We start from the raw sequence: 72,089 nt of genomic DNA, 5'->3' as shown, positions 1-72,089 counted from the left end.
TGCCTTAGGTTTCTATGTTTGACTTCCCTTTGACCGGAGTCTTCCTTGTCAATCTAGGACATATGAATAGGATACGGTCCATGCCCTGATGTTTTCCAAGCTATCCATGTAGTTATTTTCCCCTCTTGACACCTGGAACCTACAAAAGCGTGGAAGTAGCTACAGAACATCCGATTAGCTGCAGAATGTGGCTGCATTCCGTAGCTAAAAGACAAAATCTTTTTCATATAGAAAACATAAAAGTATAACTTATAAATCACTGAAATATACTCCTTGAGGCAATGTGTAATGGTTTTTGATGATAAGGATGCATTTTCCATGGAAAAACAAAGAAGGAAGGATAAGAAAAGTTGCTAAGGGTAACATGGTTTTGGAGCTCAACATACCTCCACTGCAAGACTATTGCATGTCCCCATGCAATCAAAATTGTGAACTCACTCTTCCTACTGCATTTGTTCTGAAAATTCAACCAAAACATCCAACCTCTTCTTGCTTTTCTTTGCACCAATTGCCATCCTTGGCTTCCTCATGAGAAATTTGTACTTGAGGTTAATAAGTACCCTGTTTAGCTTCTTATTCTTCCTTTTTAGTTTTATGTTCTTCTTGTGCCATAAAACCAAGTGAAACATAGTGTTATCATGGATAATCTTATCCAACTTGTTCTGTTCTTTTAAGGCTTCATTTTCTCTTTGGATATGCCTATTTAGAACTTCTAGCTCATAGATTTCATGTTTAAGTGAGCTAGTTAAAGTTTCTTGTGATGTGGCAGGCTGCTTGGGATTAGCTAAAGTCCCTGGGTCCATTGATGTATTCTTTTTCTCCAATGACTCTATGTAGTCATAAATCTGCTATTGGATTGGATCAATGCCTGGAGAGGCTCTTCTTGGGCTGCTTTCAAAGTTTTGTGGAGGAGAGTTCTGTGGGCTTTCCTCATATGGAATATTGTCATGGGACTGAGTTGGAGTTTCTTCCTCCAAATCTATGAACTGGGTCTCTTTTGATTTTGCTTTCTTCACTTTGCCCCTCAGTCTAGAACTTCTCCTCAAATTTTGGGAGGCTATGTTTTCTTCCTCTATAACCTATTTCCTTTTCCCTTTCTCCTTATCTTTCTTGAGCTGATCCCTGTTTTTGATTAGTCTCTCAGAAAGAAATTGTCCATCTTCCTTAGATGATGAAGGTTCAGGAATATTCTTGTGGATTTCCTCAACCTTTTCCCTCATTTTTCTCCTTTGCTTTATCTGCTTTCTGATCTCTATTAATGTTTCAGGGATTGGCTCTTCTTCATTCTTTTTTTGTGCTAAAGTTTCAGGGGTGTTTTGAATGGTGAGACTGGTCTTCCTTCTTGTTGGAGAGGTAAATCCCCTTTGCGGATAGAGGTGATCCCTACTAGCCCAAAATGGGTCTAGCAACAATCAAACAATGCTATCACGCAAGTTTCTAATTGCAAATTAAAGGTGGGTTATGAGAACCTACTTGGATTCCAACGCTAGTGTTGTAGAAGAGTTGACACTCCTGTTCCTTTGCTCCGGCCGGTCACGATCCTCACGATCTCCGTGAATGGACACCTGCACATGCAAAGAATGACACGAATACAAGCATAAAATCCAATAGATGCAATTATATATCGGTCAGAAAAGATATAACTCAAACATCATCACAATGAACAACAAGAATGGAACCATAATGATAGTCATCCATTATTGATAATCAACAAAGGAGAATACAACCATAGTTATGACGTCAAATCCTCCTTTGGCTGGATGATCAGCTACATATGTCTTGCAAAGCTTGTCAGGATTGGGAACAAGCCTCTCTCTCTTTGATTATGAATGAAAAGACGACTCTTACAGCAATCTCTCAGACTTCTGATAGTATAATTCTCCCTATGCTCCAAAACTAGCTTGTCAAATGTAACAGAACAAGCTTTTATAGATGGAGGAGGAGGAAGAGATACAATGAATCCAGACATCCATGGGATTAGCATTATCCTCGAAAAGCTATTGTGGATAGAGATACGATGAATCTCGACATCCATGAGATTGGCATTATCCTTGAAAAGCCTCATGAGTCGAAAGGAAAAAACTTTCGGGCGTGCGTTTGTTAAAAAGATTTCCCAAACTTGGTTGGCGTGGGTAAGACTCTGAGAGAAAGCGCCAACAGGCATGCCCTCTTTGGAGAATTTCCCCCATTGGCGCGGGTGATACACTTTGGATCCGCGCTAATGGAAAAAGGGGACTTTTTAAGGATATTCTGCAGGAGATGTCTTCAAGGCATATGAAGTCCATACTTAGGGGAACATAATGCTAGTGTTTTCTAGTTATGTCACTGTTCATAGGTCCTGGGATGAGTCCTCCAAAGTGCGGGAAAGGGGTAACAGGGACGGTGACCAATGGTGACAAATTACTGTGTAACACTTCTCCTACTTCTTTTTACAGGACTTCCCTCAGGCAATTCTGGAGCATCTTGGAAGATGTTTCTGACCAAAAATTCCTCCCATGTGTCCCCTACACTTCTTAAGTGAAATTCAACTAAAATTTTTACTAGTCCATGGTGATATAGAGTGGTTTCTATTGCTTCAATTTCTTTTGAACATTAGTGGCCATTCTTCTCAAACTATTCAACAGGAAAAATGGGAGATTGAGGGTTCCATCTTCTAGAAAATTCAGTAACAATCGCATGTGATATACATACATGGAACCAAACCTCCCTTCGCATGTAATAAACTTTTACAAAATTAATAACATGCTACTCCATTTGTTTTTAAGTGCAAAGATTGGAATCCCTTTTCTACAAAATGAAGTGTCCATACCTGGATTTTTTAGAATGAATTTTCAAGATTCATCATGAAACTCTTTACTCTTGAACCACCTCTCTCCTATCCTTGGTAGTTTGGTTGCTTCAGCAATAAAAGACTTGGTAACTGCAAATTTTATGTCACCTATTTCCACGTCCATTCCATCAAATGATCTGGCAAAGGATTTGGTTATTTCTTTATGATAACCGTTGAATTTTTCAATGAAACTCAACCAACCAGCCTTTTGTAACATTCCTTTCAACTGAAGATAACCCTCCATGTACTTCACCCCTATGGGTTCATTTCTAATGATGAGCCCCATCAACTCTCTTCTCTGATACTCTTCAAAATTCCCTTCACTATTTGAGAAATGGAGTGATTTCATAATAGAGGACTGTATATACGGCAGTGGAACAACTGGTATATAGAAACAAAAAAAAAAACTATGGATATGGGGACAGAATGACAAAATATGTAAAACAACTATGAATGTGAGATAAAATGACTGTACATACAGGGTATACGAAAAAATAGTAGTTGTATGCATAAAATGTGTGGAAACAAGGTGTGCACAAGGTATATGAAAACAGAGTGGTTGTATACATAAACTGTGTGAAAAACAAAGTGGTTGTTATACACAAAGAATACGAAAATGGAGTGACTGTGTGCAAAAGGTAACAGAGTGTTTGTATGTAGAAAACAGAGTGATTTTATGCACAAAAAGGCTGTGGAAGTATAAGAGAAACACTTGGTGTAATAAATGAACAATCAGGGTTTTGAAGAGTCGTATTCAAATAGGTTATGTCAGTAATCTAACCGTTTAACAGGTGTGTTGTAGAAGTCTGATTAAGTACAAGTTATTGAGTTTAAAACAAAGATTGCATCATTAGGTTTTTTGGCATTAAAGATGGAAGGTGTAGTGAAATCATCATGGCAATCAAATCTCATAATGATAAATCAAGGTGTCATGTGATTATACAAGTTATACAAAATTATGTTTTTGTATTGCTTTTTGAAATAAGTTTTTGTTTTTACCTTTATAACCTTACCTTCCGCTTGCTAATCTCTTGTTGTTTGCTTCCACAAGTGCTTAGATGTAATTGGTCTTCAAAGTTGTTCTCTTCTCAATTACCTGCATATGAGATATTATTATGAATTAGCCTCTTTGTACTTGGACTGATAATCAAACTATTGCTGCAAAATCAAATTGGTTGTAGAACAGGATTAGCTACGAAATGAGAACAGCTACAGAACATGGAAACAACTACATAATGTAAAACAGGGAGTAAAATATGACTTATCAATGAACGAAATGGAGATGGTTGTGTGAGTGAAAATATGACAAGATGATAAATTAAAAATGAAGATGGAATAAATGTTGGAGAGGAAAAATTTATTGGTGGAATATGGTAGTGGAGTGAAGTGAAACTTTGCAAAAGTAAAAGAGAGTGAAAATGAGATAAAACAATGAATTTTGTAGAATGCAAAGTGAGTCACCATTTTTATTCAGTAAAGGAAATGGAAAATATAGGGTGTCAAAAGCTTTTGATTTTCACCCTGTATTTTTTGTAAAAACATGCCAATTAGTGATTGGTTTTCAACCTTATACAATTTATTTATTTATTTTTTACTTTTTTTTTAGACAGAAAAGACAAAGACTAAGTTGGTGGAGAAGAAAGATTCTATTCTTCTTCACCAACTTCATTTCAGAATTGTTCTTAAAGATCTTGATGAACTCATCCTTTGAGATTGGTTTTTGATCAATTTTCAATCTATGACCATTCACAAGGAGAGGAGTTTGACTTTCATCTATTGTTCTGATCCTTACTGCTCCATTACTAAAAAAAATTTCAATCTCATATGGTCCAAGCCAATGAGTTTGAAACTTCCCTTGAAAATTTTTAAACTTTGAATCAAATAACAGTGCCCAATCTCCCTCTTGAAACTTCTTGTCCTTGATGTATTTGTCATGCCATTTAGCCCTCTGTTGTTGTACTAGGCTAGTCCTTTGAACAACTTCTTGTCTCATTTCATCAAGTTCATTTAATTGCTCCAGTCTATGCTTTTGAGCTTCTGATAAATCCATCCCCAACTAGACTGCCATCTTGAAAGTTTTGACATGGAACTCTATGGGGAATAGGACTTGTTTTCCATAAACAAGTTCATCGGGTGTATGTCTAGTTGTGTTTGTCTATGTAGTTCTATAGGCCCATAAGCCTTCAAGAAGCCTTTCTGCCCAATCTCTTCTATATAGATGCATAGTCTTGGTGAGGATTCCTTCAATCACTTTATTTGTAGACTCGACTTGACCATTTGCTTGTGGATGATAGGGAGTATATTTCCTATGTTTGATCATGTACTCCTCCATAAGCTTCTCCATCATGTTGGATGTGAATTGAGATCCCTAATCTATCACAATTTCTCTTGGAACACCAAAGCGAGTAAGAATATCCTCAAAAAAGAAAACTAAGTACAGATTTTTCATTAGAAAAAAGTATGCTTTGGCTTCTACCCACTTGGTGACATAATCAGTGCATACCAATATATACTTTTTCTGCTTGGATGGAGGATTAATAGGTCCAATAAAGTCTAAAGCCAATTTTTCAAAGGGTTCAATAAGTACCTGAGGTTGTAATGGCATTTCATTTGAGGGAGCAAGTTTCCCTAACCTTTGGCAGTTGTCGCACCTTCTAACATATTCTTTGGCATCTTTGAAGATCGATGGCCAATAATATCCTAAAGAAAGGATTTTATAGGTTTTCCTCTTGTCAAAAAAGTGTCCACCACACGGCTCATCATGACATTCTTTGAGAATATCAGGCATTTCATCTTCCCTCACACACTTTCTGATCATAAGATCTGGCCCTGTTTTATACAATTCGTTAGTGATCCATGAATATCTTGCACTATCTTGAATAATCTTTCTTTTCTCTCTAGGAAATAAATGTGAAGGTAACTTCCCTATAACAAAGTAGTTAGCAACATCTGCAAACAAGGGAGTTTGAGTAGTTACTGCAAAGAGATATTCATCAGGAAAATTATCTTCAACTGGAGAGTCTTCTTTGATATTATGAATCCTAGACAAGAAATCAGCAGCAGTGTTTTGTTTTCCGGGTCTATCTAGCACAGTAATGTTGAATTCTTGCAAAAGTAAAAGCCATCTTGTAACTTTGCCATTAGTAATAGGTTTATTCATCAAATATCTAATTGTAGAGTGATCTATATGAACAAAGGTTTCATAGCATGTTATATAGTGTCTAAACTTGTTAATTGCATGAACAACAGCTAAGAATTCTTTTTCAGTCACAGTATAATTCAACTCAGTGGGAGTCAAATTTTTACTTGTATAGTAAATGGCATAAAGAATCAAATCTTTTTGTCCCAATACAGCTCCCAGAGATGTATCTGAAGCATCTGTAGAAATATGGAAAGGAAGTTTCCAATTTGGTCCTCTTAAGATAAGTGCTTCATATATTTTTGCTTTCAAGGTTTCAAATGCTAGTTGGCAATCAGGATTCCACTTGAATTCACAATCTTTTGTAAGCAATTTGAAGAGTGGAGATTCTATTTTAGTGAAGCTTTCTATAAATCTTCTACAGTATCCTGTAAATCCTAGAAAACTTCTAACATCCCTTTGGCAATTTCGAATTGATAACTTAGACATGACTTCAACTTTAGATTTGTCAACTTTAATCCCATCTCTTGAAATGTGATGTCCTAAAACATTACCTTCTGTAAACATCATAAATATTTTTTCATGGCTTAGTGAAAGGTTTGTTTCTTTACATCTTTTAAGGACTTTTTCCAAATTTTCCAAAGCTTCTTCAAATGTGTTACCATAGACTGTAAAATCATCCATATATACCTCGGCACAATCATGTATTAGATCAGAAAAAATTCCTAGTACTGCTCTTTGGAATGTTGCAGGTGCATTACATAACCCAAAAGGAAGCACTCGGTAGGCAAAAGTTCCCCATGGACAAGTAAATGTGATCCTCAGGTGCTACCTGAATTTGATTATAACCACTAAAACCATCGAAGAATGAGAAATACTTTTTACCTATTGATGTGTCTAACACTTGATCTATAAAGGGCAAAGGAAAGTGATCCTTCAAGGTTTCTTTATTCAATTCTTAGTAATCAATGCACACCCTCCATTTACGATTCTTTTTAGGCACAATTACAAAAGGAGAAACCCATTGGCTATCTGAAGTTGGGTAAATGAAGTTTACGTTGAGCAATCTTTGGAGCTTTTCTTTCACAATTTCCCTAAGATTTGGATTCATTCTTCTTTGAGGTTGTCTGATTGGTTTATTGTTTTCCTCGATATAGATATGATGGATACAAGTCTTAGGATAAATACCTTTCATGTCGATATACTCCCATGCAAATGTAGCAGAATGTTTTTGTAATATTTTGGTTAGATTTTATTGTTGTAGTTTCTCCAAGTTTTTTTTTATGTTCAATGTCCTACCTGGAAAATTTTCAATTGTAGAGCTACCAAACTCTTCCATAGAATAGAGGGACATCTACCTAGATGACAAGTATTCAACATTAGATTTTTCTTGGAATTGGTCATGATCATATTCTGAGGATGTTTCAAATTTTTCCAATGTGTTCAAAATTTGACTATCTTCACTAATTTTTGACATAGTAAAGAGAGGTTGAATATCATCTTCTAAATCGATCCATTCCTTGTCATCTATTTCTGTGATTGCTTTTGTTGGAGGATACAAAGTAAAATTCTTTATAGTATTACCATCAGAAATATACATGTCACCAGATCTACAACTAATAAAAGCATCAGCTGTGGCCAGCCAAGGTCTTCCTAATATGAGTGGCTATCCTCCTAGATTATTCTTGGGAGTTAATATCATGAAATCAATAGGATATTCCCTTGGATTGTTAAATCCTTGATTTTGTTGCCCTTGCCAAGGTCTTCTTGCAAAAAAACAAAGAGTTTGTGCAAAATTTTGGGTTGTTTCCTCTTGAAAGATAGCCTTAAGACCTAAGATTGAGGGACCACCCTTGGACTCATGACTTCCTGAACAAATCATAGAAGTTTCAAAAAAATTTGCATCTAAAGGGAATTCCTTTAGAGCATGTTTTTTTCTGCATTTTGGACAAAATATGGCCAAAGCATTAGAATTTGTTTTCTGCTTGTTTTGAATTTTAAGGGTATTTAGTTGCTTACTAAGGCTCCCTAAAATGTCATCTTTAAACTCATCAAGCATATTTCCAATTTCTACCCTACTTATAGATCCGGTTGCAGATTTGTTTGCTCTAACAAAAGAAGGATCTCTCAGCCCTTTCCCAGTTTTAGATTTCCCTCTTGAGAGATGAACACATAGTTCTACTATGTCACTCAATGGAAGTTGAGAGATATCTCCCTTCCCCATCATGTTAAGGATATCTATCCATTCATCTCTAATGGCCCTTAAAAAAAGCGCTTTCAAAGTTTCTTCATATAAATTGTTCATTTTTGCTCTTTTCAAATTATAGTTGAATCTTTCAAGCAAATCCTCTAAGTTTTCATCTTCTTTTTGCATAATTTTGAACACCTCATCTTTATGATTGGTAGGCATACAATAATCCAAGTATCTATCCAAAAATGCCTATTTCATGTCATTCCAAGTTCTAATGGATTGAGTGACTAACCCCATAAACCATTTCAAAGAAGCCCCTTTTAGTGTTGAAGGGAACAATTTGAGTTTTTGAGAGTCTTCCAAATAGTCATAATTTCGGCACAGGACTTCAAACTCAAAAAAAAATGTTTCAGGATCCTCACTTCTCAACCCATAAAAGTTGGGAGGATCGATGGTGAGATTTTTTTCACTATGGTATGTGTTTCGTCATCTACAATAGGGAATCCAAATGAGTTATCTACTTCCCTATTTCCTCTCCCTCCTCCATTATTACCTCTACCTCATCCATTATTTCCTCTACCTCTTGTTATACCCCCTCCTCCAAACAATGAGAATTCTCCATCTTGTTTATCTTCTGCCATTATACTTTCCTCAGAGTTAGTATAGGGCTCAACCTGCAAGGTTATTCCCTCTTCCTCTAGTTATTCTATCAACGGACTATGAGAGGGAGTTCTTACTTTTTCTTCCTCACTGGGTATTCCTAGTTCTTCAACTACAATAGGCTCCCATGTGTAGGTGGAAAAGGTCTTCTCTCCTAGAACTGTTTTGGTGGATGATGTACGAGAATATTGTGATTGAGTTTCTACCCCTTGAATTCCAGGAATCCTATGGCTGGGAGTATGAGTCTAGGATGGAGGTGTGTTCTTTCTAACTCTTGGTGGAGTAGGTGGAGTTGTGGGAATTGAACTTTTGCCCTTAGCTATAAATCTACCCCTAGAATCTCTTTCTCTATGCATGTCATTATTTTGTTCTTTTGTTTTTTTGTTTTGTTTTTATTAATGTAAGAGATAAGGCTAGCTAGTTACACTTCCCCGGCAATGGCACCAAAATGTTTGGTCAATTTAGTGTCCTAAATTGCTCTACATAAATTATTAATCTGGGTATCATAAAATGATGAAGTGTAGTGCACTATATGTGCTAGATGGCCCTTCCTACTTCAGTGTTTCTATGTTTTAAGTTATTTTGGGGTTTTTAATCCTTTAATACCTAATGATGTACAATGTTTTTAACAAGACCTTAAATATATTGCTGCTAAGAATCTAGAGAAATGAAATGAGAGCTAAAAGTGTTTTAAGCCAAATTTGGAAGTAAATTTTTAACCAAGAAAATGAAAACAGAGTTTCTCTTCTTGCCATTATGATTTGTTCCAAAACATGAACTAAAAGGACTTAAGAGTGAATATTGAAACTATTATCTAATTAATTACAAAACCAAAGCTTAAATAAGATATTAAAAACTGAAAACGAGATTGCAACTATCTATGATGAACCCAAAATGAAATACTAAAAATGAGATTACAACTACTGTGTAGTCTATTACACAATCAAAACTTGATGAAAAACTGAAAATGGAATTACAACAAAACTAAATGAAAAACTATGGCTGAAAATGAAATTGCAACTAGTTTACTATGACAACTAAATGAAGTGCTCTGTCACTTTGCTACACAATTTTGGGAGAACAACCTCCTTGTGATAGCATTTTGAGGGATTCCATACTTCATTGTTCTAAGAGAAAGGAAACATAAAAATGCAGAGAAAGACTCATTCATAAATGAAATATTTCACCACTTAGTTTTAAGATGAACCATCAACTGAAAGGGCTTTTGGAAACATTCACTTACAACATGAGTTACTAAACTAACAATAAAATGGGGTTGATCAGTCTAATTCAAAATCTAAAGACTAATGAGCAACAAATGAAATGAATTACTCTACGCTACTGACATCAACTTCAAGCTACTGGTAAGGAACTAGAAAGTAGTGGAACAAAATAACTATTCTGAGTTAGTAAGAAGATGAAAAAAACTGCATTATGAACAAAGTTAGAAAATGGTTATAAACATCATGGAAAAACACAATGAATTTACAATTTAAACATGAAAGACAAAACAAAAATAAAATGTAACCTTAACTAGCACAGGGGCCCTCTCCAAAGGTCTCAGGTTATAAGCATTTAATCAACACTCCAACAACACTTTCAGGTATCCATCAAACACAGTCTTTATATTAAAATAGAGAATGAGTTCTTCAAACTACAGAGCGGAAATATGAACTTAACACATGAGAAAAATAAAACTTGTTCTATGTTCTTCACACATGTATTTATAGAGAAATTATACAACTATTTTAAAGAGAGAAATAAGCTACAACAAAACACGTAGGTAGTTAAGTATACATAATTCTTGTCCTTGGTTGCTTGGAAACATAAATCTATGGTATTGGTTGTTGGATTCAGTTTGTGCAGGTGGCAGATGAAGTCCGCGACCTCAGGAAACTACTTCGGATCCTGTCATTGAGAAACATGTTCAGAATAGAGTCTCATTTGCCTTAGGGTTCTATGTTTGACTTCCCTTTGACCAGAGTCTTCCTTGTTGATCTAGGCCAGATGAGTAGGATACGATCCATGCCCTAATGTTTTCCAAGCTACGCATGTAGTCCTTTTCCCCTCTTGACACCTGGAACCTAAAAAAGCGTGGAAGTAGCTGCGAAATAGTCGATTAGTTGCAGAATGTGGTTGTGTTCCGTAGCTAAAAGATAGAAACTTATTCAAATAGAAAACATAAAAGTATAACCTGTAAATCACTAAAATATACTCCTTGAGGCAATGTGTAATGGTTTTCGATGATAAGGATGCATTTTTCATGGAAAAACAAAGAAGGAAGGATGAGAAAAGTTGCTAAGGGAAAGGCAGTTTTGGAGCTCAACAAGTTCCATAAGAGCCCCACTCACAACACAAGTGGCCATTAGGCTAGGAAGTCACTCATGGCCAAGTTGAAGGCTTCCAAATCAGATTATTGACACTAAACCCAATGCCATAGTTGCCACCGCTAAGATCCATAAGAATGATCCCAAAGATCCATAGGATGGGGAGCGCCTCTTCCACTCCCAAATTTGGCTGAAGGTTTCTCCAATACAATTCATTGTCGAGAGCGGGAGCCAAAAGAACCTCATTTCAGTATAGGTTGTGAAGCAACTATACCTACTGACCACAATGTGCTCGCAGTCATACACCATCGGGTGGCTTCACCAAGGGCGAGATCTCTGCATTAGGGAGCAATGTCGCCTTCCCTACAACATCAAGCCCTTCACAGATGAGGTACTGTGTGATCTTAGTCCTCTTGAAGTTTGTGATGTATTATTAGGACAACGATACTTGTGGAAGTGACATGAGTCTAGGCCCCGCATTGTTATTATTAATTTAGGTAATAATTTGTGTAGGATACCAGAGGTAGCACCGCCTACCACCATCTCTTCTGTCACTGTGAAGAAATGTAGTAAGATCATTTCCTAGTCTGAGAAATTTGTTTTCCTTATGATTTTCCCTTAGGGAAAGAAGAATATTGTGGCCATGACCTCCAAACATGGCTCCTCTGCATGGAAACAATAAATGGAAAAGGTCGTGGAGGAGTATAGGGACATCTTCACCTCACCCACAAGGGTACCTCCACACTATCAGGTCAAGCTTGCCATTTATCTGACCCCAGGTGCGTCCCTTCCCAATGGACCGATCTATAGATTCTCTCTTCTAAATAATGATGAAATCAAGAGGTAGATTCAAGATTTGTTATAGAAAGGGCACGTCAGGCCAAGTTCATCACCCTATGGTAGCCCAATCATATTGGTACAAAATAAGGATGGGACCTAGAGACTCTATATTGACTATTGGGCATTGAAAAAAATCACAGTTTGGAATAGGTATCTAGTCCCATGGATTGATGACCTTCTGGACCAACTCAAGGGGGGAAAATATTTCAGCAAGATTGACTTGAATTCTATATATCACCAGGCACCAACGAACCCTTTGATGTGTGGAAGACTACTTTAAAATCTAAGGAGGTCCTTTTCCAATGGTTGGTAATGCCTTTGGTAAGGGTTTCAAGTGGCTGTCGTCGACTTTGCCTGGGAAGGGTTCTCCATTGAGTTTGACTAACTAGATAGTGCATTCTTCTGTGACCTCTTTTACCACATATTGTCCCAACCAGTGCATTCTAAATTTTCCCAGAAATTTTTCAAACTCGCTGTCATACATTAGCACTAAATCGTTTACCTTGAAGGTACACAACTTGATATGGCAGTCGTGCCAAGATTGTTCATGTTGATTTTGTACCTGTTGTGAAATCCGGCCAGAAATCATTCTTCCTTGAGTTCTTTTAATCATGTGAGCCTTTCTTCCAGAGCTTCGCGGTCTGTCATGCCTATGAGCGTTGTTATTCGTAGACTAGGTACGATGTATTCTATCGACATGACTACTTCCGTACCATAGACCAACAGGAATGGTATTTGTCCCGTCAATTTCTTGCACGTTGTCTTGTACGCCCATAACACAGCGGGTATGCATAGATCCTAGTCATTCCACTACGTGTTACATACTTTGGTCAGCGTAGTTTCCAGTATTTTATTGAATTCTTCTACTGTTCAATTGGCCTATGGGTGGTACAATGTACTTTTATGATGACACGTCTGGAATTATTTTGTGAGGGCACTGATGGTTTCATTTGATCACTCATTAAGAGTTTCAGACAGACAAATCGTGTCAACATGTTTTCAAACAAAAACTTTTCAGCCATAGCAGTGGTGTAGTCCTTGATCGGCTATGCTTTTGCCCATCAGGTATTCTGTCGCAATGATGATGTAGCATGCACCTATCTTTCCTTGATGGTTGATCAGGCCCACGAAGTCAATTGCCTATTTCTCAAACGACTTCAGTGTCATTTGGGGGTTTAGTGGCATCTCGTCCCTCCATGATGGTTTTCCTATCCTTTGACATATATCGCAGGCCTTACAGTGCACTTTCGAATCTTGGTGCAGGGTCAGCCACCATAATCCTGCGCGAAGAATATTTTGTGTAGCCGCACGTCCTACATAGTGTCCTCCTGTAGTGCCCCCATGTGCTTCCGTGAGGATCTGACCTCATTCAAATTCAAGTACATATCTTCGCAATATCTCATCATTACCCATCTTGTAGAGGTGCCCCACGATGACAGAAAAGTCTGCCATGCACACCACCAATTCATTCTTCTATTGGATTGAGTACTCCTTTGGCGCAGTACCTATTGTTAGACAATGGATTATATCTTCGTAGTGTCCATCCATGAGGCACATTGCAAAGAGTTGTGCATCAGGTAGCCCTTCCTCCAAATTTTTGGGTTCCTCACTCGTCTCAATTCGAGACAAGCAGTTTGGTCTTGTGTCTAATCATCCTATCTTGACTATGACCTCAAAATCATATTCTTGAAATAGTAAAAGCCATATTCATATGCAACCCCCCAACACAGACTTGTTCATTAGCCATTTCAATGCATAATGGTTGGTATACATCTTGAAATGTCCTCCCAATAAATAGTGTTGGCATTTTTGGAGTGTGTACACCATTTCCAACCCCTCCCGCTCAGTGGTAGAGTAGTTTTTTTTGGCTTTGGAAAATCTTCGACTTTCAAACGCGATCAGGTGATCTATACCCTCCACACCTTCCTGTGTGAGTATGGCTCCTAACGTGATACAAAACGCATCAACATGTACATGAAATTTTACGTCCCATTTCGGGAAGACCAGGATTGGCGTGAAGTCTAGTTTCCCCTTCAGGACATCCAAACTCTTCATGTAATCGTCATTCCAACAATATGTAACATATTTTTTCAATAACTTTTCCATCAACACAGTTATTTGGGCATAATTTTTTATTAACTTCCTATAGTATCCAGTCTATCCCAAGGTAGCACACAGTTGTTTAACACTTTGTGGTGCTTCCAAATTTGAGGATAATGACAATCTTTGCAGGGTCCACCATCAGTCCTTGTTTAAAGACCACATGTCCCAGCAGGTTTCCAAAGGGAATGAGGAATGTGTACTTCTTCAAGTTCAGTGCAATCTGGTGTCAGTGGCAAGTATCCAGCATTAAACGTAAGATCGCTACATGGTGCTTAACTAATCCAAAAACAATCCAATCATCCAGATAGACCTCCAAAATTTTGTGGATGTATTCTTTGAACGTGGCTACCACAATGCGCAAAAATATAGCTGGCAAGTATACTCCTCGAGGATAACGACAATCTTTGCAGGGTCCACCATCAGTCCTTGTTTACAGACCACATGTCCCAGCAGGTTTCCAAAGGGAATGAGGAATGTGTACTTCTTCAAGTTGAGCGCAATTTGGTGTCGGTGGCAAGTATACTCCTTGAGGCAATGTGTAATGGTTTTTGATGATAAGGATGCATTTTTCATGGAAAAGCAAAGAAGGAAGGATAAGAAAAGTTGCTAAGGGTAACACGGTTTTGGAGCTCAACATACCTCCACTGTAAGACTATTGCATGTCCCCATGCAATCAAAATTGTGAACTCACTCTTCCTACTACATTTTTTCTAAAACTTCAACCAAAACATCCAACCTCTTCTTGCTTTTCTTTGCACCAATTGCCATCCTTGGCTTTCTCAAGAGAAATTTGTACTTGAGGTTAATAAGTACCATGTTTAGCTTCTTATTCTTCCTTTTTAGTTTTATGTTCTTCTTGTGCCATAAACCCAGGTGAAACATAGTGTTATCATGGATAATCTTATCCAACTTGTTCTGTTCTTTTAAGGCTTCATTTTCTCTTCGGATATGCCTATTTAGAACTTCTAGCTCATAGATTTCATGTTTAAGTGAGCTAGTTAAATTTTCTTGTGATGTGTCAGGTTGCTTGGGATTAGCTAAAGTCCCTGGGTCCATCGATGCATTCTTTTTCTCCAATCACTCTATGTAGTCATAAATCTGCTATTGGATTGGATCAATGCCTGGAGAAGCTCTTCTTGGGCTGCTTTCAAAGTTTTGTGGAGGAGAGTTCTACGGGTTTTGCTCATATGGAATATTGTCATGGGACCGAGTTGGAGTTTCTTCCTCCAAATCTATGAACTGGGTCTCTTTTGATTTTGCTTTCTTCACTTTGCCCCTGAGTCTAGAACTTCTCCTCAAATTTTTGGAGCCTATGATTTCTTCCTCTATAACCTGTTTCCTTTTCCCTTTCTCCTTATCTTTCTTGAGCTGATCCCTGATTTTGATTAGTCTCTCAGAAAGCAGCTATTCATCTTCCTTAGATGATGAAGGTTTAGGAATATTCTTGTGGATTTCCTCAACCTTTTCTTTCATTTTTCTCCTCTACTTTATCTGCTTTCTGATCTCTATTAATGTTTCAGAGATTGGCTCTTCTTCATTTTTTTTTTGTGCTGAAGTTTTAGGGGTGTTTTGAATGGTGAGACTGGTCTTCCTTCTCCTACTTCTTTTTACAAGACTTCCCTCAGGCAATTCTGGAGCATCTTGGAAGAAGTTTCTGACCAAAAATTTCTCCCATGTGTCCCCTACACTTCTTAAGCGAAATTCAACTAAAATTTTTACTATTCCATGGTGATATATAGTGGTTTCTATTACTTCAATTTTCTTTTGAACATTAGTGGCCATTCTTCTCAAACTATTCAACAGGAAAAATGGGAGATTGAGGGTTCCATCTTCTAGAAAATTCATTAAAAGTCGCATGTGATATACATACATGGAACCAAACCTCCCTTCACATGTAATAAACTTTTGAAAAATTAATAACATGCTACTCCATTTGCTTTTAAGTGCAGAGATTGGAATCCCTTTTCTAAAAACTGAAGTGTCCATACCCGGATTTTCTGAGAATGACTTTTCAGGATTCATCATGAAACTCTTTACTCTTGAACCACCTCTCTCCTATCCTTGGTAGTTTGGTTGCTTCAGCAATAAAATACTTGGTAACTGCAAATTTTATGTCACCTATTTCCACGTCCATTCCATCAAATGATCTGGCAAAGGATTTGGTTATTTCTTTATGATAACTGTTGATTTTTTCAATGAAACTCAACCAACCAGCCTTCTGTAACATTCCTTTCAATTGAGGATAACCCTCCATGTACTTCACCCCTATGGGTTCATTTCTAACAATGAGCCCCATCACCTCTGTTCTCTGATACTCTTCAAAATTCCCTTCACTGTTTGAGAAATGGAGTGACTGCGTAATAGAGGACTATATATACGATAGTGGAACAACTGGTATATAGAAACAAAAAAAACAGCTATGGATATGGGGACAGAATGACAAAATATATGGAAGTAAAACAACTATGAATGTGAGATAAAATGACTGTACATACAGGGTATATGAAAAAAGAGTAGTTGTATGCATAAAATGTGTGGAAACAAAGTGTGCACAAGGTATATGAAAACAGAGTGGCTATATACGTAAACTGTGTGAAAAACAAAGTGGTTGTTATACACAAAGAATACGAAAATGGAGTGACTGTGTGCACAAGGTAAAAGAGTGTTTGTATGCAGAAAACTTAGTGATTTTATGCACAAAAAGACTGCGGAAGTATAAGAGAAACACTTGGTGTAATAAATGAACAATCAGGGTTTTGAAGAGTCGTATTCAAATAGGTTATGTCGTTAATCTAACCGTTTAATAGGTGTGCTGTAGAAGTCTGGTTAAGTACAAGTCATTGAGTTTAAAACAAAGATTGCATCATTAGGTTGTTTGGCATTAGAGATGGAAGGTGTAGCGGAATCATCATGGCAATCAAATCTCATAATGATAAATCAAGGTGTCATGTGATTATACAAGTTATACAAAATTATGTTTTTGTATTGCTTTTTGAAATAAGTTTTTGTTTTTACCTTTAGAACCTTACCTTCCGCTTGCTAATCTCTTGTTTTTTGCTTCCACAAGTGCTTAGATGTAATTGGTCTTCAAAGTTGTTCTCTTCTCAATTATCTGCATATGAGATATTATTATGAACTAGCCTCTTTGTACTTGGACTGATAATCAAACTATTGCTGCAAAATCAAATTGGCTGTAGAACAGGATTAGCTACGAAATGAGAACAACTGCAGAACATGGAAAAAACTACGGAATGTAAAACAGGGAGTAAAATATGACTTATCAATGAATGAAATGGAGATGGTTGTGTGAGTGAAAATATGACAAGATGATAAATGAAAAATGAAGACGGAATAAATGTTGGAGAGGAAAAAATTATTGGTGGAATATGGTAGTGGAGTGAAGTAAAACTTTTCAAAAGTAAAAGAGAGTGAAAATGAGATAAAACATTGAATTTTGCAGAATGCAAAGTGAGTCACCATTTTTATTCAGTAAAGGAAATGGAAAATATAGGGTGTCAAAAGCTTCTGATTTTCACCCTGTATTTTTTGTATAAGCATGCCAATTAGTGATTGGTTTTCAAACTTATACAATTTATTTATTTATTTTTTACTTTATTTTTTAGACAGAAAAGACAAAGACTAAGTTGGTGGAGAAGAAAGATTCTATTATTCTTCAACAACTTCATTTCAAAATTGTTCTGAAAGATCTTGATGAACTCCTCCTTTGAGATTGGTTTTTGATCAATTTTCAATCTATGACCATTCACAAGGAGAGGAGTTTGACTTTCATCTATTGTTATGATCCTTACTGCTCCATTACTGAAAATATTATCAATCTCATATGGCCTAAGCCAATGAGTTTGAAACTTCCCTTGAAAATTTTTAAACATTGAATCAAATAACAGTGCCCAATCTCCCTCTTGAAACTTCTTGTCCTTGATGTATTTGTCATGCCATTTAGCCCTCTGTTGTTGGACTAGGCCATTCCTTTGAACAACTTCTTGTCTGATTTCATCAAGTGCATTTAATTGCCCCAGTCTATGCTTTTGATCTTCTGATAAATCCATCCCCAACTGGACTGCCATCTTGAAAGTTTTGACATGGAACTCTATGGGGAATAGGACTTGTTTTCCATAAACAAGTTCATTGGGTGTATGTCCAGTTGTGTTACTCCATGTAGTTCTATAGGCCCATAAGGCTTCAGGAAGCCTTTCTGCCCAATCTCTTCTATGTAGATGCACAGTCTTGGTGAGGATTTCTTCAATCACTTTATTTGTAGACTCCACTTGACCATTTGCTTGTGGATGATAGGGAGTGGATTTCCTATGCTTGATCATGTACTCCTCCATAAGCTTCTCCATCATGTTGGATGTGAATTGAGATCCCTAATCTGTCACAATTTCTCTTGGAACACCAAAGCGAGTAAGAATATCCTCAAAAAAGAAAACTAAGTACAGATTTTTCGTTAGAAAAAAGTAATGCTTTGGCTTCTACCCACTTGGTGACATAATCAGTGCATACCAATATATACCTTTTCTTCTTGGATGGAGGATTAGTAGGTCCAATAAATTCTAAAGCCCATTTTTCAAAGGGTTCAATAAGTACCTAAGGTTTTAATGGCATTTCATTTGAGGGAGCAGGTTTCCCTACCCTTTGGCAGTTGTCGCACCTTCTAACATATTCTTTAGCATCTTTGAAGATGGATGGCCAATAATATCCTAAAGAAAGGATTTTATGGGTTTTCCTCTTGTTAGAAAAGTGTCCACCACACGGCTCATCAAGACATTCTTTGAGAATATCAGGCATTTCATCTTCCCTCACACACCTTCTGATCATAAGATCTGGCCCTGTTTTATACAATTCGTTAGTGATCCATGAATATCTTACACTATCTTGAATAATCTTTCTTTTCTCTCTACGAAATAATTGTGAAGGTAACTTCCCTATAACCAAGTAGTTAGCAACATCTGCAAACAAGGGAGTTTGAGTAGTTACTGCAAAGAGATATTCATTAGGAAACGTATCTTCAACTGGAGAGTCTTCTTTGATATTTTGAATCCTAGACAAGAAATCAGCAACTGTGTTTTGTTTTCCGGGTCTATCTAGCATAGTAATGTTGAATTCTTGCAAAAGTAAAAGCCATCTTGTAACTTTGCCATTAGTAATAGGTTTATTCATCAAATATCTAATTGTAGAGTGATCTATATGAACAAAGGTTTCATAGCCTGTTATATAGTGTCTAAACTTGTTAATTGCATGAACAACAGCTAAGAATTTTTTTTCAGTCACAGTATAATTCAACTCAGTGGGAGTCAAATTTTTACTTGTATAGTAAATGGCATAAGGAATCAAATTTTTTTGTCCCAATACAACTCCCAGATTGTATCTGAAGCATCTGTAGAAATATGGTAAGGAAGTTTCCAATTTGGTCCTCTTAAGATAAGTGCTTCAGATATTTTTGCTTTCAAGGTTTAAAATGCTAGTTGGCAATCAGGATTCCACTTGAATTCACAATCTTTTGTAAGCAATTTGAAGAGTGGATATTCTATTTTAGTGAAGTTTTCTACAAATCTTCTATAATATCCTGTAAATCCTAGAAATCTTCTAATATCCCTTTGGCAATTTCGAATTGATAACTTAGAGATGACTTCAACTTTAGGTTTTTCAACTTTAATCCCATCTCTTGAAATGTGATGTCCTAAAACAATACCTTCTGTAAACATCATAAAGATTTTTTCATGGCTTAGTGAAAGGTTTGTTTCTTTACATCTTTTAAGGACTTTTTCCAAATTTTCCAAAGCTTCTTCAAATGTGTTACCATAGATTGTAACATCATCCATATATACCTCTACACAATCATGTATTAGATCAAAAAAAATTCCTAGTACTACTCTTTGGAATGTTGCAGGTGCATTACATAACCCAAAAGGAAGCACTCGGTAGGAAAAATTTCCCCATGGACAAGTAAATGCGGTTTTATCCTGATCCTCAGGTGCTACCTGAATTTGATTATAACCACTAAAACCATCCAAGAATGAGAAATACTTTTTACCTACTGATGTGTCTAACACTTGATATATAAAGGGAAAAGTCAAGTGATCTTTCAAGGTTTCTTTATTCAATTCTTAGTAATCAATGCACACCCTCCATTTACGATTCTTTTTAGGCACAATTACCAAAGGAGAAACCCATTGGCTATCTGAAGTTGGGTAAATGAAGTTTACATTGAGTAAGTTTTGGAGCTCTTCTTTCACAATTTCCCTAAGATTTGGATTCATTCTTCTTTGAGGTTGTTTGATTGGTCTATTGTTTTCCTCAACATAGATATGATGGATACAAGTCTTAGGATAAATACCTTTCATGTTGGTATACTCCCATGCAAATGTAGCAGACTGTTTTTGCAATATTTTGGTTAGCTTTTATTGTTGTAGTTTCTCCAAGTTTTTGTTTGTGATCAATTTCCTACCTGGAAAAATTTCAATTTTAGAGCTACCAAACTCTTCCATAGAATAGAGGGACATCTACCTAGATGACAAGTATTCAACATTAGATTTTTCTTGGAATTGTGCATGATAATATTCTGAAGATGTTTCAAAATTTTCCAATGTGTTCAAAATTTGACTATCTTCACTAATTTCTGACATAGTAAAGAGAGGTTGAATATCATCTTCTTCATCGATCCATTCCTTGTCATCTATTTCTGTGATTTCTTTTGTTGGAGGATACAAAGTAAATTTCTTTATTGTATTACCATCAGAAATATATATGTCACCAGATCTACAACTAATAAAAGCATCAGTTGTGGCTAGCCAAGGTCTTCCTAATATGAGTGGCTGTCCTCCTAGATTATTCTTGGGAGTTAAAATCATGAAATCAATAGGGTATTCCCTTGGATTGTTAAATCCTTGATTTTGTTGCCCTTGCCAAGGTATTGTTGCAAAAAAACAAAGAGGTTCTGCAAAATTTGGGATTGTTTCCTCTTGAAAGATAGCCTTAAGACCTGAGATTAAGGGACAACCCTTGGTCTCATGACTTCCTGAACAAATCATACAAGTTTCTACAATTTTTGCATCTAAAAGGCATTCCCTTAGATCATGTTTTTTTCTGCATTTTGGACAAAAGATGGCTAAAGCATTAGCCTTTGTTTTCTGCTTGTTTTGAATTTTAAGGGTGTTTAGTTGCTTACTAAGGCTCCCTAAAATGTCAGTTTTAAACTCATCAAGCATATTGCCAATTTCTACCCTACTTACAGATCTGGTTGCAGATTTGTTTGCTCTAACAAAAGAAGGATCTCTCAGCCCTTCCCCAGTTTTAGATTTCCCTCTTGAGAGATGAAGACATAGTTCTGCTATGTCACTCAATGGAAGTTGAGAGATATCTCCCTTCCCCATCATGTTAAGGATATCTATCCATTCATCTCTAATGGCCTTTAACAAAAGAGCTTTCAAAGTTTCTTCATATAAATTGTTCTTTTTTTCTCTTTTCAAATTATAGTTGAATCTTTCAAGCAAATCCTCTAAGTTTTCATCTTCTTTTTGCATAATTTTGAACACCTCATCTTTATGATTGGTAGGCACACAATAATCCAAGTATCTATCCAAAAATGCCTGTTTCATGTCATTCCAAGTTCTAATGGATTGAGTGACGAACCCCATAAACCATTTCAAAGAAGCCCCTTTTAGTGTTGAAGGTGAAAATTTGAGTTTTTGAGAGTCATCCAGATAGTCATAAGTTTTGCACATGACTTCAAACTCAAACAAAAATGTTTCAGGATCCTCACTTCTCAACCCATAAAAGTTGGGAGGATCGAAGGTGAGATGTTTTTCATTATGGTATGTGTTTCCTCATCTACTATAGAGAATCCAAATGAGTTATCTACTTCCCTATTTCCTCTCCCTCCTCCATTATTACCTCTACCTCCTCCATTATTTCATCTGCCTCTTGTTCTACCCCCTCCTCCAAACAATGAATATTCTCCATCTTGTTTTTCTTCTGCCATTATACTTTCCTCAAATTTAGTATAGGGCTCAACCTGCAAGGTTATTCCCTCTTCCTCTAGTTCTTCTATCAACGGACTATGAGAGGGAGTTCTTACTTTTTCTTCCTCACCGGGTATTCCTAGTTCTTAAACTACAATAGGCTCCCATGTGGAGGTGGAAAAGGTCTTCTCTCCTAGAACTGTTTTGGTGGATGATGTACGAGAATATTGTTATTGAGTTTCTGCCCCTTGAATTCCATGAATCCTATGGCTGGGAGTATGAGTCTGGGATGGAGGTGTGTTCTTTCTAACTCTTGGTGGAGTAGGTGGAGTTGTGGGAATTGAACTTCTGCCCCTATCTATAAATCTACACCTAGAATCTCTTTCTCTATGCATGTCATTATTTTGTTTTTTTGTTTTGTTTTTATGAATGTAAGAGATAAGGCTACCTAGTTACACTTCCCCGGCAATGGCACCAAAATGTTTGATCAATTTAGTCTCTTAAATTACTCTACATAAATTATCAATCCGGGTATCATAATCTGATGAAGTGTAGTGCACTATATGTGCTAGATGGCCCTTCCTACTTTAGTTTTTTTGAGTTTTAAGTTGTTTTGGGGTTTTTAATCCTTTAATCCATAATGATGTACAATGTATTTAACAAGACCTTAAATATACTGCTGCTAAGAATCTAGAGAAATGAAATGAGAGCTAAAAGTGCTTTAAGCCAGATTTGGAAGTAAAGTTTCCACCAAGAAAATGAAAACAGAGTTTCTCTTCTTGCTATTATGATTTTTTCCAAAACATGAACTAAAATGACTTAAGAGTGAATATTGAAACTACTATCTAATTAATTACAAAACCAAAGCTTAAATAAGATATTAAAAACTGAAAATGAGATAGCAGTTATCTATGATGAACCAAAAATGAAATACTAAAAATGAGATTACAACTACTGTCTAGTATATTACAGAATCAAAACTTGATGAAAAACTGAAAATGGAATTACAACAAAACTGAATGAAAAACTATGGCTGAAAATGAAATTGCAACTAGTTTACTATGACAACTAAATGAAGAGCTCTGTCACTCTGCTACACAATTTTGGGAGAACAACCTCCTTGTGGTAGCATTTTGAGGGATTCCATACTTCATTGTTCTAAGAGAAAGTAAACATAAAAATGTAGAGAAAGACTCATTCATAAATGAAATATTTCACCACTTAGTTTTAAGATGAACCATCAACTGAAAGGGCTTTTGGAAACATTCACTTACAACATGAGTTACTAAACTAACAATAAAATGGGATTAATTAGTCTAATTCAAAATCTAAAGACTAATGAACAACAAATGAAATGAATTACTCTACGCTACTGACATCAACTTCAAGCTACTGATAAGAAACTAGAAAGTAGTGGAACAAAAGAACTATTCTGAGTTAGTAAGAAGATGAAAAAAATTGCATTATGAACAAAGTTAGAAAATGGTTATAAACATCATGGAAAAACACAATGAATTTACAATTTAACTATGAAAGACAAAACAAAAATAAAATGTAACCTTAACTAGCACAGGGGCCCTCTGCAAAGGTCTCAGGTTATAAGCATTTAATCAACACTCCAACAACACTTTTAGGTATCCATGAAACACAAGCTTTATATTAAAATAGAGAATGAGTTCTTCAAACTACAGAGCAGAAATCTGAAGTTAACACATGAGAAAAATCAAACTTGTTCTATGTTCTTCACACATGTATTTATAGAGAAATTGTACAACTATTTTAAAGAGAGAAATAAGCTACAGCAAAACACGTAGGCAGTTAAGTATGCGGAATTCTTATCCTTGGTTGCTTGGAAAAATAAATCTATGGTAATGGTTGTTGGATTCAGTTTGTGCAGGTGGCAGATGAAGTCCGCGACCTCAGGAAACTACTTGAGATCTTGTCACTATGAATCGTGTAAAGAATAGAGTCTCATTTGCCTTAGGTTTCTATGTTTGACTTCCCTTTGACCGGAGTCTTCCTTGTCGATCTAGGCCAAATGAGTAGCATACGATCCATGCCCTGATGTTTTCCAAGCTACTCATGTAGTCCTTTTCCCCTCTTGACACCTGGAACCTGCAAAAGCGTGGAAGTAGATGCGAAATAGTGGATTAGCTGCAGAATGTGGTTGTGTCCGTAGCCAAAAGACAAAAACTTATTCAAATAGCAAACATAAAAGTATAACCTGTAAATCACTAAAATATACTCCTTGAGGCAATGTGTAATGGTTTTTGATGATAAGGATGCATTTTTCATGGAAAAACAAAGAAGGAAGGATGAGAAAAGTTGCTAAGGGAAAGGCAGTTTTGGAGCTCAACAAGTTCCATAAGATACCCACTCACAACACAAGTGGCCGTTAGGCTAGGAAGTCACTCGTGGCCAAGTTGAAGGCTTCCAAATCAGATGCATGTTTTGCCTCTGAGTCATAACTTGACAAGGGGAATGACAAAGGGAAGAAGATTATTGACACTAAACCCAATGCCATAGTTGCCACCACTAAGATCCATAAGAATGATCCCAAAGATCCATAGGATGGGGAGCGCCTCTTCCACTCCCAAATTTGGGTGAAGGGTTCTCCACTACAATTCATTGTCGAGAGCGGGAGCCAAAAGAACCTCATTTCAGTATACGTTGTGAAGCAACTATACCTATTGACCACAATGTGCTCGCAGTCGTACACCATCGGTTGCCTTCACCAAGGGCGAGATCTCCACATTAGGGAGCAATGTCACCTTCCCTACAACATCAAGCCCTTCACAGATGAGGTACTGTGTGATCTTAGTCCTCTTGAAGTTTGTGATGTATTATTAGGACAACGATACTTGTGGAAGTGACATGAGTCTAGGCCCGGCATTGTTATTATTAATTTAGGTAATAATTTGTGTAGGATATCAGAGGTAGCGCCGCCTACCACCATCTCTTTTGTCACTATGAAGCAATGCAGTAAGATCATTTCCTAGTCTGAGAAATTTGTTTTCCTTATGATTTTCCCTTAGGGAAAGAAGAATATTGTGGCCATGACCTCCAGACAGGGCTCCTCTGCATGGAAACAGTAGATGGAAAAGGTCGTGGAGGAGTATAGGGACATCTTCACCTCACCCACAAGGGTACCTCTACACTATCAGTTCAAGCTTTCCATTTATCTGACCCCAGGTGCATCCCTTCCCAATGGACCGAGCTATAGATGCTCTCTTCTAGATAATGATAAAATCAAGAGGTAGATTCAAGATTTGTTATAGAAAGGGCATATCAGGCCAAGTTCATCACCCTATGGGAGCCCAATCATATTGGTACCAAATAAGGATGGGACCTAGAGACTCTATATTGACTATTGGGCATTGAAAAAGATCACAGTTTGGAATAGGTATCTAGTCCCATGGATTGATGACCTTCTGGACCAGCTTAAGGGGGGAAAATATTTTAGCAAGATTGACTTGAAGTCTATATATCACCAAGCACCAATCGAACCCTCTGATGTGTGGAAGACTGCTTTAAAATCTAAGGAGGTCCTTTTCCAATGGTTGGTAATGCCTTTCGGGTTAGCAAATGCCCCCACAACCTTCATGAGGTTCATGGAAGACATCTTACAAGCCTTCACCAACTCATTCATGTTAGTGTATTTGGATGAAATATTGATCTTAGCTAGACTTGGGAAGAGAACCTCCACCATATTCGATAGGTCCTCCAAACTCTGCAACAACACAAGTTGTGTGCCAATTTGGATGATCAGAATTTGGATTAGGGGCAAAATTTTGCTCAAAAATTAAAGTGATCGGAATCACTCAAAACCTAAACGAATGAATCTATCTTGGTGATATGATTCCAACACAACTCAATTCACTCAAAATGGAGTTAGTATGAGAAAGATAGAGCCTTCTGTCTACTTTGTCAATAGGTAAAATTTTGGGTACAAGCTAATTAGAATGCTGACTAGGCATCCGTACAACCCAGACAGCAAAAAGAATATTCCTTGGAATATTCTCGTAATATTCTGACATATGGATCAATCGAATTTTGAAAATTTTCAGCATGTTATTGGTTAACGACATTGAAGTGGACCAATGAGAAGTTGACACGCAGCAAGCCTAAAGGCTACCACGTGCCTTCTTAAAAGTCATATAAAATGTTGTTTTGGCAGGCTGGGGAATCAAACTCGTGACCTCACCCACACAATCACCATGCTCCACCATTATGCCACAACCATTGGTATTAAAAAACATGGAGTGCACTTTTCATTTAAATTTTAAGCATCGATGAGTTGGGGAATGAGAGGACTAGCCCCCCCTTCGCATGTGACCTTACATCATAACCAAAGGTTGGTGCTAATTCTAATCATGTGATTTTAATGCGCTAAGTGGGATTAACATTAATCTAAACATGATTAAGCATTAATTAAATGCAAATTTAGTTGGTGTAATTTTTAGCAGGTCTGAAAATTCTGGCACTACTCCAAATTTCGCGGGGTTAACTGGAGTTTCTCCAAATTTGGTGGAGATTTCCTAGGGAAAAACTAAAGAGACCATAACTTCTTCAATTTTGAACAATATTGGCTCAGAAAATGTCATTCCAAGATGATTTGGATACTTTGAACACAATGGAATAGGTTGTAGAGGAAGAAAGTTACTTTTGTATGTGATGCTACGTTGAAGCTTAAGGAAGCTTAGGGCCACCTAGAGAGGATGTCAAGACTAGATCAGCTGAAGTCTAATTGCAGAGCTTGGATAGTCATTTTTTGGTTTTTTGGGTCTTCTGAATCAAATGGAGTAGGTTGCAAATCCATTGGAGAACTACAAGTGAATGTAATCATAGAATTGACCATTAATTGAAAAAGGGCCTAGCCATTGAAGCACACCCAAGGAGATGTAGCCCGGGAGGGATGAACTCCTTTATCAACTTTGTGTTATGAGTTGTTGTATTTTACTTCTCTACATTTTACTTGTTGGATATGTGTTTTAAATAACTAATTAACCTCATAAATTTCTCATAAAAGACACTCAACACTTGACACCTAATTCCTCACAATTTGGTTAATTTGAGATGATCCTAAACACATTTTTTTAATATTGATAAGGAAGATTGCATAGCATTAACAATTTTTACCAACATTCAAATCAAGTTGGTATGAAAGAAATGTTAGCTCATTTTAACCCTGAGATGGTTTGCTAAGGTTAGCTAGAAAACTAGTTATTGGTTTTGTATTTGTGTAAGGATAATTTAACTGTGTGCAAGTGTATTTGTGAAAGATGAAGAAAGGAGATGGTAAGATATGCTTCTTGAGAAATTGTTTGGATATTTGTGAAGCTTTTTGATGCATTACAAGTGTGATCGCAACTTCAACAAGTGACGTTTCTAATCCATCTTTCTTAGCAAGACTCTTTGATTTGGAGATGTTGCAAGAGCTTATCATCATGAGACATATGGTGCAAGAGATGAATGAGGATAAGAAGGAGAACACTATACTTCAAGAGGAGTTGATGGCCATGAAGGAGGACAAGCAAGAGTTTCTTGAAAAGATGCATGAGATGGAGATTCAACTCCATGATGCCAAGGAAACCCTAGCCAAGTATGTGCATGAAAATGAGGTACGAAATTCAATTTTATCTTCAATTTCCTCTCAAAATGAATGTTTTGGTGTTTTTGAAAGACACACTAGAGGAATAGGGTCCAAATTATTGATGAAGATGGGTTATGAAGGTAAAGGGTTAGGAAAACATGCACAAGGCATAGTTGAGCCAATTGTTGTTAAGGAAAGACCTAGGTATTTGGGTCTTGGTTATGGAAAACATGATGGAGAATGCTCCAAAGCCAAGGAGGCATATGAAGGTACTCCAAGAAAGAATTTCATTACATTTTCATTACCTCAAGCTTGGGAAGTTTGTGTTCATGAGGAATGAAAAAGTTATATATCCACTTTGCAAGAAGATGCTCATAAGCATGCAACTTATGGAAACAGAAAACAAGACGATGTTGAAATATCTAAGATCATTAAAACAATTGTTTTTATTCTGAAGAGAGCCACTACCTCATCAAATTCACCTCCTCAACAAGGCGATAAAGGTGAATGTGCAAGGTATAAATCTGCCTTTAATCAAGTTTCCTTTTATTATGATAAACATGGTAAATCTTCACATAATATTTGAAGAAAATTTACATGATCCTTTTGTGGTTTGAATAACTATATTGTTTCAAGGTGTTGGAAGAGGACAACCATACACAGGAAACTTTCAAAACAGAAGATATAGAAAGCCAAAGTCCATTGGATAATAGAAACCATGTTGAAAAGAATATGCAATTATTTTGCACTCATTTCCATATGCAGGGCCATCTTGTAGACAAGTGTTAGACTTTGCATCCAACAAGTCATCCACAACATTTGTAAAAGGTGGAGAGAGATCTTGGAAAGAATGGAAAATCGGATTCCATAATTAATGCGGGTTAGGATGATACACATGATGAAGTGCAGCTGAAAGAAGCGCCATTGAAATGGTTTAGAAAGAGATGGTTAGATTTATTAACCAATTAAGGCCTTGTATTTATGTTGATAATTGATTCAAATCTTGCCTTATTGATGCATTTCCTTGTTATTTGGATGCATTTCTTTCCTCCTGAAAGTATGTTGCATATTGCATGAAGCAAGATGTTGGAAAAGTAGAGTTATGTTGACTTACGTAGATGCGACAAAGATGGAAATTTGCAACTACAAATTTGCATGCATGTTTCATTCTTGAACATGCATTTTTACGTGAGGAATGTGTTTGAAATTGGAGTATGTTGACTCACTTTATTCCAACAAATTTGGTCATTTCAGCTCTTAAAGTACTCATGCATACCAATGGGATTACTGTGCTTGATATTGTACTTGTGAGAGAGAGTTGAGAATTTTTATACATGGATGAGAGTTTGTGTGTGTGAATAATGGAATTTTTTATAGTTTCATTGTGCTTGAACATGCATGAGTGATTGACTTGTGTTGGTTGATTTATTTGTTAACGTGTATGTTGTCAACTTGAGAATGTTGATCATTTGCACATGCATGAGTGTCGGATTGTGTGGTCGATTGATTTTTACATGTATGTTATATCGACTTGGAAGAGTTGCTTTTGTATCCAAAGATGAAAGGGAGATGTGAAGAATTGTTTCATGAGAATGTGGAATTCTTGTTGTAAATCCGCAAGTTGTTGTACATAATTTTGTTTGACTTGAAAGTTAGTTGTTTGACGAAGCATGTTTTGTCGACATGTGTTTAGTCGATGGTTTATACACCAAGATGTAAGAGTACATGGTGATGTTCACATGATGTGACATTTGTTGCTTTGAAGAAGCAAAAGGAAGAGGTTGTCAAGTTATATTCTTACATGAGTGTTTTTCAAGGTTAATGGTGTTTCTTGTGATAAGATGTCACAGGATTTTGGAAGGTCCACGCTTGAGCAAGAGGCTCATGATTAGCCTTCATTTTCAAATCATGACATGATAAACATGTTAATACTTGAGGATGATGGAATCAAGAAGCGAAAGTGGACAAAAATGCCAAAAAATTTTGCAACCATTGTAGACCATTTGATGTGTTGATGCCAAGAAATGAAAGAGATGGTGAATTCATTCTTCCAAATGTGGAATTTGGAACAGTGGAGGTAAAAGAATGGTCATTTATTTTCTTTTTATTAATAATATTGGAACTCATTGTTGTAGTTCACTCAGATGGGCTTAACTTGGAAAAGTGGTTTCCAAGGAGAAGATTGCATTGAATGCTTGTGTTGGAAAGGAGGAAAATGATTCTCAGTGGGAAGGCCATCAATCAACATTCCAAGCACCAAGGGATTTCTTTGGTACAATAGGGTGTTTAATTAGCAAGCAACCAACAAGTGTTGGATTGGGTCAGTAGCAAAAGGAGAACATTGGTTGAAGTGCCAAGCCATTTGCAAGGCAAGGCATGTCAGTGAACCCAAGTAATTGTCATGGAGATTTTTCCAAGTATAATCAATTGATAGAACTTGGGAAGGAGAAGAGTATTCAACTCTCATTAGATAACCAGATTTTGTGGGTCCAAAATCTTGTTAGTGGGAAGGAGTGATCAGAATTTAGATTAGGGGCAAAAATTTGCTCAAAAATCAAAGTTCTTGGAATCACTCAAAACCTAAATGACCACATTCGTCTTAGTAATACAATCCCAATGCAACTCATTTCACTCAAAATGTAGTTCGTATGAGAAAGATAGAGCCTTCTATCTACTTTGTTGTTGGCTTGTATGGGCCTGACTCAGGTTCAGAGGTGATTTAGCCAAGAAAATCCCGGTACTGTTAGCCCTTTCGACAATATTCTGTGGAACGTGGACTGAGGTCTCACCTGAAGTAGTATGGGAGGGTGCTAGAACAAGGTTTCAGCACCCTTGGGATGTCTGAGGGGCTTCTAGAGGTCCGCAGTCTAATCTTTCACTAAGCGCACATGTGATCCCTTCACAACCTGCGGTGTGGCTTCTGCGCAATCCTACTTGGGGTGCGACCCAAATAATACCTAAGTTCCTTGCTAATTAACTAATTACTTAACTTGCATGTGTAAGATTTATGGTTATTACAACATATTCAGCAATCATATCAGAGCACGCAATACATAAACGAATATAAACATAAAGAAGATAATGCTTAGTAATTATAGAGAAATAGGAATCAACTTCTCTTTATTTAATCTTCAATCCTGCTTACAAACTCGACACCACCCTGTGCACTCAGCTGTAGGGGTTTGAGCACTCAACTGCAGACTCTACTAGGCCTATGCGCACTCAGCTGCAAAGCCTCTTCCTACTACTACAACCCAATACACTTAGAATCCTACTCTAAGTTTGATCCATTCCTTCGCTACTCTCTCTCATCAACTACATTCTTTACAACTTAGAGCCTCACTCTATTTATACAATCCCATGGTCCATGGACCATGGGTAGGCTGACATGACTTTACATTACATTGCATTACTTTAGGGCGGACAGTCGTATGACTTAACCTCTACCTCGCGCTCCGTGCCCACAATTCGCGGAGTTTTACAAAACCTTTGACCAATACTTGGGCTTTGAGCCCCAAAAACTATTGTGGGGGGATTCCATGCCTAACAAGCCCCCAACACAATCATTGTGACTCATCCTGAGTCATTCCGTTGGTGCAGTGATCTTGGCACGGAGCCCCTGCAACTATTCCCGTATTGCCTGGAGGTTCGTGGCACACTGTTTTTTTGTTTGATGGACCTGTTGCATTCCTGCTTGGGAATTATCCTCATCTGACTCGTGTCATTTCCTTGGTACTCGCTTCTAGTGCTTGTGTTTATAGTCCCCCTCCCTTGTCCAACTCCTCGGGTCACAAAGACTGTGCTTCAGCCAGTTAGTCAGAGAGTTGGCCCACCCATGTAGGGTTTCAAGTGGTTGTCGTTGACTTTGCTTAGGAAGGGTTCTCGATTGAGTTTGACTAGCTAGACAGAGCCTTTGTCTGTGACCTATTTTACCACATATTGTCCCAACCAGTGAATTCTAAAGTTTCCCAGAAATTTTTCGAACTTGCTATCATACAATAGCACTAAATCGTTTACCTTGAAGGTGCGCAACTTGATATGGCAGTCGTGCCAAGATTGTTCATGCTGATTTTGTACCTATTGTGAAATCCGACCAGAAATCATTCTTCCTCGAGTTCTTCTAATCACACGAGCCTTTCTTCTAGAGCTTCGCGGTCCATCATGCCTATGAGCGCTGTTATTCGCAGACTAGGTATGATGTATTCTATCGGCATGACTACTTCCGTACCATAGACCAACAGGAATGGTATTTGTCCCATCAATTTCTTGCACGTTGTCCTGTACACCCATAACACAACGGGTATGCATAGATCCCAGTCGTTCCAGTGTGTGTTACATACTTTGGTCAGCGTAGTTTCCAATATTTTATTGAATGCTTCTACTGTTCAATTGGTTTGTGGGTGGTACAGTGTACTTTTCTGATGACACGCCTGGAATTATTTTGTGAGGAAACTAATGGTTTCATTCAAGAAATTTGTTCCACAGTCACTCATTAAGATTTTCAGATAGCCAAATCGTGTCAACACGTTTTCGAACAAAAACTTTGCAGCCATAGCGATCGTGTAGTCCTTGACCGGCTGTGCTTCTGCTCATCAGGTATTCTGTCGCAATGATGATGTAGCATGCACCTGTCCTTCCTTGAGGGTTGATCAGGCCCACGAAGTTGATCGCCCATTTCTCATTCGGCTTCAGTGTCATTTTGGGGTTTAGTGGCATCTCGTCCCTCCGTGATGGTTTTCCCGTCCTTTGACATATATCACAGGCCTTAGAGTGCGCTTTCGAATCTTGGTGCAGGGTCGGCTACCATAATCCTGCGCGAAGAATATTTTGTGTAGCCGCATGTCCTACATAGCATCCTCCTGCAGTGCCCCCATGTGCTTCCATGAGGATCTGACCTCGTTCAAATTCAGGTACATATCTTCGCAATATCTCATTGTTACCCATATTGTAGAGGTGCCCCACAATGACAGAAAATTCTGCCACACGCACCACCAATTCCTTCTTCTATTGGATTGAGTACTCCTTTGACACAGTCCCTGTTGTTAGAAAATGGATTATATCTTCGCAGTGTCTCTCCACGAGGCGCATTGCAAAGAGTTGTGCATCAGGTAGCCCTTCCTCCAAATTTGTGGGTTCCTCACTCGTCTCAATTCGAGACAAGCAGTCTGGTCCTGTGTCTAATCATCCTATCTTGACTATGACCTCAAAATCATATTCTTGAAATAGTAAAAGCCATATACATATGCACCCCCCCCAACACAGGCTTGTTCACTAGGTATTTCAATGCAGAATGGTCGGTATACATCTTGAAATGTCCTCCCAATAAATAGTGTCGGCATTTTTGGAGTGTGTACACCATTGCCAACCCCTCCCGCTTAGTCGTAGAGTATTTTTTTTTGGCTTTGGACATTCTTCGACTTGCAAACACGATCGGGTGATCTATACCCTCCACACCTTCCTGTGTGAATATGGCTCCTAATGTGATACACAACGCATCATCATGTACATGAAATTTCACGTTCCATTTCAGGAAGACCAGGATTGGCGCGAAGTCCAGTTTCCCTTCAAGACATCCAAACTCTTCATGTTATCGTCATTCCAACAATATGTAACATATTTTTTCAATACCTTTTCCAATGGCACGGTTATCTGGGCGTAATTTTTTATGAACTTCCTATAGTATCTAGTCTATCCCAAGGTAGCACACAGTTGTTTAACACTTTGTGGTGCTTCCAAATTTGAGGATAACGACAATCTTTGTAGGGTCCACCATCAGTCCTTGTTTACAGACCACATGTCCCAGCAGGTTTCCAAATGGAATGAGGAATGTGTACTTCTTCAAGCTCAGCGCAATCGAGTGTCGGTGGCAAGTATCCAACATAAAACATAAGATCGCTACATGGTGCTTAACTAATAACAATGTAAACTTTGAAACGGGAACTATAAACTCAAAACGGGAACTCTGGCCCAAAAACCCCAAAAAAACCACAAAAACAGTGCTAAAAACGAAAAGTGTGTATACTGGAACGATGTTTTTTTTTTTAGGTGTCAATTTTGTGGCTGTTTTAAAAATGGCAGTGACTACGAAATTTTCCTGCAAAATATAGCTTCAAAACGAAAGTGTTGATACTGGAATAATGATTTTTTTTTTAGGTGTCAATTTTGCGGCTGTTTTAAAAATGGCAGTGACTACGAAATTTTGCTTCACCCTCAACTTTGAAGTCCACGCATGGCTAGCCATAAATGTGTGGCTAATGAGGCATAACACACCATCTAGTTACGTCTTGGTTGTCAAAATGCTGGTGCTTTTTACATGGTTAGAAATGTCTTTATTTTCATAATAATGTTTAGGAGTTGTGAGCTATAATCAAAAAATATTAACCCAAAAAAGTGTTGGTTGATTGAAATGTCTAAATAACTCTATAAAGTTCTAAACCCCAAATCTCACTCAAAATTTATAAATATAAATAAAAAAATATATAATAATTACTCCATTCCAAACCATACCATATACATATACAAAATAGTTAATTTCATTGCAGCAGTGCATTCAATGCTATATAGGTTGGGATATACACCATTAGATTCCAATTGTTGCATATCTCAATAGGTTGGGATATACACCATTAGATCCAAATGTTGCATATCTCAGTGTAAATCCAACAGTGTATATCCCAATCTATACAGTATTTAATGCACCGTTGTGGGGTGCATATGGTTTACCTTCCGACCATAAACTAGATTTAAGTAGCAATTTTCAACAACTTGACCATGCAAAATGAAATAAACAGTATGATCACACATTAACCTTGTCGACTGTGGTCTCCCATTACCACCTGTTGTTCATCTGACATGTCTAATGCCCCTGAAACATAGGGTGCCTGACAGACAACATTTCTCCCTTATAATTAACACACAAGGGCACATACGGGTCCAATACAGGCAATAATTTGAATCATCATTACAGTAAAGCTAAAAAGAAATAAGTAGAGGGTTGCAACGTATGTCCAGAATAAGACATTCTACGGATGCATTTGCAGTTTGCACATAAATACCGCAATATTTCTATACGACGGCTGGCATATACTCTTTGTCACTAGTGAGATTAACAGATGATAAAGCAATTGACGCTAGAGATAAAATAGAACCGAACCTTCCTTAGATATCGCTTATGCAATAAATTTATACTGCACAGATTGCACTAAAGGCTTTGAAACTGAGAAGAGTGCAATACATTTATGGAATAATGGAAGCAATGATAGAAAACAGAAAACGAATCATCTTTTGAAAATTTGGGAACAGTTGGTAACTATATATTAAATTACTGACGGACAAAATAGATGTTATATGAAAGGCTAATTCTATAACAAATACATTGACTACATTCAGAGATCATCAATCAATGGAAAAGGTGCAAGCAGAGATCATCATTTAATGGAATGGGTCAGGGTGTTTAAAAAATGACCCCCCTTTAAAAGAGATTACTTTTACTATCGCATAGCAATACAAAAAGCAACTTTAGATGCCTCCAGAGTCTGTACATACCCGCTAACGTCAGCGATATTTCTTGATATCTTCATTTTCTTTGTAGTGCCTTTATAGAGCTCTTCCAACGTGCATGGTAACCTGTTTTCCACAGGCTTGGCTTTCCGAGGTCCCATAGTAGCTCCTCCACCAAATCCTTCGAACATACTTTCTGGGCCACCAAAACCTCCAAACATGCTATCGTGAAACCTTGAACCCCTTGTGCCCATTCCAAACCCACCCATACCCCCAAACGGGCTTGAATCACCAAAAAACTCAGCAAATATGTCTTCGGCATTTCTTGGATTAAACCTCACATTCGACCCACCTCCACCAGAGAAGGACGACGCCCCAGGTGGAGGAACCTGCCCCTTCAATCCCTCTTCTCCATATTGGTCATAAATTGCACGCTTTTGGGGATCGCTAAGAACCTATGATCAATAGAAATCGAAACTTTAAGCAACATTCTCACTGATTAATCGTGAATAATGGAAGAAGCAGGCTAATTCTCATGAAACGAAACTATGATACGGTCTAAATTTTTTTGCATCTAAATTACTCAAATCACAGATATTACAAAAACATTTAACTGAAATTGAAGCAGGTGGGTATGACAAACAGAAAAAACATACACAATTTCTGATACAATCACCTGCTTCGATACTTAAATAAAAAAATGCACATTCTTATGTGCTCAAAATAAATGTAATAGAAGACAGTACCAATGCAAGGTGATTGGTACCCTTTATATATATATATTGAAAACTCATTTTAAATTATAAAAATCAAATTTTAAAATTTCCCGTAATGTTATGTACTCATTAAAAACCCATTTTAAATTATAAAAATTACAGATTTAAACAAACAAACAAAAAATTCCAAATCCAAAACAATAACACAACTCCAGATGTATAGAATTTGTTGATTGAGCTATACAATTTGTCAATTTTCCAAAACATTTATTAGAAATGACGTTAGTTTACCGTGTTTAAATTTCCCTTCATTTCGTTTGGAATTCGGTGGTTATATTGCTTAAAATTATTCAGTTTTAAAGGTCAAACCTATTAAAAATACAAATTTCGATTACATGAGTTCAATTAAAACGGTCTGGAAAATAATGTCTAGAAAATAATTACTGCATTAAGTTGTACAATCTCGCTAATTAAAATGTACCTTTCCATAAAAATATAGAAAACCTTCAATTTAAACTAGCATATAAGAACAATCCATTATCACTGGCTTGTTATCCTTGGTATATCACGACTGTCTGTTAGTGAGGTCCTTCGCGATTCGAAGCTCCATCGGATTTGGAAGGTTTGTATGGTCGAATCCAGTTGATTTGCAGCAAAAGACACCCTTGATCACTTGGCTTAGGTAAGCAATTTTTTGCCATACATACTGTAAGAGTAAGGTCGTCGTGAAAGAAATCCTTTCGCCTGTGTGTATCTTCTTCTTCCCAAGATTGATATCATTTTGATTCTCGAACGACTTATTTGCATATATGCAGCAACTGAGACCCACAGCGCCACCCCGGGCCGCCCCGCCCCGCCCGACCGGCGGCGGGTCGATTCCGGGAATCGACCCACCGCCGGTCGAGCGGGGCGAGGCGGCCCGGGGGTGGCGCTGCGCGGATCTAGACCCGCAGCAGCGGAACGTAGAGGTGCATACAAAGCTGAAGAGAAGAACCACCTGCCGGATAAACCCCCGAGTCTGCCATGAGATTTGTAGAGCGATGGCAAGCACAACCCATCGCGATAATGAAACCCTAAGCAAACTCGAAGAGGCCGAAGTAGTTACACAATTGTCCCTTTTCACCACGATCATCTGATTCAAGGTAGGGGATCGCGCAGTGGTCCTTAAGCCAAATGTCTTCAGATCTGCAATCCCGAGATTCGGGTATGGGAAGAAGACAGTGCAGATGGAACTGGTGTACAAATGGACGTTAAATCTAAATCTTGGACCATGCAAACAAATCTCCTTGTAATTAATTAAATCGATTTTTCCATAAACTATAGTGGTGAAGGACCTACATTAACCGAGGAATTTAAATACCACCGAAAATGCTAATTTAAATACCACCAAAAATGCTATGTGTGCGGTCATGCCTGAACAGGTCAACGATTATCTTGAGAAATCTTAACGTAATTAAATCATTACTGAAGTAATGAGTAAGAGCAGGTATTTTAACAGTTGCTTAAGATAATATTCATGTCGATAATATGGAGTTGCACCATTTTTTGCTAGTATATGGTCGTTGCTTGGTAGCACGTAGTGTGCGTAAGTAAATATTTTTTTTGGTTGTTGTTGGCTAGTAAGTGTGACATTCATTATGGTTTGGATTGATTTCCCTTCAATTTTTTTTTTTTTCTTATTGTTGTTAGCTAGTAAGTGTGACACTCATTATGGTTTCGATTCATTTCCCTTCCTTTCAACGTGAGGTTGAGTAGGTCCGCCGATTACGATCATCGTGGCCCTGGAAAGACCTGGCACATGATCAGAAATTCGAAACTTGGATGGTAATCTGGAATGAAATTGGTTTCACGAGCCTGCCTCTCACTAAATTGGCTATTTATTAGGTTGGGTTGATGACTCCATTATCGAGCTCAAGGATTTCATCTCTAAATGCAAAATAAGGTGCCTTTTCAAGTGCTTTATTTAGTAATCCATTAACTGTTTAATTTTGTTAGCTTTTTCTTAAAATTATCTCTCATATTTTGATTTTAATGGTTCTTTATGAATTGGTGAGTGATAACATTTTTATTGTTTATTATTTTGATATTTTGATTTTTTGTTGAGTAGCTCATGAAAAAATTTGATTTTAATTGTACGAGCAAGTAGATCATCTGATAAGCCAGGGAAGGCTCGTTAGGATTGAGTGACATCATAATCGTGGGGTACAAAACTTTGTGCTAAATAGCCACGACCATATATGTGCAGTCACACGATGCGAATTCATTAGATAAATTATTTTTTATGGTTAGTTTTGGAAAAACAATAATGTTGGTCTTACACATGGTTGATGAATATTAAAGTTTTGTGTATCACATTGTTTAGGTTACTAAATGAGGTTAGATTTAAGTTAATCATTATTTTTTGAAAAAAAAAGTAGTTATTATTATCTTTTTGACATGAAATTCATAAAAAAAACTATTATTTGACCATTTTTAGTTAATATTTTTGTATAAAAATTGTGATTTTGACATGTTAATTCTAGCAAAAAATTATCAAAACGTTTAGTTTTTTTGTTATATTTATGTTAAAAATGGTTATTTTTTATGTCCATTGTTAAAAAATGTTGTTTTTTAGAAACAATTATTTCATGTGGATTGAAAAATTAATTAAGGATGTCTAACTATGTAGATTATCTAAAATTCAAACTATCGACTTTCTAATTTAAAAACGCAAAACAATAAAAACCCCACTAAAAAAAATAAAAAATTAAGATAGAGAACAAGAAAATATGAATACAATGACGACTTCAAAAACTATCAAATTTAGAAAATAATTTTTTACATTTCACACACTAGAATATTTAAAGTCAAAAAATAGGTCTTTTAAAAAAAGGGTGTGATGCAGAATACTCACTTTTTAAAATCAGGATGAAAATCACTACCATTCACTACCATTCTAAAACTTAATGCACATGAAAAAAATTAAAGTTCCAAAAACCATCTTCTAAAAAAAACATGTGTATTCTGCATCACCACTTTTGAAAATCGGGTCATTTTTTTGCCACCTCTACAAAACGGGTAACAGTATCAGTTCCCGTTTCAAAGTTTACATTGTTTAATCCAAAAATAGTCCAATCATCCAGATAGACCTCCAAAATTTTGTGGATGTATTCTTTGAACGTGGCTACCACAATGCGCGAAAATATAGCTGGCTCATTCTTCAGTCGAAACGACGTCATGGTGTATTCAAAGAATCCCCATTTTGTTGCGAAGGTTGTCTTGCTCCTATCTTCTCGTGTGATCTTGATCTAATGGTACCCTGAGAACCCATCCGTGAACGAGTATGCTTCTTGACCACCAACATTCTCTAGTACTTCATTTGTGAATGGTGTTGGGAATGGATCGTGTACATAGGCATTGTTCAACTTCCTGAGGTCTATGCATATTCTTATTTCAGCCTTCTGTTTTTCTCCCGTACCACCATAGGACTCACCCAGACAGATTCTTCCACTGGTTTAATAATTCTGACTGCAAGAATTTTGTCTAATTTGTCATGGACCTTTTATTTATACTTTGGATACAAGCGGTAAGGCCACTGCTTAACTGGCTTCACGTCAAGTTTCAGGGTGATCTTCATCATCCATAAATCGCCCACGATCCCTTTTAAGTCTGTAATTTTGGGCTGGGACAAGTCTTGGTATTCGCGGAGTAACTCAACGACCTTATCGACCGTGGCATCATCCTAATAGTCCCAAAGCATTGCGTATTTTGGTTCTACCTCCATTCCAATGTTGACATGCTTCATCTTTAGCAGCACGGTGATGTCGGGGTCTTCAAGGGATGGTTCACGAATCTCATGAGAGCCTTCTATTTTTGAAATGTTAATTTTTTGTGGGTCCTCATCATCCTCCTCAACATTCACATTATAACACTCCAGTGCATTGCTTAATTGTATTTCCCATTCTAGTTGAAGTACTCCCATTGACTCCTGTGGTAGTTTAAAGATAGTGACTTTCACTACTTGTAGCGCATTGTCCACAGTATTTGACCAACGATCTTCAAATGTGAATGTTAACAAGAATCCCTCATGCAAGACATCAACTTCACCTGTACCATGGTGTAGCTCCGTCTCCGTATAACAATTCATGGGTATGAAATCCAGGGTACGATAGAATAGTTGCACCCATTCAAGCTGTGGCTTCCCTGTAGACCTTGGTCCATTTCACGAGGTGCATGCATGGATCATCTCATCCATCATATTTGTCTACTAGTTGTACTTGGGGATTTCCAAACCATAGGTGCATCATCGTTCTGAATTTGTTACAGTCTTCAAAAGTTCCTTGATGCGTACCCCACCATCGTGCGGGTGTTTCATGCAATGCAAACTTCAGCGCATCGAATAGCTACTATTCTGGTACTATGCTTTTGAATTTGCTTAGAAATTCATCCATTATTGACAATCCATCATATGTTAGTAGCTCCCTTGCCTCTGTTGTCACGCAATGCAATGACTTGATCATCATGTTGCAGTTTAGCGTTGTTACTTCGCACAACCGATTCTACCATCACACTATCTCTTCATCTAAATCCGAAGTGCAGGAGCTTTCATGCTCCCACGAAATCCTTCCATATGCAGTTGAATTCACCCAATCCTCTCCTTGTGCAGTTATCTTGTAGATACAGTCGAGATTATCATCACTATATTCGTTGCGCACCGGTTCAGTGTATCACGCTCCTTCGGCTGGGTCTAGCAGTACTTCTACACATAGCGACTTTTTCTCAAAGATGATTTTGTGCTTCTTTAGATTTATGACTCCATTCATATCGATAGCCCATTCTATTCCTAGTAGTGCAGGATAGGGATTGTTGGCATCGACAATCTCTATCACTTCAAATCTACCTATGTGCTTGTGCCTTCAATATCGATTGTCACCCCTTGCAATCTTCCCATGGGAAAAATCTTCTGTTGGTTTGCCATTTGTAACTGAATAGGGGACCACTGTAATGTGAGTCTGCCCATGCGTTCCCATGTTTGCTTTGGTAGTACATTCGCATCCAAACCAAAATCTAGGATTACTTGATCCATTTTGTACTCACCTATTTATGCATTCAACCTCATTTCCCTTCCTGTGCGCAATGCATGCTTTCTAAGTTTCCGGACCACATGCAGTTCTCCTGACCCTGCACACCTAGTGATAAGTTCCTGTAGCCCTTTGACTGCCCTTTTATCGTGCATTAGTTTCATGCATGTCTCTAGAAAGGTAGTGAGCATGGAAGGATCCATCCCTCGTTCTAGTTGATCCTTACTACCTGAAGTGGAGGCCTCCGTGAAGCTCTTCTCAGCTTCTATGAATGTCGCATTCTAAATTAAACTCAAGTTCCCTTGTAGGAGCCTTGCAGACCCACAAGGTTTCTTTTGGATTCTTCCCTTTATCATCTCTCATTGTCATATTGCTCCTGAGCATCATGTTTACATTTGGGTCTTCTTCGCGTAGTTCAGACCTCATCATTTGTAAATTCTGGGTCAAAGGGGGTTGCAGTACCCCCTTTTCGCGCATCTTCACTATCAGTGAAGGGAAATCTTCTGCCTCATGATCAAACTAATTACAGTACCAATATGATATCCTAGTCGGATTCATACAATCGTAGGCATAATGCCCTGGCCTTCTGCAATTGTAACAAATTATCTGTCCGCAACCCCTTCCTGGTCCCATTCCACCTTGACCCCGACCGGACCCCTGAAACCCAGAGTGCGCCATTCCTACACTTGGGTTGAGGGCTCGCATTTCGGTTTGCACGTTGTAGGCAGGAGTCCGACCCATCATTATTTCATAGCTTCAGAAGGTACATCCGTCATGGCCTATCGACCTGCAGAAATTACAAAACAATTGTTGGGACTTCCGCGTATACTTCTACAACAGATGACAATTATTTGTGGTGTTCTTTCCTCCTATCTGGCAGATCGCACACCATAATGTAGATGCCACGCTTAGGCCTGCCTGTGCCTCCGGTCTTAATGGCATTGGCCCTCCCCCTGCTAGGTAGTTCGCTAACACTAGACAATGGTCCTTGTCGTGCCCTTGGCCTTTCCATTTTATGCACCATACTTCCTCGCATACCTCTAGCCAAGTTGTCCTATCATGTTTCAAACTTTGCATCTCCATACACAGATTCTGTAGTTGTGCATGGATTTGTTGGACTCCCAACCCAGGGTCTTGTATAGGGGTCTCATGCAATCTCATTTCCATCTCCAATGCTTTAGCCTGGGTGGAAATTTTTTGCTATGACAACATCATCCTTATGTGTGGCATAAGTGAGGCCACAAACCATGCATGATGTTGTGCATCTATTAACATCATATTCGCTTAGTAGATCGTACTCTTTGGCCTTTGGTCTAGATCCCAGGGGTCTTTCCCGAGAGCATCACGATCTTCTTAAACCTGATGATTGATTGTGTCTTTGATTTTGGCTTGCTAAATTCCCTGTTCAGCGTGGTCTAGATCTCTGGAATTCCTATGTTCAGGTGGTCATTAGAATGCTTATGTACCATGTTAATGTGCGATCCTGTAGTGTGCTCACCATCATATCCCTTTTAATATTATCATCCACAACACCTTGTGATTCCCATATTGATCTTACCACGAACCAGAATTGGTCTAGATCTTCATTTCCTACTCCTCTGAACATCGACAGTTTGATCACACTCGCCATACTGAACTGCGGTGGTGGTGGAGGTGGAGTGGGTGGAGATGGAGGTGAGGAGAGTGAAACGGGTGGCAGTGTGGGTGGGGGTGGTAAACGTGTAATTCTCTGTCTTATCAAACTAACCATGCTTCTCAAAGAGACTCTCATGAGCTCCTCCTCGCTTTTGCCCGAGGGTGAAATTAACGGACTATTTTCCAACTCCTCACTACTTTCGCTTCTGTAGATCTTTCCACTCCGTGTAGTCCCAAACATTAATTTATTCGCGTAACCTGCTTTTCACACAATAGAATATTAATTCAAGTGTTCAAATATTTAATATACTTACCTCGTGGTCCCTTGTGAAAATGTTGCTATGCCTTGCTGTAGCTAACAGTTGTATCTATCGCGAACTCAGTGATAAATCCTCCTATTATTCGGTTGAGCCAGAGGTCCATAGCTTGTGCTATCTTATCTTTTGAGGCTTCTATTCTACGCACTAGTTCCAGAGTCCAAACTGTTGGTTTGTCAAGCCTACACCTTCCTTAGTTGTTTACTAACATTGCGATCCACTCATACAACCCAGATGGAAAATATGCAAAGAAAATTTCGTGGATTTCAGTGTACAAGTAGCAATCCAACCACTGTTCCTTAGATACTCATGGATTTCTGTTTTCCTATGTCGCGAACTCGTGAATCTTCTTATCCAACCACTCTCCAATCTCTTTCTTTGTACGGTTCTACTGGCACGACATCAGACATCCTTTATGCAGATCTCGGTCCTAGCAACAAAACCATTTGTTGGCTTGTATGGGCCTGACCCAGGTTGAGAGGTGATTTAGTCAACCAAATCCCAGTACTACTGGCCCTTTCAGCAATAGTCCATGGAGCGCGGACTGAGGTCTCACCAGAAGTAGTATGGGAGGGTGCTAGAACAAGGTTTCCACACCCTTGGGATGTCTGAGAGGCTTCTGGAGGTCTGCTATCTGATCTGTCACTACGCGCACTTGCGATCCCTTTGCAACTTACGGTGTGGCTTCCGCATAGCCCTACTCGGAGCATGACCCATATAATACCCAAGTTCCTTGCTAATTAACCGATTACTTAACTTGTGTGTGTAAGATTTATGGTTATTACAGCATATTCAGCAATCATATCAGAGCGCGCGATACATAAATGAATACAAACATAAAGAAGATAATGCACAACAATTACACATAAATAGGAATCAAATTCTCTTTATTTAATCTTCAATTTTGTTTACAAACTCAACACCGCCCTACGCACTCAGCTGCATGGGTCCGCACACTTAGCTGCGGAATCTGCTAGGCCTCTGTGCACTCAACTGTAGAGCCTCTTCCTACTACTATGACCAAATACACTTAGAATCCTACTCTATGCTCAAATCATTCCTTCGCTACTCTTTCTCATTAACTACTTTCTTCACGACTTAGAGCCTCGCTCTATTTATACAATCCCATGGTCCACGTACCATGGGTAGGCCAACATGACTTCACATTACGTTACATTACATTAGGGCAAACAAACCTATGACTTCACCTCTACTTCACGCTCTGCACCAGCAATTCGTGAAGTTTTACAAAACCTTTGACCAAAACTTGGGCTTTGAGCCCCAAAACCTATTGTGTGGGGATTCCATGCCCAACGTTTGTCAAACAGGCAAAATTTTGGGTATAGTCTCAATGGGATGTTGACCAGGCATCTGTATACCCCAATCAACAAAAATAATATTCCAAGGTATATATCTTGGAATATTCAAAGAATATTTTGACATATGGCTTAATTTTATTTTGACATTTTTCGACATCTTATTGGTCAACGACATTGAGGTGGACCAATGAGAGGTTGACACATGGCAAGCCCAAAGGCTACCACGTTCCCTCTCAAAAATCATGTAAAATATTGTTTTGACAGGTCAGGAAATAGAACTTGCAACCTCGCCCACACAAGCCCCACACTCCACTGCTATGCCATAAACATTGGTATTAAAAAACACAGGGCACACTTTTCATTTAAATTTTAAGCGCTGACGAGTTGGGGAAAGAGAGGGCCAGCTCCGTGGGCCAGTGCCCCCTCCGCATGTGACCTTACATCATAACCAAAGTTCGGTGCTAATGTTAATCACACGAGTTTAATGCACTAAGTGGGATTAACATTAATCCAACCATGATTAACCATTAATGAAGCGTGGATTTAGTTGGCAGAAGTTTTGGCAAGTCCGACAAATCCAGCGCTACTCCAAATTTGGCAGGGTTAACTGGAGTTTCTCCATATTTGGTGGAGCTTTCCTAGGGAAAAACTGAAGAGACCACATCCTATTCAATTTTCGAACAATTTTGGCCTAGAAAGAGTCATTCCTATATGATTTGGATTCTCTAAACACAATCAAATAGGTTGTAGAGGCATAAAGGCACTTCTACATGTGATTTTGCTATGTTGAAGTTTAAGGAAGTTGTTATAGACATGTTTGGGCACTTCAACCCCAATCACATATGTTGATAAACCAAGGGTTCTTTAACCCCTAAAAGTGTTGTTTCATACCCTAAAGGATCATGGTCAACTGATTACATCATTTCCCAGAAGCTCCACCTGAAAAACTACTCAGAACTGGCCAAAACTAGACCATTACTGACTGCTCCACTGTCAAGGTGCGATGCATACTGGAGAGGCTTTCTGTAGGGTGCGATGAGTGAGAATGGACAAATGGCTGAGAGAGTTTGTTAAGTGGATGCTCATGGAATCTTCTAGAAACTTCTCCTATGACACTTGCCTCTCTGAATTTGCCCAGGGATGAGTAAGAGATCAATGAAATCTCCAAGTGGAACCAAGAACTATCAGTGGAATGACACTAATAAAAAACCCAGAGTTGACTCACACCCTTGCAAGACATCTATAAATGGATCCCTCATCTCAGATATCTAGAGGCTGGAATTTTGTAATTTGTAACGAAGTGCTATTGGTTTATCTTTGAGAAGGAACATTGTATTGTTGGGTGATCTCGCTTTTCATGAGGTGAAGAGGGGTTTGATGCTGGAAGGGTGATGCTGGATCAAACAGATGGGTTGTAATCCTCTCTTCTACTATTAATAAAGTTCTTTGAGTTTTCCTCCATACAATCATGTATTTGTGAATCTTTTTATTTGTGAATGCAATTGTATGATCAATGTATTTCTGATTCTGCATTGTTTATCATATTATAGATCGAGATGCTTTGATGGTGTTGTTACTTTGTCTCTACAAGTATTCTCTAAGTGGGACAAGTAGGAGAGGAGTTGCAAGCTCTATCAAGGTTGGTCCTCTTGCTTCTCTCTTATCTATCATACATAAAGGAAATCGCAAATTGCTTTGATTGTTTGTTTCTAAGATAGCTACCAATCTTAGTGGGACTAGCAGATCGAAAAGACACTAGTTTTCTCGGAAAAAAAATGGAAACTCCACTGGGGAATGATTAGTTTGTTTGTTTTTTATTGTTGTTTGCTTTATAAGCTACAGACAGAGCCTGAAGTTATCCAGATAGCCTTCGAACTGCTCTTGCTATGCAATTGCAAAGTAGATGAATATTGCTTCAATCAATCTTCGGGTTGGTTTATGAACCGAATTTCTAACTTGCAAGCATTCTAAATGCCCTTGTGGTAGCTCAATAACCTCCTAAGATCATACCCCTGTACTTTGTTCTTTACTGTTCATAGTAGCTCAGCCTAAATCACTGAACTTAGCTGCAAATTTGGGCAAAAACCCACCTCAGTTTCGCTCCTTGGCCCATCGCACTGTTTGTAACTAGAAACCAGTATGCATCACACCTCCCATGTGTAGTAGGTGAGATGCATCCCTGTTTCTGAGAAGCACGGGTGTGATGACTGAGTAATACTATTTCTCTCTTTGAAATTTGGGTTTTTCCTCCTTGTTTTCAGCTCTATTCAGTTGTTTTGCTGCTTATGATCAGTATCTCATTGTTGAAGCCTCCTTCCTTTACATTGTTCAGTCTCCATTGGTTAGGATTAGTAAATGTTTTTGTGTATTTGTCATTCATTTACGATCCTTCATCAAAAGGTAGCTTAATCGAACTTTCGTTTTTTGATGCAAAAGTGTCGTAATTGCCATTTTGAGTCAAAAAGAAGAGTTTCGTAAAGTCTTCCTCCTCTAGATAGTCTATTTTACTTTTTTCACTGTATTTGATTTGAATTGTTAATATTTGAAGTATCGAAAGTAGTTTTCTATTTGAAATTGAAAAGTTTTGTTTAGTCTTCCTTTCATTTTGAAAAGAAATTGTCGAAATGTCGCTTTGAAGAAAATAGTTCAGATCTATACTTAATTTTCCTTTTTTTCATTCTCACATTAAGGGAAGAAAAACAAATATATGCATTTGCATTTTCATTTAGACTGTGTGAAAAAATGATTTAGGAAAAGTGCATTTAGTGTGTTCTCTTTTCTCTCTGTTGAAAGAATCGTAATCTTCTTTCCTTAATAGCTAGGATTTTCATTACTAAAAGAAAAACAATGACGGTTTATCATTTTAGATTGCATATTTAGGAATTTTACATCTACATCACGTGGTGAACCTTGAAAGACAAACTTCTAAACAAGATCAACTCTAAAATAAATCTCAATGAACTTAACAATGCTTTGGAACCTAGCACAACACATTTAGGTGTCTAGGCTAGAGATGTGTCCTGGCATCGTAAAATCTAGTAACTATCATTTTCATCAAAGGTTGGGTGATTCCTCCTCTTTGATACTACAAGTGCTAGCATGGCCTTGTGCTCCCTGTACCATCAAGTAAATATTGGGAGACCACAATAGGCTGATATCCTTTATCCATAGGAAGTCGTGTCTGTCGCCCTATCGATCGTAATGCACTGAACACAACATTCAGGAAGATTGAATGTCGTACATAAGTCCTTGGTAATTTCTCTTTAGTTTACCACCAAGGTGTATATTGCACTTTTGTGATTGGTTTGGTAATCCCTCTATCTAGATCTCTAGAGTAGTCACTTTCATTCCTTTTCGAATCCTTAAAAGAAAAGGTCCATCTGAGCACTTGTCACTTTAGGATCATTAAAAATCAAAGGCGACTAGAGTCATCTTTAGCTTTTTCTCGACTCTTAAAAATTGAAAAAGCAAAGTTGTGTCAAAGTGTCATTAAAATTTATTTAATTCGGAATAACATCATTTTCCCCTTAATTTTGAGTTGATCAAGTAATATGCAATCGTGGAAGAAATTCAATCAAAAACCCATCGTTCGCGGATACTAGTGAGTCAACCGTCTTTGACTCTAGAGACGAAACCATTCTGGGCAAAATGGTCTCATTTAACTGAGTCCAATTCTCCTGGTTTATTTGAAACTTGTGTTTCAACATCATCAGAGACTACAGTTGCTCCAATCATTTCTGGTACCTCTGCTTTTACAGAAGAAGCTTTGCAGTTACAAGAGGACATTAGAACTGATCTTAGTGTAATGGTAGACACTTCTATACCTGAAACAACTCCATCTAGAGGTGATCCAGAAACTAAAGTTAACTTACCTGAAAATATGGAATTTGAGTTCCAAAATTCAGAAGGTGTCACCCTCCAGTGTCTGTTACTGCAGAAGTTATACCTTCTTCGGATCCAGAAATATTTTACGGACCTGATGGTCTACCTCTTCCACCTGGACTGATTGCTATAGAAGAGATTGTAGAGGATCTTCCATCCAGTGCCCCATTGCATTTGGGAACTGGGATCCACCTATACCCTGCTATTACTGAAGTTAGTTCTTTTAATCACTCTTCATCGCAAGTTCTTGTTGAATCACTAGGAAATCTTTTGGATAGACTAAATATGTCTCAGCAACCATCAACATCTAGGACTGTGTCATCTGATACAGCCACAACAAAACTCCCTGCTACCACTCTGACGATGTTTTTTGGAATAACATCTATCCCAACTAGTTATCAATCACTAGATGGAGTCCACCCAGGGGCTATTTCGATGACATGGTCTGCTCCTATTTGTTCATACAGAATCCTATCTGGCATTTCTTATGTTGAAACTTAGCAAATTGATCCTGCATGCCAGTATCAATTTGGGTAGTCTAGTCTTCATAGACCAATATACCCTTTGAGCAGTGGATTGCTGCCATATGGGGGGCAGTATGCTTTTTCATTGTTCCCTCCAGGAGAACAATCATATGAGAGTTCACAACAAAATTCAGGTCAAACTGGAATTACATCTAGTGGTTGGGTACCAATACTGCCTCAACAGCCAAGAGTTGTATATTCAATGCAACCAACTCAACTTGTGTCAAATATTCCCACTACACTTGCTATTGTGACTGTGTCGCAAGTACAAACACTACCTGTTGTATGTCAACCTCAATTCTCTCAGGTTACAATACAACAGCCTCTTGTCTCTATGGCTCAATCACAACCTCAGATTAGTGCTTCCTTAATAGGAACGACCTAGGCTCAAATGGGTACTATCACTCCTCATCTTGGTCAATCATCCAGTATTGGACAACAGAAAATGGTCCAACAACCATGGCTGGTACAATATCAACAACCGCAATTCCAGCAAGCTTACCAAGGACCTAAGCAACAAGGCTTTGTAGGTAATGGGCAACCGTATTTTCAAAACGGTCATCAACAACCATACTATAATGGTTATGCCCATCAACCTTATCAAAGTTATCAGCATCAGATACATTATGCTGGCATGGAAAGACCTACTACTCAGGCAATCCCATCTTATCCTGGGTATGCTTCGCCAAACCTAAATCAACAGTTGCCTTTTGTAGCAACTTTAGAATTACCAGATCTGAACTGGCTGATGAATGATCCAATTGCTTACACCCCTTGGTGGCTAGCGATTCCTCGTAAACTTCCCTCTGATATTCCTAAATTCAATGGAAATCCAGGTGAAGATCCATCGAATCACATAATGACCTTTCATTTGTGGTGCTCATCTAACACCCTAAATGATGATTCGATTAGGCTTCACCATTTTCAGAGAACGCTAACTGGTCTGGTAGCAAAATGGTATATTGAATTGCCTAGAGCTTCATTTGATAACTTCAACACCCTTGCCACTGCTTTTCTAACCCGCTTTCAGTTACCCATAAGGTATGAAACGGGAATAGAACTCCTTACCAACTTTAAACATACAACAGCCACTCACATATTTGATCATATTCATGAGTGGTGATGTCGTCATCGAATGGTAAAGATGTATGTTCCTGATCAGCTTCTAGATGAGTGGTTTATTAAATCATTATTGCCTTCTATTACTGAAGATGCGGTGAAGGGAGGAGTTGTCACTAAAGAGCAAGTAATTTCTCGTGCACAATATTTATACTTGATCTATACTTAGTCTGGCATGCTCTACGAAAAAATTGCTAACACTCTTAGATCAGAATTTTCCATTCCTCCCCCTCCTAAATCGAACAGGGACTCTCATGCCGGTGATGGCATGATTGGTACCTCAAGTATGCAAACCACAAAGGCTCCATCTGGTAAAGCCCTTGCAGTTTCTAGTAAAAAAGCAAATAACAAACTTCTTGCCTCAGAGGTTAATGTCATGTCATCAGACAAGGGAAAAGAACCAAAGCAACCAGGGGGCAAGAAGAAAGAGAAAAACAAAAAGAAGAAATAGGAAGATATGACTCCTGATAAATCTTCTGGAAACTCTACTAGGCGAAAGAAACCTAATCAACCATGTTTCATATGTAATGAGGACCATTATACAAGAGATTGTCCACATCGAGCTGAGGTCACGAAAATTTTAAAGACTTTAAGTACCCCAATGATATTGACTGATAATCTGGTTTCTATTGATCATGCTTCCCCATCCCAAGTGCTTATGTTATCCATCTTGAAACAGCAAAATGATGGTTTGATATCGACAAGGAATAAAGATTATGGGAATCCACAGTCAAACAAAAAGGCTACAGATCAACCCAGTAGTTCAACAACAGAAGTTGTTCCGCCCATCATTCCTAAATTAACTATAAAAATGCCAAAGGGAGTAGTACATAAATCGAAAATTAATACTCATGCCCAAGCAGCACAAAATTATAATATAGTGGAGGATCTGGCCCAATCGCCATCCACTATGTCGACACTTGAAGTACTGCAGAATTGTCCCTCCCAAAAGTAGGCTTTATTATCAGCAATAGATGGGATTGATCCAGTGGATTCCAATCTTGTGGCCTTTAACCATAAAGGATACGAACCTTAGTTACCGACCCAACTTGCTTTCCTTATACAGGTAAAAACCCTCAGTAAAATTGTTCATCGAACAATTATTGATGAGGGGGCATCTACCTGTATTATGTCAATGAGTTTCTAGAAAACTTTAGGCTCACCACCCTTGTCACGATCATCATTGACATTAAAAGCATTTGATGGAAGAACATACACGCCGTATGGGATATTAAGTAACTTGTAGATTGAACTGGGGGCAAGACCATAGAAATTGAAGTCGAGGTAATTGATGGAAACCTTGACTACAATATCCTACTAGGAAGGCCCTGGATTTATGCTATGGCTCCTGTTGTGTCAACATATTTTAGAAAGATTGCATTTCCCTTCCAAGGCAGAATTACAATCGTTGACCAACTAATATTTTTCCCCAATAGTTCACAAGCTACTAGAAGCATTCCATTAATCCATGGAAGCTCTCAATTGCTTCAAAATGTCAAAGTAGGTCTCCTAAAAGACCTTGCCTTAATGGGTACTTTTTCCATCCCGCCTCCAAGTGATCTGGCGGAAGTGGCCACAGTGGAAACCTGTCACATGATATCTTCTACATCATCAAATATTAAGAAGAACCTTGACCATTCTGACAGTGTGGATCATCGCCAGGTGTTGCCCCCAAGGCCTATAGAATCTCTGTAGCAATCAATTTTCTGGGCATGGGCGGCGAACCCAAATCAACACTCAGCAAGTGTTTTGATAGATAGGTCTCTAGAGTATGGCACTGTTATAGACATTTTTGTGCCTTACAGCTCTAAGCATGAAATGTCCATAAACCAAGGGATCCTAAGTCCCTAAAAGTGTTGTTCCGGCCCCTAAAGAAACAAGGTCAAAAAATTACAGCTTCTCCCAGAATTTCACCACCAGAAACTGCTCAGAATCAGTCAAATCAGGATCATTTCAGCTGCTCCACTAGCTAGCTGCATTGCAAAGCACCCAAATACACTGGCTAGGTGTGTTGCAACGCACCTAAATGCACTACCAGGGTGCGTTGAGCGGGAAATGACAAGTGGCAAAGTCATTCCACGAGGTAGAGAGACAATGGAAGCTTCCAGAATCTTCTCCAATGACACTTGCCTCACTGAATTCGACCAGTGATGAGTAAGAGGCTCTCAGTCTCCAAGTGGAAGCAAGAACTGATAAAGAGAAGCCACTAATCAATTCATGAGCTGACTCATCCTCTTTGCATACATCTATATATGGATCCCTCATCCAAGAGATCCTGAGGCTGGATTTTTGTACATTGCAGAGAATTGCTGTTGGTTTTGAAATAGATATCAGAGTATTGGGTGATTTATGCTTTGTTGGAGGTGAAGAGGGGATTCTATGCTGGGAGGTTGATGCTGGATCAGGAATCATCGGTTGTAGCTCCTCCTAGACCTTCTTGTTATATCAATAAAACTATTTGAGTTTCTCCTACATGCTTGTGTATCATTGATGTTTGTTATATTTGCATGTTTAGCTTAAATCTGATCCTAAGCTATTTATGAATATAAATCCATGTCTTTGTGTAGTTTTCTTCTTCTGTGATCTTACAGGAACTTGGTGAAGCTGGGAAAGTAAGGGAGCAGGTAGCTGGAAGTTGTCAAAGAGGAGAGAGATTGGATCAAAAGGACTAGCGCAAGACACAGGTTGGTTCATCCTATTCCTCTTCGTTTATAGTTCATAAAGAAGAATACGAAAGTAGTTTTCCTTGTTTGTTTCTAAGGTCACTGTCACACCTTAGTGGGATAGGGTCGTTATGAGTAGACACTTTTCCCGTTAACAAAATGGCGACTCCACTGGGGATCGTGTCTAGTTAGTTTGTTTGTGTTTCTCTTGTTGTTTGTTTCATAAACTTAGGAGTAGCAAATCGAACTGCATTTGCCATTAACAAATGCAAAGTAGACATCTGCTACTTCAATCCATTCACTGGATCTGTTTATGATTTGAACAACTGAATCACAAATGATCTGATTACCCTTTGTGATAGCTCTTAAACCTCTTTTAAATCTACCCTCTGATTGTGCATTACTGATTGCTTTTACTCAGCCAAAAACCATAGATTAAACTGCAAACCGTGACCTAGAACCCGGATAGAATTCTTGTTTCTGCCCCAGCGCAGGTGCTGTGAAGAGTTCCTGCATTTCAGCGCAGTTCCCAAGAGGGCAACCTGCGTTGCAATCCAGTTTCTTTGTGTAGCAGGTGCGTTGATCAGCCTAGCCTTGTGCAGCTGAGGTTCTTTGCTCAATTTTTTCAGTTTTGTCTCTGATTTTTGCAGCCTGTGATCAGTGCGTGTGTCTGTTTAAAAACCCCTTTTCTTTGCCTTAATTCCACCTCAGTTGTATAAAAGAAACTGTATATTTTTTTGTGTGTTTGTTACGTCATTTACAGTTTCCCATTGCAAAAGTAGAATAGTCATACTGTCGTCCTTTGATTTAGATCTGTCGTAAGTGTCGATTTTGATCTTAGGAGAAAGTTTATTTGCTGTTGACAGTTGATTATGCTTTTACTTTTGCCTTTGGCTTGAATTTTTGAATTTCTAGTGTCGAAACAAGTGTTTATTTCAAAATCATAAAGTGTCGTAATCGTCTCTACCTTTTGATTTCGAAAAGAAACTTGTTTGTGTTTTTCACTTGAAAACGAATTCAAATTTGTACAACAACTTTCTTTTTAGGCATCAATATTAAGAAAGTGAAAAATAAATACATGCACATGTGCATTTGCATATTGACAGTCTGTTTGGCTTGATTTAGGAAAAGTGCATTTATAGTGTGCTCTTTGCTCTTTGAGAAAAGATTGTGTCTTTCTTTTCCCCTTGTAGCTAGGATTTTCATTGCTGAAAAGAGATAAAAGCTTGCTTATCATCTTTAGATTGCATTTTAGGAATTACATCTACATCTCGTGGTGAACCCAAAAGGCAAACTTCATAAGAAAGATCAACCTAAAATAAATTCAATGAACTTAACAATGCTTTGTAACTTAATGCACAACATTTAGAGGTCTAGGCTAGAGATGTATTCCGGCGTCGTAAAGCCTGGTAATTGTTGTCCTCACTGATGGTTGGGTGATTCCTCCACTTTGAGACGATAAGTTCCAGTACGGACTTGTGCTCCCACGTACCGTCGAGTATATATTGGGAGACCCCTATAGGCTTAAAACCTTTTATCCATAGGAAGCCGTGTCGGCCGCCCTACTGATCGCAATGCACCGAACACAGCATTCGGGAAGATTGACTACCGTACCGTAAAAAGTATTCTGCAGTTTTGCGATTGGTTTGGTACTCCCTCTACCTAGACCTCCAGAGCAGTCCCTTTCGTTCCTTTTCAGACTCCTTAACGGAAAAGGTCCATCTGAGCACTTGTCACTTCAGGCTCATTAAAAATCGAAGGAGACTAGAGTCATCTTTTGTTTTTTCTTGACTCTTTAAAACTGAAAAAACAAGTTGTGTCAAAGAGTGTTAAAATTTATTTTAAGCGGAATATTCATACCCTTTTCCTACGTTGATCTTTAGGTTGAGAAAATGGAGCCTACCAACCAAGGAATTCCCCTTGGTGGAAATCCTAGTCCCTTCTCCTCTTGGGGAGATGTTGGTGCGCCCCATATGGCCACATTGTCGCTGCCAGGACTGACAATTGGCTTGCCAATATGGCTCTTCTCAACCAATGTCGTTCAGAACACCACTATTCCTGAGCAATCGAATAAGAAATTAGACGAGTCCAGAGTTACCCACCAGCCTTCTACTTCCTCTAATTCTTCCTCTCCTCCTTCCTCTTCGCTTGACGTGACTGGTAAAGCTAAAAGCCAAGTTCCTAAGGAGAAGAAGGAAAAGAAGAAGAAAGAGAAAAAGAAGAAGGAGCCAAAGGAGAAGGGAGGAAAACGAGTGTTGTCTAACGAAAATCCACGCACAACACTGACCAGGCCTAAATCGCCATGTGTCATTTGCAGAGGAGACCACTTTCACAGAGATTGTCCTTGCATCCCCCGGATACTAAGGGACTGGTCTCCTCGTTTGCACAATCCAGTGTCATCAACCTCTGGAGATCATGTTGAAAGCACACCGTCAACTAGTGAAAGTGAAGCCCCAGGATGAAAAGGGAAAGCTAGATTTCCTTGTAAACTGTGCGAAGGCGACCATGCCCTCCACCGTTGTCCCTTCTTAGACGAGGCTAAAAGAGTTTTGGATGATCGTCCGGTTTCACCGTTACGACTTCCTCCTGGATATAAAAAACTCTTGCCGAGTCCGTCACTAGTTGAGAGCCCAGCTGGCCCACTCAGGTGGTCGGCTAAAGCGTCTGTCATTGAAGATAAAGCAACTGAATCCATACCAAACGAAAGTCAAAAGGTCAAGGTGGCAGTTGACCCAGTCTTGCCTTCAGAGGTTTTATCTTCGGATGATATAGTCACTGAAGAGAACAAGGATGACACCATCCAAATTCTCTACATCAACACAGACTCCGACGAACATGGGGGCAATCCACCCATTCCTTTACCGCAGGAAGGAAGTTCGTCAGAGCCATACCTGGCCATCTACTCGGTCCCACCTCCAAGCAACCTAGTTGTATCCTTCGACTGGAATCAACTAGGTAGACCCCGTTTGCCAGCAAGCATACCATTCCGAATTATCGTTCAAATATATAGAATGGTCATGGCTGGTACCATCATAGATGAGGGGGCTTCTGTGAGTATCCTTTCCTCTATTTCTTGGAAAGCGATTGGTTCGCCATCGCTGTTGCCTGAAATGAGAAATCTGACAGGCTTTGATAAAGGAACCAGTTGACCTTTAGGGATCCTTCCCGATGTGCCCATAACATTGAGAGGGAAGACAGTTCGCATGAACGTCATGGTAGTTCAAGGACCCTTGGATTATAAGCTACTCCTTGGATGAGACTATATTTATTGCATGGGAGCCATCGTCTCCTCACTCTTTAGAGTAATGTGTTTTCCACACGAAGGAAGAGTGGTCAAGCTCGTGGACCAGCTTTCATTTCCCGGATCACGCATAGCAAATAGTCATATACCGTCCCTGAATGGTCTCTTCACGCAAGAAATGTCTCAATCCCCAGTCCGTCCTCCCGATAAGCGCGAGTAATTCGGAGGGATATGACTGAAACCCAGGGGGCATGCGTCCTGGTCTGCTTCGGCAAGAAAACTTCGGGTATAGGGTAGGTTTCCGTGGGAGAATATGACTAGTCTGTACCCCATCCGTGATTGGAAGAGGGGTTATTCTAGAATAAGATTCTCTTGTCAAAGTTATGTGAGTTGGTAGAATTGAGTCACTCGCCTTTTTTTATCTCGGTAGACATCGCCAAAGAAGTGTTTTGTTTGCTGTGTGAATAGAACAATCCTTGGGTAACCTGTAAGAGGTAGGCCTCTCCTGATAGAACAAATGTTTTGTCTGCAAATTGAGGGGTAACTTTGAAACTCTGTTTTATACCTGGGGGCATGCAAACCTTTTGGCATGCAAGCGAGGGGCGGCTATTTAATTTTTTAAATTTTTAGGACCTCTAACCCTTTAAACTCGTAGGACTAGTCTTCACCAAACTTGCATAAAGAAAGGATGTGGGGCAAAAATCTGAAAGTTGTCGTTTTTATATGAGACATTCTTATCATGACTGGATTAATCGAGCATTTTTAGCACATAGTTCAAGCTCGTTAAAAAATAAACATAAGACCGAGCAAATGTTTCCACCCACTTTTAAGCTCGTTAAAAAATGAACTATCCCCCGGTAAATAACCACCGTGAATGAAACATTTCAGCCATTAAAGCCTTGGTCGTGTTTGCACCGTCACCTCCACGTTTCCATTGGCCGATCATTCACCTCCATTTGATTGTTTACCCATTTTGAGGAACAGCTGCGAAGAGTGATTTCACTAGCCATCCTTGTGACACTGCCGTGATTGGAAAATTCCAAACCTTACCTGGAATCAGCTGCTACCCATTTTATCACTCGTTCCTCAAAAGACGAGTCTTCTTTAAGCTCTTTTCAACTGACTCGTAAAATATGAAAAGATTGCCGAGTTTTGGCCTTCCAGCTCGTTAAAGCGACAGGAAGTGCTATCCCTCCTCTAGATTTTAATCTTTTTGGACCTGAGGGATTATTGCACAAAAAGATCGAGTGCTTGTTTTGTTCGGCTCGTTAAAACTATCAAAAATTCATCCCTTCTGTATTGTTTTATACTTTTTCAGACTTAAGGGATTAGATGACGAAAAAGGAACTTCGGAGTTACCTTTACATACCTTTTCAGACTCTCTAAAAATGAAAAGGACCGAGTTATCTTTGTCGTTAGACTCGTTAAAAAGATTAATAGCGACAAACTTGTCTTTAGGCGAGAACGAGTTTCACTATTGCTAGGCTCGTTAAAACATAGAGATGGGTTTGCCCGAAGGGAAAATTATAGAACAAGCATATGTTATCCTCCTCAAGCTTGACAAAAATAAAGAGGTACTGGTCAGCAATGACTGGGGAAAAATTGGGAAGAAAACTCAAAGAAACTTTATTGGTAGCAAGTCGCTCTTGAACATGACACTTCCACTCAGTGCCCGAGTCAGGTTGGGTTGTTTCATTCACTGGTCACATCACCATGGTCACGCCATACCATCCACATTTGGGGTAAATGCTACCAATCCATCACATAAGTGTCGCCGACATGTTCAAGAGAAGTCATCCAGAAAAGTCACCCGTGTCCCATCCACTACCATACATTATACTTCATTCTTTCATGACCGCCACCCTGAACCATATATCATCAGATCGTTTTCACCTCCATCAAAATCATTTGCTCCGTTCTGTGTCATTGATGTGGGATTCATCAAGGCCCTCTTTGACGGATCGCTTCTTGTCGACATCAGCTCATTATCCAAGAAGTTGATCTAGGAACACCCCATTCAGTACTTTGAAGCTTGCATGCCTCAATGGCAAGTTTCTCACTTCCGGCGACAGGTATACATCAATGACCTTCGACCGAAAGATTTTGCGTGGTGTTTGACGCCAAGTCCTTTATTCACACCACGTGAATTGTACTGCAGTACCTTGAGGGTCATCATCATTATCGATGATTCCTCTCGCGCTTGTTAACAGTTTACATCATTGACTGGTAATCAAGCGATGTCTTTCCATGTTCAACTTCAAAACATTTCTCACATGGATCGACTTGTACTTCGAGTGAAGATCGGACGAGATTGAAGACCCCGGATCTAGTTTCATCCATCCGGGCTGCGATATATATTCAGGAGAATAAAGACATTGAAATTTACAGCATTGCAGCACAGATAATCATCCTACCAAAAGGATGATGGCTCTATTAGAATCATCAGTCTACCATCAGACGATTGTCTGTCCTATGTATATGAAAATGAATTTATAAAGCTGAGCATGGGAATGCTCGCCTCAGCTAGATCATGAAAACAATATGAAGATAATGTATTGTATTGTATCTTATTACAAGTCTCCTCCCAGCATTGAAAGAACTTCAGATCCTCCTAATAAAGCATTTCACCCGATAAACGGCCTCATACTTTAGGGGGCAACTGTTATAGACATTTTTGTGCCTTATAGCTCTAAGCATGAAATGTCCATAAACCAAGGAATCCTAAGTCCCTAAAAGTGTTGTTCCAGCCCCTAAAGGAACAAGGTCAACAAATCACAGCTTCTCCCAGAAGTTCTCCACCAGAAACTACTCAGAATCAGTCAAATCAGGATCATTTCAGCTGCTCCACTAGCTAGCTGCGTTGCAAAGCACCCAAATACACTGGCTAGGTGCGTTGCAATGCACCTAAATGCACCACCAGGGTGCGTTGAGCGGGAAATGAAAAGTGGCAGAGTCATTCCACGAGGTAGAGAGACAATGGAAGCTTCCAGAATCTTCTCCAATGACACTTGCCTCACTGAATTCGACGAGTGATGAGTAAGAGGCTCTCAGTCTCCAAGTGGAAGCAAGAACTGATAGAGAGAAGCCACTAATCAATTCATGAGCTGACTCATCCTCTTTGCATACATCTATATATGGATCCCTCATCCAAGAGATCCTGAGGCTGGAATTTTGTACATTGCAGAGAATTGCTGTTGGTTTTGAAATAGATATCAGAGTATTGGGTGATTTATGCTTTTTTGGAGGTGAAGAGGGGATTCTATGCTGGGAGGTTGATGCTGGATCAGGAATCATCGGTTGTAGCTCCTCCTGGACCTTCTTTTTATATCAATAAAACTATTTGAGTTTCTCCTACATGCTTGTGTATCATTGATGTTTGTTATATTTGCATGTTTAGCTTAAATCTGATCCTAAGCTATTTATGAATATAAATCCATGTCTTTGTGTAGTTTTCTTCTTCTGTGGTCTTACAGGAACTTGGTGAAGCTGGGCATGTAAGGGAGTAGGTAGCTGGAAGCTGTCAAAGAGGAGAGAGATTGGATCAAAAGGACTAGCGCAAGACACAGGTTGGTTCATCCTATTCCTCTTCGTTTATAGTTCATAAAGAAGAATACGAAAGTAGTTTTCCTTGTTTGTTTCTAAGGTCACTGTCACACCTTAGTGGGATAGGGTCGTTCTGAGTAGACACTTTTCCCGTTAACAGGCACCTTTTCTGATCCTTGGTCTCGTATACATTCTACAGATGAAGGAATCATTCAGTCGATGATGATAGGAGAGGCACCATGGGAAGATTATCACCATCATTCCCACCTTCAAGATAACAACAAAAATTATTCTATCGACCTTAATCATCCTTCAGTTTTTGATTTTCTATCGAATACTGTAAATACGGTGGATTCCAAGTGAAATCTATCTAATATTGAAGAAACTATCGCCATTAATATCTCGACCAAACCTAATGTTGTAGAGAATATTCATGTTGTCAAATCTTGTTCTCCTTCAAAACTGGAAATATATTGCGCTCTCTTTCGTGAATTTAGAGATTTCATTGCATGGTCATATGAAGAAATCCCAGGCATTGACTCGAGAATCATTGAACATGAAATCAAGATGTATCAAGATGTCAAACCAGTGCGACAACAACTTCGATAGGTTCACCCGAAGAAAGCCACAACCATTAAGGCAGAAGTTGAAAATTTTTTACATGCTGGTTTCATTTACACTGTTCCTCTCACTGATTGGGTATCGAATATTGTTCCTGTGATGAAAAAGCAAGGAATGATTAGAGTGTGAGTCGATTATAGGGATGTAAATCAAGCTTGTCCAAAAGACAACTACCCTACACCCTGCATCGACCAAATAATTGATGGATGTGCTGGATGCAAAATCTTTTCATTCATGGATGAATTTTCCGGATACAATCAAATCAATATCCACCCACATGACCAATCAAAGACTGCATTTATATGTCCATGGGGCACATTCGAGTATCGTAAACTACCTTTCGGTTTGAAGAATGTAGGGGCAACCTTTTAGAGGGCAACGAACTATGCCTTCCATGACATCAAGCACATCATTCAACTGTATCTCAATGATCTATCGGCTCATTTGTGAAAGCGGACTGATCATCCACAGCATTTGAGAGCTATATTTCTACTTTTCCGACACTACAAGATACGACTCAATCCATACAAGTGTGCGTTTTTTGTTGGTTCTGGTCGATTACTTGGTTTCGTGGTTTCTAAGGACGAAATTCGACTCGGCCCATGTAAGGTTCAGGCAATCATCGACATGCCTCCACCTTCAAATTTTCTTTAGATTCAGAAACTCCAAGGGAAGGCAAACTTTCTAAGGAGGTTCATTCCAAATTATGCCAAACTTGCTAAAGGTTATATGCATCTTTTGAAAAAATAAGTACCCTTCAACTGGGATCAGGTTACGCAAGCTTCCTTTGATGCTTTAAAAGGTTCCCTAGTAAAAGCATCATTAATGTATGCTCCTGACTATCAAAAAGACTTTAGCCTATATCTCGCCGCTAAAGGTACAACCATCGCCATGGTTTTAGTCCAAGAAGACAATGGAATAGAACATCCTGTGTATTATTTAAGCCGGAACTTAAATGATACAGAAAGAAAGTACTCCTATGTTGAAAAGTTGGCCTTAGCAGCTGTTCAAGCCATACAGAGATTTATACACTATATACTCTTTCACAAAACTACCATTTTTTCAGATTTCAACCCTATGACCTACATTCTATCGCATCAATTACTAGGGGGGAAATATTCCAAATGGATAGCCATTTTGCAAGAGTTTGATCTGGAATTCACCAAATCCAAATCAAAGAAATCTCTAGTCTTCGCAGAGTTACTTTGTGAACTCCCATTGTCATCCAACGATTTAACATCTAAAGCATCAATTATGGATGAAACTCTGTTTTTGATATTGTCAAGCGATTTTTGGTATGGAGATATACTAGTCTATCTCCAAACCCAAACCTTCAGGCCTAACACCTCTCGCTCTGAACAGCAATGTATTCGATACCAAGCCAAAGACTACATGATCGTCAGTGATACACTTTACCGTCGTGGTGTCGATACAGTTCTGTGAAGGTGCCTCACGCATGAGGAGGCCGAAAAAGTCCTGAATGACTATCATTCAGGTGCATGTGGGGGGCATTTATCTGGTTACACTACTGCATAAAAGATCATACGAGCTGGTTACTTTTGGCCAAATATATTCAAATATTTGCATAATCGCCATCAAAAGTTTCCATGCTTGTCAGATTTTCAACGGAAAAACTAGATTACCACCACACCAATGGATCCAGTAGTTACTATTGGGCCATTCGCTAAATGGGGCATAGATTTCATGACATGTAACCCCACCTCAGTCGGGGGGCATGGGTATATCATAGCCACTTTCGACTATTTTACAAAATGGGCCAAGGCAAAATGGTTGCTCTTTTCTTCTTCAATCATGTAGTCTCTAGATTTGGTGTCCCATAGGCTATAGTCACAGATCATGGATCACATTTTTGCAATCACATGATGGTTGAATTGACTGCCAAATTATGACTTTCCCATGATTTTTCTACTTCATATTATCCGTAGGCTAATGGATAAGTTGAAGCAATCAACAAGGTCTTGAAGCGCATGCTGTAGAGAATGATTGGAGTCCACAAACGGAATTGGCATTTAATCCTGTACTCAGCTCTATGGGCATATAGGACATTGGCAAGAAATGTGACCAGAATTACACCCTTTCAGTTGGTGTATGGTCTGGAAGCTGTCTTACCCATTTAGTGTGAAATTTCATCTCTCAAGCTCACAATCGATCTACTTCAGAAAACTTCGGAGGAAGAGGCTCGTTTCTTGGAACTAATCCACTTGGATGAAACCCGTCATGATGTCGTGTTGGCTAATGAAGCTCATAAGATACGTGTCAAGGTGCAATTTGACAAAAATGCCAAGCCTCATGTCTTCTCAGAAGGTGACCTAGTCTTGCTTTACGATCAGGACTTCGAAAAATTGGGAGCAAGTAAGTTCGAACCATTATGGATGGGCCCCTACATTATTAAACAAGTATTAGCAAAAGGATCCTACAAGTTGGTAGATTATGATGGGATTCCACTATCGCAACCCTAAAACGGGTTGTATCTTAAGCATTACTAAGCTTTATTAAGTGTAGTAATCTCTTTATAGATATGCTTTTGTTACATTTTTTCATCAAGAGTTGTCATTTTGGTTAGGTAATCCACTTTTCATTTGTTGCAGATGTCAGACCTTTTGGAATCATTCATTGGGTATGCCGACGGAGCTAGTCATAGTACGCAGAACCTATCTTCTATAGCTGGGGCCATTTTTGCTCCAAGCGGCGAGTTAGTGAGTTTCATAGGGATATGTATTGGTCGATCAATGAACAACATCTCTGAGTATAGCACATTGATTGAGCTTCTCTTTGATGCCATTTCACATGGAATATGTCGAATTGTTGTTAGGCTAGATTTGCAGCTCATCATTCTACAGCTTACGGGTGTCTATTCCATTCGGAACCCAGTTGTTTATCGTATGTTCCTAAGAGTTAGGATTTTGGAAAGACAGTTTGATTCCATTCAATATCAACACATTTCCAGAAACTTAAACACATTAACTGATTCATTAGCAAATTATGTGTTAGATAGACATTTGCAACATTTGTAAATAAAAGCATTTTCATTAACATTTGCGTCAAGATCGCATAACTTAACCAAATAAAACTCAGAAAATCAAAAAAATATATAACTATTTATAGTTTTTACAAAATGTTTTGTGTCCAAGACAAAGTCAGTCATATTACCAAGAAACTCAAAAATGAATGCAGAAAAGCACCCTATACTAATGGTGTTGGTGATAGCATGTCACCGCCTGTGAGATCATATGCGAGAGCCTAGTCCATCAACTCGGCACGTAAGTAATATGGCGTTGTAACCTCAGAGGCAAATCGTTGGTCCTCACATCTGGAATGCCAAGAGTGAGGCCCTTAACCTGATCTTGTAGCACTACCAGGGTCTCTGCTATGTCCAAATCATGAAGGACAACCCTCCCTATAGCCTCTCCTGCTGGAGCGTCAGCTGCCGCCTGTTGGCGTGCCGCTGGTCGCAACAGCCCAATATCTGCACACACATATGAGTTTGATTAGTCTTGATAATGTTTAAAAACACAAAAACATTATAAAATGGATAAGCAAAGATATGGTCAAAGAATTTTACTCATAACACTCCACTGCTCACTAGCCGGTAACGCCAAATCTAGGTCACCTCGGAAATCCATCCCAACGTATGGATACTCCATGAAGACCATCTCTTGATGGTCGAACCACTCAAAGAAGGCATCATAGAAAGAAATCCGTGACTGACCAGCATGTCTGGCCATGAGATCAACCCATCTCTACATCTGTGGTTCCCTCAGTGCTGGCAATCCTAGTGAAATGTATTGAGGCTACATCAGTGGAATCGTCTCCAAGGAAAAAGTAGTCAAGATGGAACCATAACCAAAATTCTTGGACCTTCCATTCTTTACCTTGGATATCTATTCTTTTATGGCCAAAAGTACTGCTTAGCACCAATTGAACACCTTTGGTTCTAGGCATTCCTAGGCGTACTACATATAAGATCTGTTTGCCAAATGAAGAGCCGCGCTACTAGCCAATCTAGCAAAGGTGAATAAAATAGTCCTTAAGGGCCAATTAGTGACATCCCAGATATTGATCTTGCCATCCCTGCTCCAAAATCCGAAATTTGAAATGAAATGATAAAAATGAGAGGTAAACTACTTTTTTTTGTTACTGTTCACGTACTTCAAGTAAAATGTTAGTTTTAAATTCATTTTTTGGGCATATATGTGTATTTCTAATCAATTTGATGGAGCAATTGAGTAGGTTGAACGATCGATGAAAGTATCTAAAGTGTTAAACGGTGAACTGAACGTCTTTGACTACTGCAATGAGCAATGTTTCCGCAAGGTTCAAGCTCGTTAAAAAATAAACCCGCTAATGAGCAATGTTTCTGCAAGGTTCAAGCTCTTTAAATAATAAACCCGCTAATGAGCGATGTTTCTGCAAGGTTTAAGCTTGTTAAAAAATAAACCTACTACTGAGCATATCTTAACGCAAGGTTCAAGCTCATTAAAAAATAAATCCGCCTTCAATAAACGACCTCTGTGATTGCCATGCTATCAACCTTTTGAGCCTTGGTTATGTTCTACCATCACCTCCATTCTTTTGGCCGATCATATGCTTCCACTTGATTATTTACCCTTTTGAGGAACAACTACGACGAGTGGTTCTCTTAGCGACCCTCTTCACACCACCATGTTTTGAGAAGTTCCAAACTTACCTGGAACCAGTTGCTACCTCAAAACACCACTCGTTCCTAAAAAAACAAGTCTCTTTTCAACTATTTTTAGACTCATTAAATATGAAACGATTGTTGAGCTATTGGCCTTTCCAGCTTGTTAAAGAAAGGGGAAGTTCCATCCCTCTTGTATTTTAATCCATTTGGATTTGAGGGATTATCCCACAAAAAGATTGAGCGCTTGTTTTTTTCGGCTCGCTAAAGCGATAAAAAAATCATCCCTTACGTATTATTTTATGCTTTTTCAAACTTAAGGGATTATGCCTACGAAAAAGGACTATTGGAGTTTCCTTTTCATCCCTTTTCAAACTCTCTAAACATGAAAATGACCGAGTTATCCTTGTCATTAAACTCGTTAAAAAAATAGCAACAAACTTGTCCACCCAGACAAGAACTAGTTTCACAGTCACTAGGCTCGCAAAAGCATAACGACATGTTTGCGTGAAGGGAAAATTATAGAACAAGCATATGTTATCCTCCTCAAGCTTGACAAAAAGAAAGAGGTACTCGTCAGCAATGACTGGGGAAAAAGTGAAGAAAATTTGAAGAATTTTATTGGTAGTAGGTCACTCTTGAACATGACACTTTCACTCTATCACCATGATTGAGTCAGGTTGGGTTATTCTGTTCACCGTTCATATCACCATTGGTCCTCTGCACCATCCATCTTTTGGGGCTAACACTACCAATCCATCTCAGTGTCACTGATATGTTCAAGAGAAGTCATTTAGAGAATTCACCATCCAGCTAATGCCTCACCCACTGCAATACCTTCACCCTCCATTTTTCATGATCGCCATTCCTGAAACTTGTATCATCAGATCGTTTTCACCTCCAAAAAATCATTTGTTTTGTTTCATGTCATAGATGTGGGATACATCAAGGCCCTCCTACGATGGGTCACTTCTTATCGACACCAGCTCATTATCCAAGAAGTTGACTTAGAAACAACCCTTTTAGTAATTTGAAGCTTGCATGCCTCAATGGTAAGTTTTTCACTTCCGGCGACAGATTTACATCAATGGCCTTCGACCGAAAGATTTTATGTGGTGTTCGACATCGGATCATATATTCACACCACATGAATTGTATAGTAGTACCTTAAGGGTCATTAAATTTATTGGTGATTCCTCTAACGCCTGTTAACAACTCACATCATTGGCTGGTAATCAGGTGATGTCTTTCCATGTTCGACTTCAACACATCTTTTCACATGGATCAACTTGTACATTGGGTGAATATTGAATGAGTTTGAAGACCCTGGATCTAGTTTCATCCATCCGGCCTACGATATATTCAGGAATATAAAGACATCAAATGTACACAGAAGTTGCATAGATGGTCATCCAAGCTAGGGACGATGACCTTTCATATGAATAATCACCAATCTGCAACTGCAGACGATTAGCTGTTCTATGTACATGAAAATGAATTTATAAATTTGAGCATGGGAATGCCCACCTCAACTAGATCATGAAAATAATATGATGATTATATATTGTATTGTATCTTATACAGGTCACCTTCCAGTTTGAATTCCTCAGATCCTCATGATAAAGCATTTCACTCGACATCAAAAGATTTACGACCTCATGCTTTAGGGGGCAACTGTTATAGAAATATTTGGGCACTTCAACCCCAATCACATATGTTGATAAACCAAGGTCTCTTTAACTCCTAAAAGTGTTGTTTCATACCCTAAAGGATCATGGTCAACTGATTACATCATTTCCCAGAAGTTCCACCTGAAAAACTACTCAGAACTGGTCAAAGTTGGACCATACTGAATGCTCCACTGTCAAGGTGCAATGCATACTGGCTCCTACACTAGCCAGGTGCAATGCATACTGAAGAGGCCTTCTATAGGGTGTGATGAGTGAGAATGGACGAATGGTTGAGACAATTTGCTAAGTGGATGCTCATGGAATCTTCTAGAAATTTCCCCTATGACACTTGCCTCTCTGAATTCGCCTAGGGATGAGTAAGAGATCAATGAAATCTCCAAGTAGAACCAAGAACTATTAGTGGAATGACAGTAATAAAAAACCCAGAGCTGACTCACACCCTTGCAAGACATATATAAATGGATCCCTCATCTGAGAGATCTAGAGGCTGGAATTTTGTAATTTGTAAGGGCGCACTATTGGTTTATCTTTGAGAAGGAACATTGTTTGTTGGGTGATCTTGCTTTTCATAAGGTGAAGAGGGCTTTGATGTTGGGAGGATGATGCTGGATCAGACAGCTGGATTGTAATCCTCTCTTCTACTATTAATAAAGTTCTTTGAGTTTTCCTCCATACAATTGTGTATTTTGAATCTTGTTATTTGTGAATGCAATTGTATGATCAATGTATTTCTGATTCTGCATTGTTTATGATATTATAGATCAAGATACTTTGATGGTGTTTTGTTACTTTGTCTCTATAGGTATTCTCTAAGAGGGACAAGTAGGAGAGGAGTTGCAAGCTCTATCAAGGAAGAGAGAAATCAAGCAAGGATTCAAGCAGAAGATCCAAGTTGGTCCCCTTTGCTTCTCTCTTATCTATCATACATAAAGGAAATCGCAAATTGCTTTGATTGTTTGTTTCTAAGATAGATACCAATCATAGTGGGACTAGTAGATCGAAAAGACACTAGTTTTCCTGGAAACAGAAGCTTAGGGCCACCAGGAGAGGAGGTCAAGCCTAAATCAGTCGAAGTCCAGTTGTAGAGATTTGATAGTCATTTTTGGGGATTTTCAGTCTTCTGAATCCAATGGAGTAGGTTTCAAAGCCATTGGAGCACTATAGATTCATGAAATCAGAGAATTGACCATTAATCCAAAGAGGGCCTAGCCATTGAAGCGGGTCCAAGGAGATGTATCCCAGGAGGGGTGAACTCCTTTATCATATTTGTGTTATGATTTGTCATGTTTTACTTCTTTTCATTTTAATTGTTGTATATGTGTTTTAAACAACTAATTAACCTCATAAATTTCTCATAAAAGAAACTCAACAATTGACACATAATTCCTCACATTTTGGTTAATTTGAGACGATCCTAAGAACATTTTTTTAATATTGATGAGCGAGCTTGCATAACATTAAAAGGTTTGCCCAACATTCAGATCATTGGAGAAATGTACTTTGGTATGACCCAAGTTCAATATCTATGGTACATCATTGATGAGTGGGATGTGCATGTGGACCCAACCAAGATATAATTCATTCAAGATTGGCCAACCCCAACCACTCTAATAGAGCTCTGAAACTTTTTGGGTCATGTTGATTTCGACAGTAGGTTCATGTTGGGATTCTCTCATATCGCTTGACCTTTTAGTTAAGTCACCAAGGGTGGAGCGAAAGAAAAATTCCTTTGGTCTGAATCCCAGCAGATTGTGTTTTCCAAGTTAAAGCATCACCTCTGCTCTGCACCAGTGCTCACATTACCAAAATTGTAGCAACCATTCGATATTGAGATAGATGGCTTTGAATATGCTATTGGTGCAATTCTTACTCAACTGGGGCATCTAATGGCATATCACAATGAGACATTTTCAGACATATTCTAAAAGTATCACATATATGACAAAGAGATGTATTCCATTGTGCAGGCCTACTGATAATGAAAGCATTTCATTATGGGGAAGAAAATGGTCATCCACACAGACCACTGACCCTTTCAATTAATATAGACACAAGGGCTAGGAGTTATGTCACCTGGGACACCTCTGTGTTCCTTCAAGTGAGCGTGCCAAGATGGTTTGGGACGTGAACTATAGTCATGTCACTGGACACTTCGGAGTAGAGAAAATAGTGGCAGTGTTGTAGAAGTATTTTTATTGGCTAAACCTTCAACATGATGCTGGGAAGTACATCAGATTTTAAATTTCTTGCTTCATTTCGAAACTAACCATCAAGAAGAAATGCCTATATACTCCTTTTCCTACTGTTATTTTTCCTTGGGAATTCATCTCCATGAATTACATGTCAGGCCTCCCTTCTACTAATCATGGTAATGACTATGTTTTTGTGGTCATTGACATATTCTCTAAGATGCCCATTCTAGCAACCTGCAAGAAGAGTATCACAGCAGAAGCCACTACTAAGATCTTCTTTGAACGTGTATGGGTACAGTTTGGGATCACATAGTCCATTATCTTAGATTGGGACAACATGTTTCTAAGTACATTTTGTTCAAGTATTTTTTTGATGCTATATACCAAGCACCCTAAGTCCATGGCTTTCCACCCCCAAATTGATGGCCAAACAAAGGTCATCAACAGGATGATCATACACAGTATGCGCATGTACAACTCAAAGTGTCCAAACACATGAGATGAAAGCATCCCTTGTGTCGAGCACAACTAAAACAAAGCTCTCCATAGCTCAACTAGCCACAACCCCTTTCAGGTGGGCTGAGATTGCAACAACTATGTCCCATTGATGTGGCCATACCATTTGTAGCTACTCAGGCAACTTTGGCCCATGCCCGGTCCGAAGCTAACAAGGCTAAAAACTTCATTGACCACATCCAACACATCTACTGGCAGGTCCATGACATATTGGAAAATGGCAATGCTAAGTACAAGTAGTGACATGATCAACATCACGTGACACACAACTTCTAGGTGGGTGACAAATTTTGGCTACATTTGCAGAAGGAGCACCTCGTTGGGCTCCATTGTAATCTTTGACCGCTCCGATATGGTTCTTACACCATCACCAAGGTTGTAGGGTTCAATTATTTCAAACTCAACATTCCACTATTCCTTGGCATGCACCCAGTGTTCAATGTGGACTGCCTTTGACCATACTTTCTACCATTATTGGACACATCCGACACTACAGAACAACTCACACCAACAGAGTTAAACCTAGACGACATCAAACATGACACAAATGATTAGATGATGGACACATATCTCAAGAACAAATTCCAACAGAGGATCTAATTATATTGATTTGTTAAAGCAGTCCAACTCCATCACCAGCACAAGTGGTCCATGAGGGACCAAGTTCAATAGAAATTTCATCACCCCATGGAGGCTATGCACACAATGAGTACCATTTCTTCCTAAGGAGGGAGGACTAATCCAGGCATATATTGGTGGGAACCCACCTATTCCACCTAGAAATCTAGTTGGTTTCATTAGTTTCCTTGTTTATAGCAAAATTTACTATTTTTAGCAGTTTTTTGGGTCTTGAAATTCTGGGGCAGTTTTGACCCCCTAAACGACATTTTTTGAGGTCTGTAGCAATCTTATGGTTGTTGGTAGGGGCATGTGGCAAATCTTGTAGTACTCAAAGAGATATTTCCAACAAGTTATTGTACATAACAAACAAAGATAATATGACCAAGTTATGACCCCTAGAAGTTGGTTGCCTAACTAACCTCAATGGGGTCCAAACACCCTTGGTGTTCCATCTCCTGGGGTTAGGGTTTTCGTTTTTTAGGGTTTTCCATTGTTTTTCAATAATAAAAATTCCCTTGAGCCTCATTGTAACACAATTCAAAAGCATGCAGTCGCCACATCTCTTCTTAAAGATAGGCTACCATCGCCTGAGCTAGTTTATTTCCATTCTCTTTGTAAGCATATTTCAAATCTTTGATATTAATGAAATGAAGTGTTATTTATGTTGCATATCTATATTTGCAGTTATATCTATATTTTTTTGCATTCCTGTTTAAGTTCAGATCATAAACCTTTTAATAAACAATGGACAAATCAAGTATCTAATCAACCTTAGTATAATTCTCAATATAATTTGAGCTAGTAGTTGGAGTACTATCAATTTGTTACTAATTAGAAACCTTGGAAGACATATTTTCCAAATCCTTGGAATTATCAGTTTCCCTATTGCTATGGAGAAAATCTCACTTACAAAAAGGTAGACTAGGGTTGAAACATTATGTAGAAATAAATCAACTTGAAATAAATTGTTTAAGGTGCACCTTTTTAACGACAATCTTGCTTATGAATCCTTGGTGAAGATAGCTCTAGAGACCTAATGCTCTAGCTCTTATATCATTTTCCCTACATGCAAGGAGACAACAAACACTTTCCTAAATATTTGCATGAAATAAACTATTAGCAACATGTCACACCCGTTTGTTTGATTTTTAAAGACATGATTATTTTTAGACTATTCAATTATTTATTGGAACTTAATGGATATGGGGGAAAATATTTGAATTAATTTATTATGTAATTAAATTTTATATATTGAATACATATTTTCCTTTCGAGGAAATATGAGGAGGAGCACAAGATTATTAGATACTTCTTGATATTCTAGAAAATTGTTAAATGGTCAAGTCCACATGGTAGTCCTTCCCAAATCTTCTCCTAAAAATCATAGGAGAAAAATTGTTATTTCCAAGAATACACATAATGGGAGATAAATATTATGCTAATAAATTAGTTGGAGAGAAATTCTATGTTGGGTGAAAAGCACAAGAAAAGAAAAACAAGAGAGAAAGATGTGTTTTAAAGGAAAAAGAAGATACATTTTTACTATATCAAAGAAAAAGAAAAAACCTAGGTAAAAAAGGGACGTAAACCATAAAAGCAAGACACTGCTAAGGAAAATTTGTTGGGGAGAATTATAAATACCACTAACAAATATAGAAGAGGTTGTTATTCCTAAAGGAAACAAGTTTGATCTCAAGGGGAGTTCTTGGTGGAAGATCGTTGGTTGGGAGGAATGTGTTCTTTCCATATTCTCAAAAAAACTATTCTTGTGGTATCATCTTAAAAGGGTGTTATTAAGTATCTGTGAAGGTTGTATGATACATTCTTATATTATGTGTGCAGGTATCATTAGATATAAGTGTGTTTCTAGTTAAAACTAGAAAACAGATATATGTATCTTTATGTTTGACAGTGAGTTAGTAATATTGGATATACCTGTATAATAGAGATGGCATTGGTTATATATATGTGTGTGTGTGTGTGTGTGTGCTAGAGAAAGCACAAATATTCCTATTTGTGCATCATAGTTATAATTAATATATTATATCAGAAGAAATATGATGTAAAAAACATATTTGTATAGATACATAGAAGATATGGAAAAGTTGGATTAATATTTCACTAATTAATTCCAAAATATTTCCCTTTCAATGAGGGTATGTTACTAAGATATGATAACAAGTCTGTGATAGAATAGAAAGGAATAAAATAGTCTATGGACTGAATGAAAAAATATATCTAGACTACATCAATGTTGAAGAGAAACTAACGAGTAGACTAATATCTCAATAGAAAATATTATGATATGTATCTGTAACTTACTCCAAATACAATAAACTAAATCCTTATTAGTTACAGACAGGTTAATAATTAATTTAGTGATGAGAAAGGAAACATGGAATAGAACATATATGCACTTATCATTAGTTAATGATAACATATAAAATGTTTCAGGGGATTTTCCCTATACTTATCAATACTATTAAAATGGCTAATAAAAGTAACGTATTGTTGAAGTGAGAACAAATACTAATAATAGTGAATATCTATAATAGTTATTCAATATCAAAAAACATGCACCATTTACTACATAAATATAAGAAAAAT

At 38.3% G+C, this 72,089-nt stretch overlaps 1 protein-coding gene across 1 annotated transcript; it reads right to left on the bottom strand.

The window, feature by feature from the left end:
- Positions 1–35,137: 35,137 nt before the first annotated feature.
- On the bottom strand, positions 35,138–63,548 carry LOC149145069 (uncharacterized). The gene is made up of 3 exons (XM_089452345.1): positions 63,386–63,548; positions 63,228–63,289; positions 35,138–35,617 (listed from the first exon to the last, which is right to left on the bottom strand). Exons 1-3 carry the CDS (start codon positions 63,546–63,548, stop codon positions 35,153–35,155), a joined length of 690 nt encoding a protein of 229 aa, XP_089308471.1. The 3' UTR covers positions 35,138–35,152.
- Positions 63,549–72,089: the final 8,541 nt, after the last annotated feature.

This window comes from Pinus tabuliformis, chromosome X, assembly GCF_031772625.1.
Source record: "Pinus tabuliformis cultivar Carrire ecotype Pingquan chromosome X, CPIR1, whole genome shotgun sequence".
NCBI lineage: Eukaryota > Viridiplantae > Streptophyta > Pinopsida > Pinales > Pinaceae > Pinus > Pinus tabuliformis.
This window is presented reverse-complemented; position numbering and strand designations above follow the sequence as displayed.

What these genes read in the sequence shown, in the direction of transcription:
- LOC149145069 (XM_089452345.1), bottom strand. Translation starts at nt 63,548, where the DNA reads ATGGCCAGACATGCTGGTCAGTCACGGATTTCTTTCTATGATGCCTTC. An exon ending in TGAGCAGTGGAGTGTTATGA is followed by an intron (nt 63,290 to 63,385) that starts GTAAAATTCTTT and finishes ATGTGTGTGCAG; the next exon opens with ATATTGGGCTGTTGCGACCA. An exon ending in CTGACGCTCCAGCAGGAGAG is followed by an intron (nt 35,618 to 63,227) that starts GCTATAGGGAGG and finishes TATTGATCATAG; the next exon opens with GTTCTTAGCGATCCCCAAAA.